The 55,427-nt window shown below is 35.1% G+C and overlaps 1 protein-coding gene and 1 non-coding gene across 2 annotated transcripts; both read left to right on the forward strand.

Annotated features, from left to right (window-relative positions):
- Positions 1-6,609: 6,609 nt before the first annotated feature.
- TRNAW-CCA (transfer RNA tryptophan (anticodon CCA)) lies at positions 6,610-6,681 on the forward strand. Its single transcript has one exon. It is a non-coding gene; the product is annotated as a tRNA-Trp (tRNA).
- Positions 6,682-9,400: 2,719 nt separating this feature from the next.
- LOC114251352 (uncharacterized) lies at positions 9,401-32,414 on the forward strand. Its single transcript, XM_028185577.2, has 8 exons — positions 9,401-9,549; positions 18,824-19,007; positions 24,151-24,421; positions 24,500-24,702; positions 24,795-25,077; positions 26,863-27,038; positions 29,885-30,050; positions 31,557-32,414. The coding sequence occupies exons 2-8, from the start codon at positions 18,873-18,875 to the stop codon at positions 31,907-31,909; spliced, it is 1,587 nt and encodes a 528-aa protein (XP_028041378.2). The 5' UTR covers positions 9,401-9,549; positions 18,824-18,872; the 3' UTR covers positions 31,910-32,414.
- The last annotated feature ends 23,013 nt before the right edge of the window (positions 32,415-55,427 follow it).

The raw sequence follows: 55,427 nt of genomic DNA on the forward strand, positions 1-55,427 counted from the left end.
CTAATTTTATGTATACCCTTATTATTGGTTAGCAGAAATCAAGGCCTGCGTGTTTACATTCCATCAGTGAAGGTTCGGCTAGTTCTTTTGTCGTCTATTTTATGTACATATGAGAACGGTCAATTCATTCCTTGTCGTCTGGTTCGTGTCCGTCTTTTAGGAAGTCAAAAAAGTACTACCTGCCGCTTATCACGTCCGCCCTAGTCCCATTTCTCTCTTTATTTTTGAATTATTGTCAAATGTCTGTCTTAGTCTGTATCTAGTCGTCGTAGATCTTATGTCCTGTCAAAGAGGTTGCACGCCACGACAATCAGCTACTCTACGATTAACACTAGCGACCCGCCCTCGCTTCGCTTTGGAAACATTAAAACACACATGAAACAAAAAAAAAAAAAAAAAAATTAAATAAGTAGCCTATGTTCATCAGGGACAATGTCGGCTTCTAATGGAAAAAGAATTTTTCAAATCGGTCCAGTAGTTTTGGAGCCTATTCGAAACAAACAAACAAACAAATCTTTCCTCTTTATAATATTAGTATAGATAGTATAGACAAATCACTTATTCTGCTGTTGATGCGAAATAATCCTATATCACCTACGTCAACAAAACTTTCAACCAAATCTCAATCATTGATCTCATATCAACAAGGAATTGTTTTCAAAGGTTTTACGTCTATACTATCGCCACCTCACTATCAATTATCGCGATTTATGCCTTACGTAACCGACTTAACCATTAGTATCGGCCATCTCTGTAAGCCAATATGGGGCTGACTCTTAATATTTTTTTACCTACGCAAAGAATAATTTCATATCCTGTCCCAAAACAATAAAATAAAATCTATTTAAAATTTTTTTGTTTAAACTAGATTATTGTATGTATAAATATTTTCTATAATAATGTTATGTAAATGGTACACCGCAACATCCCTACTATATTTTTATATTTTCCAGAATTTCTCTAAATTAAACGTTTCTCTGGAAGACATCGCTTTTTTCGATAAGACTTAAGAATTTTAGCTCTTGTGAAAATTTGCTTTTCCACTGTGTTTGAATGTAAATTTTGTTTTGGAGTGCAATAAAGTGTATTCTCTCTCTAGATTTGTGAATATTTGACCTATTCTGATATTTCAATGGATTGTCGATAGCAGTTTGACCTGTACAGTTTTCTCAGCAGCCGATGTCGTATGACACCTGTTGAAACCACCTAAGTTTGTCCTAATTTTTTACGAAAACCGAGTTTATAATTTTTTTTAAACTTACTCTAGACCTAAATCATTAAACTAATAATTTATAACTCGTGATTGATGCTTATAATTAATACCGTTTTAAATTTTGTCAGTTTCTCGAGTAAATTAACGAGTGAAAGACATCTTACCCAAAAAATACTGTTCATTATTTTGGATTTAAATTCTCCAGCATAAATTGAGATTTCTCTGTATAAGCTGTGTGACATTGCCATTGGATATGGTTCAACCATTTCCAATTTTAAAACCGTTTGTATATTAATTCCCAGTAACAGTTCATTAAAGTCTTCTTTAATTACAGTTGCTTATGCAAGTAGCGCTTTCGGGTATGTACGGAGTTCCGAAACTATTCCTGACACTAAATCCAGTTGCCACTACATTGCTACAGTAGTACCTAAGAGCGCAACATGCATACCCATGTATTTCAAACGGGGCGGCCTCGTTAATTTGAATCTTGTCACGGGGTACATCCCTTTCTTAGTCCTGTTTCCTCATCAGCTTTCAACGGTGTAATAATATTCAATTGCTCCGAGTTTCGTATGGTTATTGTACGTACGTGCTATCTTTAGGTGAAAATAAAGTGAAGCTGAAAAATATTTTGATTTTTAATTTATGTTTGTATTTATATCGCTTATCCTAGTTGACCTCTATTTTCATACGCTATCGGCCGTGAGTGCATTACAAAAAAATGTGACATTATCACCGTATTATTCAATAATATCAGTGTTGCTTAAAATATTTTCGTGCAGTTTGGGTAATTTATCAAAGTTGGCTGATCTGTCCTTAATAGATAACCACAGTTCAAAGCAATCATATATTTCACTGCATTTAATTACGAGTCTGAGTTAATAAATCTGAATTAATAAGTTATGAGAAAAGATTAAATCATCTTTAAATAATACTTGTCTTATTACTGACTCGGTGGTGCTGTAGCTATCGGTCGTGCGTTCGATTCCGTGATCTGGCAGACATTCGTGTGATGTACAGGCTTGTTTGCTCTTCGTCTGGGTGCTTATTATCTATATACATATACATCCAAACGTATATACATAAGTACGTATGTACTTCAGTTTTTGTCATGTTCCCCACACTGGGAATCCTAATTTGTAGCCGGAAGACCGTGTGTGATTTGTGCCTAATTATTAATTTATTTGTTAATATTTGTATACTGTATTTAATTATAGCCTTTATTGCTGATACTAAACAATGATTTTACATACAGTAGCAAATTGCTTTAACTTAAATCTAATACTTAAAAAGTTGTTGTTAAAGCTCAGCCTCAGCCTTGGTCTGAGTACTCGGGTATTACTGTCCTTGTTGTCTTTCTTTTGTTTTTAATTTATTATTATTATTATTATTAGTATTGTTAAATCTCTGTTGATATATTAATGTAATGCATGCTGTGATTGCCTCTAATTAGAGTTGCAGTTATCAATTGCTCTATACATGTCAATGTTATTTTATGTCTTACTGTAAACCCAGTTGGTAATCCTTAAATAAATAAATAAATGCATCGGGTTTCCCGGTTCAGTGATCAGCGTGCCCTGTGACACATAGGCCTCTTTCAGCTGCTTCCATTCTTCTCTATTGGTAGCTTTTCTGGCCCAGGTTGTATAATGTATTTAAACCTAAACAAATCTTAACTCAAGCTGAATGAGTTAAGGTCATACTCGTTTTGATGGTTTAGAAGAAATGAAAAATAACAAAATAACCGAATAAAACTGTTAACTATATTAGTGTTGTAAAAAATAAATTTTAATCAAAATAAAATAGTTTCGAAGATAATCATGATTATAATATACCCTGTAATATAAGCGTCAAACGTATTACACTTAAATTCCAATTGGATCAATTATTTAGATAATAGAAATATGGGGCAACAAAATTTTTCGTAAAAGTATATAGATATGTAATTTAATAGGATAATAACATTGGAAGGAGGAATAGGATTGGCGGAGTGCTCTGAGGAATTGTTTGAGATGATCCCCTCATCTCCTTTTTATCATCGCACCTCCTGCCATCGGAGCAGAGTTCATCCATATTATCTGGAACCGCTGCGTTCATAGACAGTGTGTTTCCAGAGGTCTTTTTTGCCACGTAGCATCCGGCTATGGAATGAGCTCCCTTCCACGGTATTTCCAGAGTGCTATGACATGTCCTTCTTTAAAAGAAGCTTGTGGAGAGTATTAAGCGGTAGGCAGCGGCTTGGCTCTGCCCCTGGCATTGCTGAGGTCCATGGGCAACGGTAACCTCTCACCATTAGGTGGGCCGTATGCTCGTTCGTCTGCCTATAAGAGCAATAGAAAAAAAAAACACATGAAAAGAGTACTAAAAATTGTTTTCAATTACATAGAGGTTGAAGCAATCGACGATTATTTAGAAATTTAATTAATAACACTATTGGTTATCAAGAATCTCTTTAAATTATTGTCTTTGTACATGTGTCAGATATATATTTCAGCTGTCACGTATTTGAAGCAAAGAAAAGGTCGTATTTTTCGTTAGTTACAATAAGTGATAAGTCAGATAATATTTTTGATAATAACCGATATCTTAAATTCACACGATAATCAAACATGAGGTGAGCGAGTGAATGGAAAACACCCATATAATGTAAAGCATCGATGTATGTGAAATTATCAATAAACTACAAAAGAAATGTAAGGTTTGACGGGAATTTTGTATACCTACATAGATAGGGAGCCTTGGATAGATAAATGAATTTATCCCAATTAATATTACCTCCCCATCAACGTTTAACTGTGTAGCACTAAACTCACATGATACTTTCTTAGCTGAGTAGCTAATTTCAACAAATTTATTGAGTAGCCTAGGTATTAGTAGTGGATTCTTAGCTGAGTAGCTAATTTCAACTAATTTCTTGAGTAGCCTAGGTATTAGTAGTGGTAGTGATGACGCACGAGTTAAAGGGGAAAAGGATATTAAGATAAGACAATGTGTTTTAATTAATATTAGCTTTTGCCTAAGACTTCGTCCGCGTGGAATAGTTACTTTAAGATAACGCAAAATTTTACCCACGCCTTCACTTACGTAGAAAGTGAAAATATTTTTGTATAATATAACATTAAGAAGCTATTTAAGGTGCCAAAATTACGCTTTTTAACCGATCTCAAAAGAGAAGGTTATCGATTCGTACACTTTTTTATATATGTTTTATATGTTCACCGATTTCTCGGGAATGTTTGAACCGATGCTGATAATATTTTTTTCTTTTTTTTTGATTGAAAGGGTAGACTACCCGAATGATCCTGTAATCATCAGAATCATGATCTCATGATGGGAGCCTGGAGAAATTCAGAAAAATGTGCAATTTTCAAAGCATATCTTGATATGGTTTTGGTGTTTCTTGTTATTCTTCTTATCGTGTGCCGCCTGCACCGACCAGCCGGCGCCTTGTACGTCATTATTACACGCTTGTTCATTATTTTACTCGGATGCTAAATACTTGTAATGAATAACTTATTTATTTGGATAGGGATTAATATCATCTTTATAAAGACGCCTTCACAAATAATGCTTTATATTAGAACAAATTTGGGTAGCATAAAAAACGTCATAGCGAGCCAACATTAAATTATAGACTTATGCTGTCGCGGACTTTTTTTATAACTTTTAAAGGGAAACATTTCTGTCTTAAATTATTTTAGCGAAACTTTAACCGTTTCCGCAGCGCACGCAGCGGAAGCTATCAAAAGGGGGAAAAAACACCGATTTTGAAACATTCTTTATTAGTGCTCCGCTCGCGTTGGTCTCAGCGTGATGTTATATGGCCTATAGTCTTCCTCAATAAATAGGATATTTAAAACTGAAAGAATTTTTCAAATCGGATTAGTACTTCCTGAGATTAGCGCGTTCAACCAAACAAACAAACTCTTCAGCTTCATAATATTAATATAGATAATGGGATCAGGTTTTTAATTCAACGTGAATATAAACCAATATGGTTAAAGGCATGACGTCATTGGCCGTGTTAGGGTAATGTAATGTATTGTAATCTTTAAGAAATCCCGTTTTTACGGTAAACCTCACATTGTATTCTAGCTTGATTCATTGTACATTTTATTTGAATCATTGGAATTGAAATATGACGCTTGTCGAAATGAACACGCTTGGAGGTTAGATTTGAAAATTTCAATATATGTAGTTCCTACTTTTTAAACAGCAAAGATAGCTTCAAAGACAAAAAAATCAGACATTATTAATTATTTGTCTTTGTGGCTTCATCTATCTATCTATTCTATATATATATATATATATATATATAAATGAATTGCTGTTCGTTAGTCTCGCTAAAACTAAAGAACAGCTGGACCGATTTGACTAATTTTGGTCTTGAATTATTTGTGGAAGTCCAGAGAAGGTTTAAAAGGTTTAGATAAATATGAAAATGCTCGGAATTTAAAAAAAAATACAATTTTGTTTTTCCTTTGATGTGTCCCCCGTCGGACGGAGGTATTACGAAGTCTGCCGGGTCAGCTAGTAAAGATTAACACAATTGTAATTATTTATTATAAATGACCAAACAAACTCATGGCCAGTTAAGATAAGCCATAAAATTCAGTATGACTGCGGCCTCTCGTTGTGTCACGTGAGGTCAATGTCTCAAATTATTTTTATAATACTGTTTAAGAATTTATCTAGGATTCTCAAGAATCCTGATTCAATCAATGACACTGTTTTAAATTCGTGATTACACAGTATTTATGTAGTACAGGAGCATATATCCACTATACTTATGCAAAGTATCTAAATAATATATTATTTTTGTTTCAATATCTATTTGTGAACCGAAAGATGTGCGTTGGAGATTTTAGGTGTTCAATGTGGTCTTAGAAATGAATATAGTGGTTTTCATAAAATTATTAATTACTAGTGGTCCCGCAGTAGTCGAAATTCGACTGTAATTAATTAGAATTGTAAGTTTGTACACTATTATAATTGTATTTTATACTTCTATAATCACAAATCTCGCCAAGGCTACTCTATAAAAAATATTAATAAAGACAAACAATATTTAATCTATTCTCAATTTGACCACAGACGCCAAGAACGAAAATTTGACAATAAATAGTATGCATGCGTGTGTGCGTCAAATACATGGTATGTAGTGTGTGTAATGTTTTCTTTATTGATTTAATGTATCTTTTATACATTATTTTAAGAAAATATTAGCATTGTGCACTTCTTCTCTATATTCCCTATAAGTGTGAAAAATTTCACACTTCTCCGTCCGCGCAATTTTCGTAAAAAGGGATACAAAGTTTTTGCTTCACGTATTATTATTAATTATTAAAAAAAATTGATTGTAGATAGTATTTGATAAATTTGCAGATAGAGACAGTGACTCCGTGGCGCAACGGTAGCGCGTCTGACTCCAGATCAGAAGGTTGCGTGTTCAAATCACGTCGGGGTCAAATTTTTTCCGATAGTTTTTTTTTATACTACTGCTATAGTTTTTAATTTCGAAATTTTCACAGCAAATATACGACGAAGTAAATTTAAATGTTCATTTTTAAACTGCTATTACTTAGATAAAAATATTCGATGTCGTTCGATGCTTTAAGGCTTAGACGATTATGTAGTTTTCCAAGTTACCTAATATGGTTTAATCCCGGTTATCTCGTTTTTTATACAGCCATCGATGCATGCAGAAAGAACCAGTTTAGTGCAAGTTCAATGATATTAAAGATAAAATCTTTGAGAATTTTATTAACAGACTAGCTGACCCGGCAGACTTCGTAGTGGAAAAACAACATTATTTGTTTTTATATAATTCCGAGCTTTTTTATATTTTTTCACCTTTTAAACCTTTTCTGGACTTCCACGAATAATTCAAGACCAAAAAAAATTTGCCAAATCGGTCCAGCCGTTCTCAAGTTTTAGCAAGACTAACGAACAGCAATTCATTTTTATATATTATATAGATTACGTGATATTTTTTATGAATCAGAAATATTGTATGAGACGTGCACAGTCTGTGGCAATTCTGGGATTTTTATTGCATCAATATTAACATAGTGTAAAATATGCCATTCGAAAAGCTTACGTTACGTTTTAATAGATCTACGATGGAGGAACAACAACGTATGATGAAATTAAATCTATTATTATCTATATATTAATACGTGAAGCAAAAACTTTGTATCCCTTTTTACGAAAATTGCGCGGACGGAGGAGTATGAAATGTCCTATACTTATAAAGAATATACAGAAGAAGTGCAGAATGCTAATTCTTTTTTCTAATAATGCATAAAAAATACATTAAATCAATAAAAACAGGATTACACACACTACCATATATTTGACACAACGCATACATAGATTACACACACTACCATATTATATTTGACACAGCACATACATAAAAATATATGTTTTTGTCAAAGTTTTGTTATTGTTTAAAGTCTGTGGTAAAATTGAGAATAGATAAATATTTGTTTGTCTTTAATATTATTCATCTATAGTGCAGTTTTGGCGAAATCTGTGATTATATTATATTATAATAGTATAATTGTACTTGACAATAGAACCATAATAATGTTCAAACTTATAATTTCAATTCCTTATAGTCGAATTTCGACTACTGTGGGATCACTAGTTTAGTTAATTACTCGAAGAAGGATAATGTATTGCGGATATATGTCTCTACTACTAACTGTATATTTATTTTTTATTCTTTTTGTTGACTACTGATTTTGCATCCATATTACATTCATTAACAATAACATTACACATAGAATACCAAAATTAAATAAAAATATAAAAACAATAAGAATTTCGGAATAAAATAATAATAATAATAAAACAAAAAATAAAAATGAATGTCAAAACTACCTTACTATAACTCTGTCTCTACTATGGTGAGTCTGCATGAGTAGCACCACCATTTCATCTTTTTCGCTAAACATCCGAATTAAATAATTGAACAGCTATTAGATGTAGAGTAGAATTGAGATTGTGACCTCACATTACTTAGTGGCATTCATTTCTGTGGGGTCCAATAGCCACTTCTCGTCAGGTGGAACCGGCGCTCGTCTAGTGCAACAAAACAATAAGCAAATGTACAGTCATTTTGTGTACATTTTTTGACGTGACAATGTCTTATAATTCGATGGAGCTAGCTGCACGCACGAAAAAGCATGACTCATTGAGGCGTTCCATTTAAGGCTTGAAGTGCAAGCGAGAGCGCGCAACGAGTGACAAAGAGGCACAATTGGCCTCCGCGTTGGGCAGCGTTCGACAGCGTTCGACATCTGTCTCTCTCCTACTTGAGTGAACGATGCATCCGCGTGGACAGCTACTATACAATAATACATTTACATGTTTTCGTCAAGTATGAAGTTCAGTGAAAAGTGAATGTGGTGTCAATTGTCCATACAAAATATCTATCAAACAAATAAAATAAAAATTTCTTTTGAAAAATGAAACCATTCCGTCAGTATTTTCGACGTTGTCACGTTCAACTATCGTCAGTAGACCGTCTTTACAGACAACCGATTTTTTTTTTCGGCCTTAAATTTTGCGAGACCGATTTTGTTTTTATAAAATTGAAAGATAATGTTTTCGGTATAAAAACTGATAAAAAAAAATGTTTGTTTGTCTGGTAAATTAGAAAGCTGCCGTCGAGAAATTATTGATGACCTGTTTCTTTGCTCAGTTACTTTGTAAGAAAAAAAAATGTCTGGCAATTTTAAGCTTGTCTGGTTAGTAATCTGTATTTTTTCGAACCGAAATCTCTGAAGTACCCGATAGAGTACTTCATTTATATCTTTTAGTAACTAATTGTACTATCATTTCGATGCTACATTTGCATTACATTGCTACTTCATAAAATCGTACATTTCGTGGCTCAGAAGAATTAACTACAAAATATGTACCTAGTATTGAATCGTCAAACATGACCATCGCAACATGCTACTAGTGCGCAAGCACTAAATATGTAACAAGTTTTACCAGGCCATCAATCCGCATTGGAACAGTTAAGTCGTAAAAGAAAAGTTCATTGACCAATCTTGCAATGTTACTTAGGGCTCGCGTTTATTACACTCCCGATACAAGGACATGGGGGTAAAGGTGCGATCAAAACAATATGTTATCGGAGCTGACGAAGTGATATATTATATTGTCGATATTCATTGATGTTTGTGCAGCCGTAGGGTACGGACGTTTGTTATTAGAATACTCGATGAGTCAGTGACACGGGTGGCTGCCTCGACCGCATGCACAGGAGAGCTTGAACACACGTTGTCATATAGAACCGTGAATTGCACGTGACTCGTTAGGTAAGACTAAAATCTATTCGTTTATATTATTCAAATAATTCAGTTTCATCTATCTATATATATAAAAATGAATTGCTGTTCGTTAATCTAGCCAAAACTCGAGAACGGCTGGACCGATTTGGCTAATTTTGGTCATGAATTATTTGTGGAAGTCCTGAGAAGGCTTAAAAGGTTTAGATAAATATGAAAATGCTCGGAATTAAATAAAAATAACAATTTTGTTTTTCCTTTGATGTGTCCCCGGCGGACGGATTGCTTTAGTTTGTTTTAAGTTTATTTTATACAAAAGTGTAGGTCTTTTACTTATCGATTGAGGCACTACGAAGTCTGCCGGGTCGGTTAGTCTACAATAAAAGCGCTATTTAAACAAAATGTCGAGTATTAAATAAATATGTAGTTATACAACAGAACACTGCGTACTTTACATGTACATACTTGCATACGTTGTGGCAAAACGGTAAATGGTATTTAACGACACGTCTTGTGTTTAATCCATTAGGCAGCTTAAGCTGTAAACCGATCAAAGAACTAGATATACCTACGTAAATTTGCCTGAGAAGCATTATTTTCGGTATACAGAATTTAGGTAATACAATAAATAGATTCCGATTAGAATTCAGTATTTATTATAAAGATTGTGTAAAAATTACCACTAAATGAGTTTTTTGATCAAAGTATTGAAATTAATTTTTAAGGAAACATTACATGATAAAGATTAACACAATTGTAATTATTTATAATAAATGATCAAACAAACTCATGGCCAGTTAAGATAAGCCCTAAAATTCAGTATGACTGCGGCCTCTCGTTGTGTCACGTGAGGTCAATGTCTCAAATTATTTTTATAATACTGTTGAACTCTTGAAGTCACTTGAAAAGTATTCGAAGCAGAAATAGGCAAGACAGTATATTCCTACTAATGTCCAGTATGTGTAACCTCATAATACATAGCATCAGGCAAATTCAATTATTTTTTGGGTTTGATTTCATTGTACGAAGCAATTCCTACATCGGATTCATTTTTATGGGAATACTAAACCATTTCATAGGTAACCTGGAGATAGCATCATGTTGATTTATTCACGAAACAATTAAGCAACAATCATTACATTAGAAGGAGTGGTATGTTATTAGAACACATCAGCATAACTAAGCACATTGAGAAGGGAGAATTGAAGGGAGAAAATTGATGAGGACTCCTTTACAATGTGACTTAACTTGCCGTCATTGAAACCTGAAATTCGGTGTTCTGGGCCTTAACTTTGATCCCAGCGTTCAAACTATGGTAGGGACACGCGTCCCGATACAAGTTTTCTGGGAATGTAACATATTAAGCTCCTTTTTTACTTTTACTGGTGGTAGGACCACTTGTGAGTCCGTGCGGATAGGTACCCTGCCTATTTCTGCCGTGAAGCAGTAATGCGTTTCGGTTTGAAGGGTGGAGTAGCCGTTGTAACTATACTGAGACTTTAGAACTTGTATCTCAGGGTGGGTGGCGCGTCTACGTTGTAGATGTCTATGGGCTCCAGTAACCACTTAACACCAGGTGGACTGTGAGCTCGTCCACTCATCTAAGCAATAAAAAAATAATAAAAAAACATAAACTTCCTGAATGATTAATTCAAATATCAATTTCCGGGCTTTAAACACACGTAAAACACAGTTTGGTTTTTTATTTTATTTTAAATAATATTTAGTTGTTCATCAGACAAAGTCTTGTATCGTTATGACTTCAATTGAAGTGTGAACATTTACAAAATTCAATTCAATTTGTCAGTTATTAATTAATCAATTAATTTCGTAATCTATTTACTCGTAATGCGTGAAAATGAGGTAATGATTATAAAAATTATCAGGAACATTAAATCTATATCTAAAGACGTATTTTCGCAAAGTCCGATCAAAGATTAATAAAAACAGCAAATACAATGAACCCACAAAAGGATTAAGGAATTTATTATAAATGTGCAAGAGAATGCAAACATTTATTACTGCCTGCAGCATAATATATTACTCGGTGATTACCCAACGGTTAATAGCTGATCATCACTAACGTCTGCTTTATGTGTCACTATAAATACTATACGTTCTAAAATGTAGGTATTATACATTTTTACGAGTACTAGAGGTCCCGCAGTAGTCGAAATTCGACTATAACTAATTGGAATTTTAAGTTTGTACACTATTATGATTGTATTTTATACTTCTTTAATCACAAATTTCGCCAAGACTACGCTATAAAAAATATTAACAAAGACAAACAATATTTAATCTATTCTCAATTTGACAACAGACGTCAAGAACAAAAGTTTGACAATAAATAGTATGCATGCATGTGTGTGTCAAATACATGGTATGTAGTGTGTGTAACGTTTTCTTTATTGATTTAATGTATCTTTTATGCATTATTTAAAAAAAATATTAGCATAGTGCACTTCTTCTCTATATTCTCTATAAGTGTGGAAAATTTCATACTCCTCCGTCCGCGCAATTTTCGTAAAAAGGGATACAAAGTTTTTGCTTCACGTATTAATATATAGATACGTTGATGAATATACGTGAACTTGTAATTTCAACGAACAAATGGAAACTTAAATTTCTCGGAATATGTTTTTGCAAAAATAGATATTACGGCCGTTTTGATATGGATTCGTATTTTGTTTTAGTATTTTTTTCCCCGACCTCTAGACTAAATAAACTAATTTAGATCGAAAATATTTAAATAAATATTGTACTTACAATGGTTGACTAGATTTTCATCATAAATTGGAATGAATTGAAATTTGATGTGTTCAATAAATTGAAAAAATCGACGCCTGAAAAAATACAATCAAATACAATGATAAAATATCGCTGATGCCCCTTCTTCGATTAATCGCATTCCCGCCTTTTACGACATCCACGGCAAGAGATGGGGTGATGCTAATCTAGGTCCCACCACATAGCTAATAGTCCACTAACCTAACCGAAGACGTGCTATCGAATGATTGCCGCGATGAACAAATAAAATCTATATACTAATATTATAGAGCTGAGGAGTTTGTTTGTTTGGTTGAACGCGCTAATCTCAGGAGCTGGTCAGATTTCAAAAAATATTTCAGTGTTTGATAGCCCATTTATTGAGGAAGGCTTATAATATAAATATATAATATAAGTAGATACAATACATTTCCATAGCGAACGCAGCAAAAGCTCTCAAAATGGAAAGAAAACGATTTTGAAACATTATTTATTAGTGCTCCGCTCGTATTGGTCTTAGAGTTATGTTATACATATAGCCTTTTATTATATAATAGGTTGGGGAAAAGTCTTTTCGCATTATAGTATGTATGAACTTGTAATAAAATATCTTTGGCTATACAATACAAATAGTATCTATCTGGCTGGTTTTAGTTTCATTAAAAGTTTAAATTTTGAAGAAGATGATTCCAAATTCAAATTGGGAAAATGTGTGATTTTTATTTATTATTCTGTGGCGAAACCCGGGTTAACTCGCAACAAGGTGATGCTGTATGTGTGGTGGGATTGGAAGGGCATTATTCATTATAAGCTGTATGAGCTGTACCACCAGGCAGAACCATCGATTCTGAACTCTACTGCGAACAACTAATAAGATTAAAGCAAGAAGTTGAGAGAATGCGGCCGTAATTAATCAACAGAAGGGGTGTGGTTTTTCATCATGATAACGCTAGACCTCACACATATTTAGCCACTCAGCAAAAATTAAGAGAACTTGGCTGGGAGGTGTTAATGCATACACTTTTAGTCCGGACCTTCCACCTTCAGATTTCCATCTGTTTCAGTCTCTTCAGAATTCTTTAGGCAGTGTCAGATTAACATCACGAGAGGACTGCCAAAACCAATTGTCGCGGTATTTTGATCAGAAGCCCCAACATTTCTATAGCAATGGGATCATGTCCCTACCTACAAGATGGCAAAAAGTTATCGAACAAAATGGTACCTACATACTTTAGTTAAATGTAAATAAATTATATTAAAAAATGTTGTGAATTTTCTTAAAAAATGCGAAGAACCTTTTTCCCAACCTATTAGATAAAAGAATTGTGATCGAATTGATAGCTTCCTGTTTTGAAGTCGGTCAAAAAGCGTAATTTTGGTACCTTAAATAGCTCCTTAACGTTCTATTATTCAAAAATATTTTCAACTTCTATGTAAATGAAGACGTGGGTAAAATTCTGCGTTATCCCAAAGTAACTATTTCACGCGGACGAAGTCGCGGGCAAAAGCTAGTAGTGTCATAAACCACTCACAAAATGATACGTGGCACACGTTTCTGTATTATATAGCTAACTCGTCAAAATTTACTTCTAAATAACACAATAAGCACACCATTTAGATTTCCACATACCAAAACAATGTAGCTAATAATTAGTAATATACGATTAATAATTTATAATGGATGGCGTTAGTTTTTTATGTACTATTCATGCACTTTTATAGCTGGCCATACCATCCGTAAACATCACAGAATGATTCCTTAGCATTATGACCACGCTTTTTTACAATAAAATCATTTTTTCTTACACTATTTTTAATTCAAATTTATTAAAATTGATTTTCTATTTTTTAGTTGGATTTTCTATAAAAAGGCATTTTGTTAGTTTTTTTAAACTATTATTTATTTTTCACTGTAATGTAACATAATCAAATACCAACCGATCAGGTGACGACCGCAGTCAATGAGTCTTCGCTACCTTTCTTTAGATTGCCCGCAACTGCAAAATGCTGAAATGCTGTGACGACAAAAATTTTTGCTCACATTGAATTAATAATCCAACTGTTTCGGCTTTTGGCTGCCTCACGCTATTGAATAGTACTAATAAATTATTATTTCAAGATACATCTTCCTCCAATGCTCCCATCGTATATAACACAAGTTACAGAGAAGATTCTCATAATATTTGGGCGTTGTTCTATAAATTTTATTCTCCAGACTAGAAGCTGAACCATTACCTAAGTCCTAAGCATACCTCTGCAGAATCCTGGTGTTTATAATGACTGTAGGCCTTCCTGTATAGGACAGTTTTATTGACATATTTTGGTTAGAGTGAAAAAGCACATCGCAGATGTCAAGAATAACTGGGTACAGAAGTAAAAATAAATAATAATTTAAAAAAACTAATAAAATACGCTTTTATAGAAAATCCAACTAATAAATAGAAAATAAATTTTAATAAATTTGAATTAAAAATAGTGTAAGAAAAAATGATTTTATTGTAAAAAAAGCGTGGGGTCCCAACTATAATAGAGAACATTGTTAACGCTTACCTTAAAGCTGGGGTTCTCTTATAGTCAAGATGAAAACTCATGTCAAATGAAGAGACTTAAAAATAGTGTTTTCCGTGCAACGAAATATAAATCATAATTTTTTTTTGTCTTTTATGGCTTATGTGGTTGGACGAACTCACAGCCCATCTGGAGTTAAGTGGCTACTCTAGAGCCCATAGACATCTACAACGCAAATGCGTCACCCACCCTGAGATATAAGTTCTAAGGTCTCAAGTATAGTTACAACGGCTGCCCCGCCCTTCAAAACGAAACGCATTACTGCTTCACGGCAGAAATAGGCAGGGTGGTGGTACCCACCCGCACGGACTTGCAAGGGGTCCTACCACCAGTAAGTTTATAGAAGATGATACCTTAGTACACGTCCGAGCACCCGTTGCCTAACGGGTAAAGATCATTTCTGTAATACGCAAATGAGGTACGGCTCATCTGTTATATAATTTATCCGGAGCCTACAGACAACGCAAAATCCGCAAGCCACTTTAGTATGTGATGTCGAAATCCGAATGTGCTTATTGAAGTTATACTTCTTTAGGCGCGTTATGAAAAATTGATGAGAGTGAAATTTTACGTTGCGCGCGCACCGTGACACAAAATTAACAGAATGAAGTTGCCCACTAAATCGCTCATTACAATACGACCGACGTAACTTGGCGAGTCTGAATATAGCGGAAGGTGAACTTTCGCGCATGTACACTCGTAAATAAAAGTGTTATTTGCATTAATTTTGTAGTAATATAAATGACAAAATTAATTTAATATTAATAATTATTTAATATTAAAAAAAAAGAAATAAATTTAATAAAAATAAAGTATAACTTCTTACGCACGTACATAAGTACACGCATTTTTTACGATTGTCCCTTTATTCAAAGTGTAATACTTGATTACTTCGTTAATGAAATCGACAGATCCCTCCTAGCTGAGCCCTTACTCGCCTACCTGTCCTTGTGAAACTGGAAAGGCCTCTGGGCCAGGAGTAAATACCTCATTCATAAAAAAAATCGACAGGACGATAATGCCCGTAAATATACGATTGACATAAGCACAATGTCATGTCATGTTTGTTAGAGCTGTAATTGCTAAGGTACCCAGAACTATGTAGGCATGCACTACGTTAACATTAGTAGAATTGGACTGAGGTTGGCCAAGTGCTCAAATACAATATTGATTAGTGAGACCAATTAATTATATTACTGTACGGAATCAACACAATACACTCATAATTTTTATTCGTTAAATCTGACCTTCCTGAAGAATCCTGAAGACATATCATACCATCAGTGATATAATATGTCACAATCGTGACTATGCGATCACTTATCATACTTGATATAACTAGATCACGAATGCTTTAAATTTTATGATTTTGACAACCATTTATTTTCATGTTTTCGTTTGTTTTACTGTATCATTTAAATGCTGGAAAAGTGCTGAGTCTTACAGAGCTAGATAACAAAGGTTGGTTTACTCGAGTGTTGTGACCAGGGCTTAAGTGGATTTTGAATGTGGATTTCGATATTTTCTAAGCAAATCTCTGTGCAGCTAAGACATGTCCACGAACGCGTACGTATATAGTAGAACGGCTGTTCAACAAGACATGTTCCCTTGTCTTGACATCTTTTATCAATCAAGCTGAAGAATCGACACTTAAACCTAAGTTCTCTCGAAGCATCTCGAAGAAAAATCTAAGAGATAATCAGCAATGACGTTTTTTTTGTTGTGTCGAGGTCGAGGAATTATCGCAGTAACGTCTTTGTATAAGCCTATTTGAAATTATCATTATTTCCTTATTTATTTTCAACGTCAACAATTTATGTCATAATGCTTATATTAATACGTGTATTACTATGTAACGGTCCATGTGGCAACCGGTCTTTGACCGCTGATATTGCTATCAATACACAGATACCTAACTATCAACAACGTTTGATAGAAGATTTTCGCAAACCTCGCGTTACTAATGCTAACGAATATAACGTTTTTGAGCTCACTAGTCACTTATTAATGTAACATAAACATCCTCAATATAAGCTGTTCGTTCCGAATTCGATATTTTAATTGTATTTAAAAAGAGTAGTCAATTTAAATGAATAAAAATATGACCAATTACGTTTTTTTCAAATCTCATATTGTCTATGACGTAAATATTTCACGTTCATTCTATAATCTATGGTAATTAATAGGAAGAATCCTGTTTTCGGTTTAGCCCTATTCGAAAGTGCGTTGCTATATCCGCTTATGTTCTGCAATCTAAAATTGCCATATTTCTTAATAAACTTTATATCCATACGGTATATGGATGAACTTAATGACTAAGACAATCTGAACGGTCAACAAAAATGACATAGAGAATATTGTCATGGGTGCATTTCTACATGAGATTGTAATACAAAAATGATAGTTTTGTATTTCTAGTACAAATAATACAAAATCAATGTTATATGGATACGTGTTGCTGTTGAGATATATAATTTAAAACTAGCTGACCTGGCAGACTTTGTAGTGCCTCAATCGATAAATAAAATACCTAAACCTTTGTGTAAAATAAACTTAAAACAAACAAAAAGAATCCGTCCGACTGGGGACACATCAAAGGGAAAACAAAATAGTTATTTTTATTTAATTCCGAGCATTTTCAAATTTATTGACTACTGACTACCTACTCTGGACTTCCACAAATAATTCAAGACCAAAATTAGCTAAATCGGTCCAGCCGTTCTCGAGTTTTAGCGAGACTAACGAACAGCAATTCATTTTCTATATCTATACTAATATTATAAAGAGGAAAGATTTGTTTGTTTGTTTGTTTCGAATAGGCTCCGAAACTACTGGACCGATTTGAAAAATTATTTTTCCATTAGAAGCCGACATTGTCCCTGATGAACATAGGCTACTTTTTTTTATTTTTATTTTTTGGTTCCATGTGTGTTTTAATGTTTCCGAAGCGAAGCGAGGGCGGGTCGCTAGTTATACCTAATAGATAATAATTATAACAGACTGCATTGTACAAAAATCATTTTGATTTGCGAAATTATACAACTTGTCATTTATTCTTGGTCTGGTATAATGGGAATTCCGATGACATGAATCGTTTAAGATAAGAGGTTACAAATGTTGAACTTTTAGTGTTCGCAATTAAGTGACACACCCAACTCATAAAATTACGCATTTACGACAAATGCTACGATTTTTTTAGGACTTCCCTGATGTGAACTGAGTGCAGCATCGCTCTAAATCTTCGTGATTCTTATAACATTCGATTCGAAATAAAATTCGGATTACAAATATATCTTTTAATTTAAAAATAGTATCCAAATTATAAATTTCGTAATAAAATACACGTTATAACATAACACTCGTTCTTAATAAAATAATAAGAAATAATAATTGTATCTTCGCATTAACGCTTTCACGCTAAAATGTAATTTCTAGAATTTGTATGGTCAGAGCAAGGTACAGAAAACAAAGTTTAGATACATAGTATCGCCATCAGGTTTAAGTGTCAATTCTATTGTGTCAAAATGGAACGCAAAACTGCTTTGGGGCAAAAATTGATTGGTTGGTGGCGCAAAAGCGCAGTATGTATGCCACATAGCTGGAAGTTTTATAATTAAAAAAAAAGTTTTTTTTTTAATTGTTTGTATTGCTTAAATGGGTGGACTAGTTCACAGCCCACCTGGTGTTAAGTGGTTACTGGAGCCCATAGACATCTACAACGTAAATGCGCCACCCACCTTGAGATATAAGTTCTAAGGTCTCAGTACTGTTACAACGGCTGCTCCACACTTCAAACCGAAACGCATTACTGCTTCACGGCAGAAATAGGCAGGGTGGTGGTATCTACCCTTGCGGACTCACAAGAGATCCTACCAGTAAACTTACTGATACAAATTCTAAAATTAAACACAGGACAACTGAATTATGAATCTATACATATACATTTAATACCAATTTTCTATTTCAGGTCGTACTAAATAATGTTCAATAATTTATAAAAAGAAAACCAAACCGTTATGGATCAGAATTCAAAAATGTCGACTGAAAAAATTGCTTTAGTACCAATGCAGAGGACTAAAAAGGTCGTGAAGCTAATACCACCGGATGGAGGTTGGGGATGGATGGTTTTAATCGGAACGGCAATGTCTAACGTAAGTTGCAGTTTTTAATACATTTTTTTTGGGGTCAGACGAGTTTATGACCTTTTTTTTATTGCTTAGATGGGTGGACGAGCTCACAGCTCACGAGTGGTAGTGGTTACTGGAGCCCATAGACATCTACGACGTAAATACCCCACCCATCTTGAGATATAAGTTCTAAGGTCTCAAAGGTCCCAAGTATAGTTACAATGGCTGCCCCATCTTTCAAACCGAAACGCATTACTGCTTCACGGCAGAAATAGGCGGAGTGGTGGTACCTACCCGCGCGGACTCACAAGAGGTCCTACCACCAGTAATAACCTTGCCGCTTGCTGAATGCCGCCACTCACCATGAGACATGGAGTCGAAATCTTATATTTGTTGCATGAGGCTTGTCCTACCGACCTATGTAAGGAAAAATTACTTGGCGGTTGAAGTCGGCAGGATGTCGAGGGACAGTACACATCAGTGCGGATTCACTGAGCGCTTTACTACTAATAAATGCCAGTTGGCGATCGCAGTATGCATATGGAGAACGCCGTTGTCCGTTCTCCGGTTAACCCTAATCTTTTAAAACATCCGACGAGAAGAAATTGAATGGTCAAAGTCAAAACCATTAAACTACTTATTATTCGAAACAATTTTCAACTAAAAACATGCGCAAAATAAATAATGATATCTAGATTGTTTACAATGTACCGATCAATCGACCTAATTTTACAGTAATGCATTGTTCATGAGTCACATTATGAAGTGCTCAATAAATATAAGCATTATATGAACGTATAATCAACGCTTACTTTGTGATGTTTTCCTAAAAGATATTCTACGCGTCTTCATACTTTAAAAAAATTGAAATTAGAAGTTGAAATTCAAAAAGTTTAACTATTTTAGATGAAAATACTGCTAGCTTATATTTTCCAGGAGTAGAGTAGCAAATGAGCCCGCACGGGTAATTACCACCGCCCTGCTTATATCTGCCGTGGAGTAATGCGGTTCAGCTTAAAACAGTCGTACTAATAAATTGAGACTTAGAGCTCATGTCTCGAGTTGGTTAGCGGTATTTACGCTTTTGATGACTATAGGCTCCGGTAACTACTTTGAGTCTGGTGAGCCCTGACTTTTTGGGGATTGCTCGTGATTTATTAAAGTCACGCTCAATCATACGTTACAACCTCTAAATTTAGTATAGTGTACTGCAACGAACATCTGACGAGGTGTCTGAAGTTTTTTGCCAAAATAATCACTCATTCATTTTAAATAATCAAAAATGTGTTCTGAAGTTTTTTGCCAAAATAATCACTCATTCATTTTAAATAATCAAAAATGTGTTAGCCTTAAAATTGTTGGTTGAAACAATGAACCAAAAAAAAATTGCGAACAACACATCCACGTTTCCGAAGCGTGAACCTCACAAAGCGATGCTAGACGTCCGTATGGTTCAAGTGATAATAGCTAAATTCGCATATTAAAATATACATAATTAATAAATGTTTTTACGATGCTACTTATTGTACACGACAGTCTATAGTGATGTCATATTAATGAAAGCCAAGATTATCAGTTTTGATAAGTGATTTGAGTGTATGTACTTCTGAAGCAGACTTTTATTATCGATATGAAATCAAAACACATGTGTGTTGAAAATATTTTCACAATATTTAGTCATTTATAATCACGTTACAAAATGAAAAAATATCATTTTAATACGCTTTTATTAGCTTCAGACGTATGTATGTAACGGAATCTTTGAACATGGTTTTGACCCCCTTAAAAACGTCAGATTAACTCGAAATTTGGTATACTTATTAAGGACCGATGACAATTCAATATTTAAAAAAAAAATGAAAATTTTTAAATTCAACTAAAAAATGGAAAATAGATAATAGTTTAAAAAAACTAACAAAATACGCTTTTATAGAAAATCCAAATAAAAAATGGGAAATAAATTTTAGTAAATTTGAATTAAAAATAGTGTAAGAAAAAATGATTTTTTCCACGCTTTGTTACAATAAAATCATTTTTTCTTACACTATTTTTAATTCAAATTTATTAAAATTTATTTTCTATTTTTAGTTGGTTTTTCTATAAAAGCATATTTTGTTAGTTTTTTAAGCTATTATTTATTTTTATGACGTATATGATTCAACGTGTCAGAAATATATAATGAATAATTTATTGCGTTTACTTCAGCTTATTAATTCAGCTGCAATGCATTTCTGCTGCCTTGCATGCTGCAGCTCAACGCATTTAAAATATTTTAAATCTACACCGGATATTTATTTTTTCGAAACCCATATTAAAAGATGCAACTAATTCAAGGGATTGCATCCTTCAATAAACTTGTAAATTTGTAGATTGATCTATCAAACGTCTAACGTTTACGTTAGCGGCCTATTAAGTGACCACAATGACTTAAACCTTAATACTTTTAAAGTCGTCGTGGCCTAAAGAATAAGACATTCGGTGCATTCGTATCTTGCGATGCAACGGTGTTCTAATTTCGCAGGCATGTACCAATTTTTCTAAAGAAAAACGTACTTAGCAAATGTTTACGATTGTCTTCCACGGTAAAGGAAGAACATCGTGTAATCAAAATCGAACCCGCAAATTTGCGTAATTACTGGTAGTAGGACTTCTTGTGAGTCCGCACGGGGGGTACCACCGCCTTGCCTCTGCCGTGAAGCAATAATGCGTTTCGGTTTGAAGGAGGAGCAGCCATTGTACTGTAAAAACTGAGAACTAAGAACTCATATCTCAAGGTAGGTGGCGGCATTTACGTTGTAGACGTCTATGGGTTCCGGTAACCACTTAACATCAGGTGGGCCGTGGGCTCGTCCACCCAAATAATCAATAAAAAAATAAATCTCCTGACATTCTGGAGATCGGGAACGGTATCCTAAAACTGTGAAGCAAATTGGAATCCTCTAGAATAATAATTAGGGTATCAATTTTTTATATACATTTTAGAAAATATTATAGTATATCATGTCTGTGACCTGATGTATTGAACAATTGAAGTAATTGAGTATTAAATACTAGTAGTTTTAGTAAGAATTAAAGGAAGATTTGCCCTTGATTACATCTTCTGGTTCAAGGCCGCGAAGCGTAAACACAGTAATTAACACTCGGCACATTAACGATTATGAACTAGAAAAATATTCACAAATAGTATGTACATATATAACTAGTCTGGCCATAAACACTGTTACATAAAAACTTTTCTTTTTATCAACTTTTTAATTATTTTGAATTTGGAACTCTTTCGATTTTGCTCCATTTCACATATTTTTTCGTGTTCATTATCAAATTATAATATGGAATGGGGTGTTAAAGAAAATAGGATTGCGGTAATCGCATTGCACAAAGTGGGTATGGAACCGTCGGTCATATTCCAGACACTTCAAAAGCTTGGTATCAGCCGTATGTTCGGATATCGTACTATCAACAGATACAACACTTCGTCTGTCGAAGACCAGAAAAAATCGAAGCGGCCGCGTAATCTTAGAACTACATACAAAGGTTGTTAATGCTGTTAAAGCCAGAATTCGTCCCATTAGGAAGCAAAAAATCTTATAGCGAGAAATGAAGATTCCCGCTAAGACCCTGTCGCGTATTATAAAACAAAACCTGAAGCTCGGACATGCCCTAAATCAATATTTACAATTAAAGAGAGTGGATTGATCAAAACGCCTTCTATCGCGATACACAGGTGGAAGGCACGGAAATATCCTCTTGACCGATGAAAAATTATTCACGATTGAAGAACACTACAATAAGCAAAATGATAAAGTGTACGCTGACAGTTGTAAAGAAGATACTCAAGTAGTCGGAAAGGTACAACGTGGTCATCCTGGGTCAGTGATGATTTGGTGAGACGGGACTTATCAAGGAGTCACAAAATTACATTTTTTGTGAAAAAAGAGTGAAAACTTTAGCCAAAGTGTATCAAGATACAGTCCTGGACCATATTGTGAAACCTCTCAGCAATACACTTTTTAAAAATATACCGTGGACTTTCCAACAGGACTCTGCATCTGGTCCCAAGGCATGAATTACCCAAGCTTGGCTTGAAACCAACGTTCCGGACTTTATAAGAGCTGAAGACTGGTCCACATCTAGCCCCAGACCTCAACCCTTTAGACTTCAAATTATAGTCAGTTTTAGAGGACATGGCCTGCTCTAAACGACACGGTAACATTGAGTATTAAAATAAAATCTTTGGAGCATGCAGAGGCGAAATTTCCCTTTGAAACAGTGCATAAATCCCTAAATTCATGGCCAAACAGATTAAAGGCTTGTATAAAAGCCAAAGGTGGACATTTCGAACAGATTTTTTTTGCTGAGTCTTTAATAAATGTGTATGTATAAATTTTAATAATATTACATTACTTCATTAATAAAAAATGCATTTTCATTTTTAACAGAACTTATGGCTGGACTAGGTATATATTTTATAGTTTATTTCTATCTTATCTGTCTAAGATAGACACTTAACCCGGAGGTCGATGTTATTGTAGTAAATTACGTTATGAGACGCCATTTTTTATCTACGAGTATATAGATTATTGTATTTGCTAAAACACGAAAACAACATACAAAACCTTACGTAATAGATAAACATAAAACATTTCTAGAAGCAAAACTGAATATGCTTAAAAATATATCTTTTTATGATTGAATCTTTAATACCATAGGTATTGTAATTATAAGTATGGTTGTGCGGAAATATACAATATTTTATTTTTAGTTCTTTATAAAACGCCAAACATTATCGCACTAATTAAAATTGAATTTTTATCCACTAAAATTCCAACAACAAACAATTGTCAAATTGTCAAGCGTATCAATGCGATATGTTTAATTAGACAATGTGATATGGTTTCAGTTGACCTCAAATTATTATGACTATTTTCAAATATTTATTCGTACAGTAGGATATTTTGTTCCCAAACTTAACCCTTTCAGATTCCTGATTAGTAACAACGTAAATATATTGCGTCGACCCCACCTAAAAACAGAATAAGAACATTACAATGAACTTCATCGAATTAAAAAAAGTTGAAAGTCTTGGAGTTATAGTATTTTTGTTATTTCGCCATTAAATTTAATGTAATCATATATTCCATATTATTATGTACTTTAATTTTTGTAGATTGTGAATCAGTCGATGCTGTCCTTGTTCGGTTTATTATATGGAGGCGCTTTAGAAGAAATGGGTCACACCACACAAGGATCTGCCATTGTACTCAGTACGATGTTGTTTGTCACAAATTTGGCAGGTCCTATAGCCGGTGTAATAGTAAAATTAACATCCACAAGATTTGTAGCAGTAACGGGTGCCTGTTCCTGTACTTTAGGAATATTTTTTAGCGGTTTTTCAACGAACATCGTTCATTTGATTATGACCTATGGTATACTATTGGGTAAGGTTTCATTATTTTGGAAAATATATTCATCTTTCTAGACACTAAAGAGCCGTATAAAATTTATTATTGTTTCAGGCTTAGGGCTTGGCTTCATTCAAAATTCGTCATTCGTTGCTATAAATAGTTACTTCAAGATCAGGAAGAGCCGAGCGGTGGGCCTTGCAAATGTAGGCACAGGTGTGGGACAAACCTTAATGCCTCACTTAGTGAGGTATCTCTTGGTAAATTACGGTTTCCGAGACGCATGTCTGATTCTGTCTTCATTGAGCTTAAACGGGGTAAGTTACATTTTTATTTAACTAAGATAATCTTTCATCTAGTTTTAGATTTCATTTAAAGAATTAATATCGCAACATTTTAATTTTACTAGATTTGTGGAACATTGTTGATGCAACCAGTAGAATGGCATCTGAAAAAAGTAGAAGAAGAAGTCATTATAGAAGAAAATGTGCAATTATTAGAAAATAAACATAAGGATATTGTTATAAAGAAGGATTCTAAAATGATTAATGAAATAAATGGTCTGAATACTAATAGACGTGCAACTGAACCTGAGGTAGATAGAAAAGAAAAAGAAATCGAATGGAGTAACAAAAAATTTCAGAGTCATGATGAATTAAGTAACATAAAAACGAGTGGCAGTGGTGTTAATGGTTAGTATAACATTTTTCCTATTAGCATTGGAAGAAAAACTATGAACTAAAATTAATTTAAAGAGACAATAACAAAAGAAAGAGTTTTTTTTTTAATAGACAACAATTTATTTAAAACATACTTTTAAACACGGGGTCGAAATGGTTCCGTAGTTAGAATAGATAGTCTAGTCACAGACAGTCACCAAACTAATTAAATAACAGGTTTGGGAAAAAGTCTTTTCGCATTATAGTATGTATGAACTTGTAATAAAATCTTTTTGACTATACTATTTGTATCTGGTTAGTTTTGGTATCATTAAAGTATAACTTTTAAAGAAGATAGTTCCAAATTCAAATTGGGAAAATGTATGATTTTTATTTACTTTTCTTTACGTCGCTCTGGTTGCCTTATTACGGATAAAATGGATGCCATTTTTGAAAAAGTCGAGCAAGATCGGCATATCAGTAGTTACAACGTAGCTGAAAAACTGAGAATTGACCACAAAACAGTTTTGGTGCATTTGAAAAAAACTGGGTACACAAAAAAACTCTATATTTGGGTACCTCACGAGCTCACTGAAAGAAACCTAATGAACCGTGTACTCATTTGTGATTATTTATTACGACGTAATGAAACCGAACCATTTTTGAAGAAGCTGATAACTGGTGATGAAAAGTGGATCACGTACGACAAGAACGTGTGAATAAGGTCGTGGTCAAAGGCCGGTCAGGCTTCACAGACTGTTGCGAAACCCGGGTTAACTCGCAACAAGATGATGCTGTGTGTGTGGTGGGATTAGAAAGGCATTATTCATTATGAGTTGTTACCGTCAGGCAGGACCATCGATTCTGAACTCTACTGCGAACAACTGATGAGATTAAAGCAAGAAGTTGAGAGAAAACGGCCGGAATTTATCAACAGAAAGGGTGTAGTTTTTCATCATGATAACGCTAGACCTCACACATATATAGCCACTTAGCAAAAATTAAGAGAGCTTGGCTGGGAGGCCTTAATGCATCCGCCGTATAGTCCTGACTTTGCGCCTTCAGATTTCCACCTGTTTCGGTTTCTTCAGAATTCTTTAGGCAGTTTCAGGTTAACATTACGAGAAGACTGCCAAAACCAATTGTCGCGGTATTTTTATCAGAAGCCCCAAAATTTCTATAGCAATTGGATCATATCTTTACTTAAAAGATGGTAAAAAGCTATCGAACAAAATGGTACCTACATATTTTAGTTAAGTGTAAATAACCTATATTAATATTTATAATTATAATTTATAATTAATATTATAAATGTTGTGAATTTTCTTAAAAAATGCGAAAAAACTTTTCCCCAACCTATTAATTATATATTTTTTTCTCTTAAATGAATTGATAAATTGTTTAATAACTCAAAAACTACCCAACACGTTGTTGAATCTGCTTAAGGGCTATGGTTTATGAAAAATCAAAATTTCCTATATGTGACGATCTGTGCTTGTATGTACGCATGGTGATATCTTTATTTTTTCATGGCTTTGATTAATTTTTGTACAGCGGTTAACTTAATTATACTTTCCGATTATTAATAGTATTCCAGAAAAATGGTTATCACAGACTGGGGAACAAAAGGAAATCATAGAGTGTTTTTTTATCACTTGGTTATGAAATCATAAAAATGTGAGAGGTGATATTAAAATTTCCAAGTCACGTTGTTACAAATGAAATACTGAAAACCAGGACAGACTGACATTGCAATACGTCCGATTTTGATGATAAATTTTAAACAGAAAGGCTACATTCTAGAATCTTATTTTCTAGGTATCGCTACCCACGCTGTTGTAGCGCCACAAAGGAAAGGCTTATTAAGTAAAATATATGATTTATTCGACATATCATTGCTATTGAATCCAAGATTCTTGAACATCATATTTGGTACAGCTCTCTCGGTAACATCTATACAAAACTTCAGTATGGTGTTTCCTACATTCTTGCAAGTAAGTTGTTTTGGTGTTTGCTGAATTTAGAGTTGCTGATTTTATTGCTGATTTTAGAGTCGTCGTGGCCTAACGGATAAGACGTCTGGTGTATTCGTGTTGAGCGATGCACCGGTGTTCGAATCTCAGGCGGGTGGGTACCAACTTTTCTCATGAAATACGTACTCAACAAATGTTCACGATTGACTTCCACGATGAAGGAATAACATCGTGTAATAAAAATCAAACCCGCAAAATTATAATTTGCATAATTACTGGTGGTAGGACCTCTTGTGAGTCCGCGCGGGTGAGTACCACCACCCTGCCTATTTCTGCCGTGAAGCAGTAATGCGTTTCGGTTTGAAGGGTGGGGCAGCCGTTGTAACTATACTTGAGACCTTAGAACTTATATCTCATAGTGGGTGGCGCATTTACTTTGTAGATGTCTATGGGTTCCAGTAACCACTTAACACCAGGTGGGCTGTGAGCTCGTCCACTCATCTAAGCAATAAAAAAATAATAAAAAAAACATGAGTTCGTAGTATTTATTCCATTAGAAATACAGGTTCACAAAATGCCCAACCATTTTAATCTATAATTCGATCCTGTATCATGTAAACGATTACACAGTAACATTAGTAAGTGCTGCATATTCTTATAGCTTAAGTATTGTTCTAGATCTCATTAGCAAGTAATATTATCAAGCAAATACGGTGCTACTTGTAAAATTAATTGGTACTTTTAGTGAAAAAGTGAAAAACCCAAAAATTTCGATTACAGCAGGTGCAATTAGTAGGGCATTTTTTTTTTTATACTATACAATCACGCCACGTAAACTGGTCTCTTGATAAGTTCGTAAAGAACTTGTGTTACAGGTACCAGACAACGGAAATAAATGTAAGATTTTTATTAAACACAAACATATATTTAATATACATCCATAACCCTGGAAAAGACATTTATATTTATCATAAAAATATCTTCCCTTAACGGGATTCGAACCCGCGACCCCCTTGTGTAGTGACCATGTCACTTACCACTGACGGCCGTTTTATTGTTATAATAAGATCTTTTGGAGACCAAGTTTACCAGAGAACATATGTTAAATGGAGAAAAACCTTTTTAATGTAACTTTTATTTCGTATTTTTCACATAATTTCACAATTATTATAATTCAGTTTTACGTAATTCAATAATAATGTGTAAAATAATAATTTAAAAAGGAAAATAAAGGCTTTAAATGTTGTTTTCTAAATATTTTACAGAAAACGCAATGAAGTCTTTTATGATTGTTCAATTCAGCTTTGAAACAAAATCCTATAAATTGTTTTCTAAACTATAAAATTGTCGAAGCTATTCATTACATCTATAAATTTAATGCAGGTTTATCATATTTATAAGTCCGCTATCTCTAGTAGCAGCCACTTCAGATATCATATCCGTTTGCTTTGGATAAGTCAAGAATCAATTTGTCGTAGATCAAAATGTAATATTATTATTAACTAAATGTCATTCTTCATGCTAACAGCATTGGCAATGCCTGATAACACCAAATGAAAAACTGTATTTTCAGTACCATAATATTTGAGGGGTGACGTTCCAAATTGTATCCAATGCCAAATACATACACAAAATTGACGACGTTAAATTAAATTTAAAAATTTAACTAAACCTCTCAATGTTATAATTTTTTTTAGGAGATTTTATGACCTGGTAACTGAGACCTTTAAGTCATGTCTTATTTTAATTTATATTATTCATATTTTTATGAAAAGTGATATGTGAAATGAAATGAAGATGATTAATTTGAAACACTAATCAACTGGGATGAAATTAAATGAAATGAATTGAGATGATATGGGATGAAATATAATCTCAGTAAAATGGTGGTCATTTACTAAAAAATTTTTAGTGGACTTTTTGGAGGATCCCGAGAAGTTACGTCCAGCGGCTTTGTTTCATTTTCCCATATTTGTTCACTTTCACAGATATTAAACAGTTAATAAACCACCATTATTACACATTTAAACCCGAAGAAACACTAAATAGACAAAATAAAACAAATCACACAACTTCACTCCTCGCGTTCCCGCCAAAAAGTCCTCAATGTTATAAATGGCATGGTGCAGTACAGACCTAAAAGGTTCATTAGTACTTACAAACAAATTGATTTGTGAAACATTAGATTAATAAAATTGCTCATACAGAGTTTTATACAGGCACATTTAACGTCATTGAACGCTAAGTTTATAGTATGTAATAGACTTAGAGCACTTTAACTAAAGTTAGTTGCATTGATGCGATTGCGTATACTTTTTGATACGGTATAATTATTTTTTTTATTACTTGGATGAATGGACGAGTTCACAGCCCACCTGGTGTTAAGTGGTTACTGGAGCCCATAGACATCTACAGCGTAAATGCGCACCTTGAGATATAAGTTCTAAGGTCTCAAGTATAGTTACAACGGCTGCCCCACCCTTCAAACCAAAATCCGTTACTGCTTCACGGCAGAAATAGGCGAGTTGGTGGTACCTACCCGTGCGGACTCACAAGAGGCCCTACCACCAGTAATGATAGTACCTTTGAAGGATAAGGGTGGAGTGGTACTATTCTAGACCAATAAATAATACACAACCACATATGATTCTTTATTACACTGGATGCTATGTAATAAATTAACGAAATATTAATAGGCAGGGTTCACAAATAGGTGTGTTTTTATCTTTTTGAGCCCGGCTCTATCTAATTTATAATACAGCACTCAAACATGTTTTATACGTTAAAATCTCATTACATTAGTAACATGTAATTTTCTCTAAATTTACGGATTATTCTTATGAATTGTTTTTACACAACTCTTACAGAAAGTTGCTGACATGGATATGCAGCAGACTGCGACGTGCATGTCCGCAGTTGCAGCCGCTGATATTGTCGGTAGGCTTGTTCTGCCGACTTTCCAGGATAAATACAAGATTAAAGCGAGATGGATGCTCATCATGACGTCGGTCTGGCTTATTGTTGTACGACAAAGTATGTTTTTTTTTTATTTATTTTTTCCTACCTAAGGGCGCGTACACATAGAACGTTCGATTTTACAGGATCCTTTTTAACGGATCCGTCGCTACTGGAGGCAATATTCACACAGCATTTACAGAACCGACTTTAACAGATCCGTCGCTACTGTATTTTCGTTCTTCGGTGTATCGCCTACTGTCTACGATGATGGACGTTGTCGTGTTGTATTGGTAATATCGTCGTCTGCGTCGAAGGAAGACCCGGTGTTATTGGATACAACCATTTTTAAGGCCAAACATTTTGTCGAGGTGCTGTGTTTAGGAATGAAACCGACAAATGGCAGCCGTGTGCAGCACACCGCACCCCGCGCACCCTCGTGCCAAGCCTCGCACGGCTTAGATCCGATAAAACGGATCAGTATTTCAGTTGTGTGTGTTTTTTTTACTGGATCTGGAATACTGTCATGTGTGTGAACTGGCTCATACAACGCTAATAGCATATACGTTTTTACGGACCTGTAAATCAGAAGTTCTATATGTACGCGCCCTAAGCTAGTGCCTTGAGGGGCTTTGCCAGCGTAACCGATCGAGTAGGTGAGCTCTCGGGGCCTTAACCTGGGAACTAACACTAGCCCTAGTCAGAGCAGCGCGCCCCAGAATCTACCATCGGATCGGAAACGCGACCCATTAAGAAGATCCGGAGAGAAACTCAGTGAGCTGTGTCTATGAGTTAGTTTACTCGCCGAACCCTTCGTCGCCAGCGACGGGTTCGATGAAAGCAGTGACCGGTGCTTGAGGTACCTAAAAGCACTGTTAGTGGTTCGGGAAGATTCGAAATGAAGTGTTTAGGGCAATTTTGGTAGGCAGCGGCTTGATTCTGCCCCTGGCATTGCTGAAGTCCATGGGCGGCGGTAACCAATCACTATCAGGTGGGCTGTATGCTCATCTACAAGGGCAATAAAAAAAAAAATTCGACTGTTTACAAATCGGTCCGCAGGATCGGGTATGTAGTTGCCGGTGGTGTATGTTTATATGAATTTTAATGTTAAAATGCTAATAGGCTAACCGGTCAATTATTAGAAAACTCGAGGATCTGAGCCTTCTCGAGCTATTGTATCTTTATCCAAAATATCATAAACTTAAAGTGCAATTGTTAATCCTCCTTGAGTTACCGGCTCATCATCCCTCTGAATTCTATTTACTATACTCTAAATACTATTCGTATTATTTCTTTGTTTTCCTATCTAACTCCAAATTACCGAATGTCGATTACTAGAATAACCAATTAATGTTTCACAATCTTACATATAATTGAGGCAAATTAATCAGGGTTTGAAAATAGTGTAATAAGTCACTACTATACACTATTTTCAAAATATTAATAAACCCCTGAAAACAAAGTGACATGACTAGCGTAACCTCGTGTAAATAATGTCGCTTCAAATTTAATGATACACTAAATTTAGAATACGAACATATTTAATAGACAGTTTCTCAAATACGCCAATCTTTTTAATTTCAGTATTAGCATACCAAACTGAACTGAACATCCTCATTGTGATGTCTTGCTTATACGGATTTGGAAGGAGCATGATCATCGTTGCCAGAAACATTGCGATATCGGAGAACTGTAGAATAGAACAAGTACCCGCCGCTGTAGGACTTGGAATGTTAACTATGGGCATCATAGTTCCTCCTGCGGGCTATTTCCTCGGGTGGATCCGAGATTATACTGACAGTTACATTATATGTATTACAGCACAAAACGTTTTCCTTGTGCTTTTATTGATAACGTGGATCCCGGATATGTTGTTATTAAATATACAGGAAAAAAGAGAGAGAAGGAAGACAGCTCATGTAATCCAGACTTCGTAGCAGACTTTCAAGATAGGTATAAAAAAATTGTAGACGTAGTAATCAAACGATATTCTCTACGTACTGCAAAATGCAGCAATGAAATTTTATCTTACAAAAGAAGTGATGAAGAACATTACTTCAATTTCAAGAAGGCAAGAAGCAAATATTGTTATTTTCTGAAAAATCAACATTAATATTATTGTTATTTGTCATAGATTATATTATTATATTATTTATTTATAAGGTGTAATATTTTTGTACTGTAATATACAAGCAAATGGCTGTGACAGTTGAAGATGGTAGTTTTAATGTATGATTGTGTAATTAATGCTCCTTGTAAATACCAAAATATGATTAAATAGTTTATAAGAGAAATATTTCGATTTAAGTCAAAAATTAAAGACCATACGTTTTACTAAACTAATAATCAAATAATGAAGTTAATGCATTTTCCTTTCTAGTCTTACTCACTTTTACAATGTAAAATAATTTAAGTCATTTAATATAGCTCATGTTATATCAAAGTTGTTTTAATTTCAGTACATTACAACAACTAGGCGTTTGGTCAATCATAGAACAAAACAAATAAAACAACATAATACATGTTGTGGTTTTGTTTTACCAAAAATTAATTGGTTTGCTTACTGGGAAAACTATTCACTAACTTTTTTCTTCTGAAGTTGTCGTATAAAAAAAATAAGAGGCTTCATTTACTGGTATTGATCAATTTTAGTCTGCCTGGGCTAAAATTTCACAGACAGGTACTATTAAGAAAATACGAATCTTAAATGTTTTCACGAATGATTCGGGCGGTAAAGTAATGAGATCGAGTAATAAAAATCACAACTCAAAATTTTCTAAATTTAAGTAATACACTGCGGTTGGGGCGTCTTGTAAGCCGAAAACGGGTATGTAAAACTGTTACCGCTTAAGTCGTCGTGGCCTAACGGGTAAGACGTCCGGTGCATTCATGTTGAGCAATGCACCAGTGTTCGAATCTCAGGCGGGTACCAATTTTTCTAATGAAATACGTACTCAACAAACGTTCACGATTGACTTCCACGGTGAAGGAATAGCATCGTGTAATAAAAATGAAACCCGCAATATTATAATTTGCGTAATTACTGATGGTAGGACCTCTTGTGAGTTCGCGCGGGCGGGTACCACCACCCTGCCTATTTCTGCCGTGAAGCAGTAATGCGTTTCGGTTTGAAGGGCGGGGCAGCCGCTGTAACTATACTTGAGACCCTTAGAACTTATATCTCAAGGTGGGTGGCGCATTTACGTTGTGGATGTCTATGGGCTCCAGTAACCACTTAACACCAGGTGGGCTGTGAGCTCGTTCACCCAAACTAAGCAATAAAAAAAAACCCTACTTCATGTTCATATTTCATTTCTTTCATTCATATCGGCTATGAACCTGATAAGCGTTTCGATTTGAAATATAATATGACAACCTATTTACAATACAGTTGCAACTTCAACTAGTATTCACACTGTGTTGTTGTCTTTGGACTTCAGTAGAACAAACACCTGATGGGCCGTGAGCTATTCCCATCTAGTCCAATAAGAGAAACAAAAATAAGTCGATCGAAATGTAATTTGGAATTCACATAGCGTTCGGTATCGGAGATGGGATACTTTTATTGGTAGCTAATTAAAGAGTTCACGAAAACAAAAACAGCCATTTATGTGGAGAAAGCTACTAGGAGGACCGTTTCGATTATCTAAAACCTTTTTGTTTTTCAAAGTATTTTCCAAGCGAAATCATCTTATTATGAATTATGTTCAATTATGAATTGAAATATACCGTGTATATTTAGAGCTATACCAAAAATGAAGACATGGAGGATATGGTGGTAGGTTGATTACGGTAAAACGGTAAAACTGAAAAAAAACAACATCCGCAAAATTATTGTATGTAGATTAATTAATAATAATAATTTCAAAACCTATAACATTGGAACCATCCAACCTGTAACATTGGAAGTAAAAAAAAAACTAATTCAAAACACGCTAGATTACCATTCAAAATTAGAAATCACACATTGATAGAGCTACCGTATTTCATTGTGATTTCTCGTTCTGTGGTACGTTGATACAGTGTAGGCTATTTCACCTGCTCCGATATTTGCAAAAAATCTTCGATAAGCTCCCACACTCGTCCATGATCGAATACATACCATAAGTACTTAAATGCGTGAATATTCTAATACGAGCTTAAAAAGCTACAACCGAATTCTTCTAACCTAATTTTTATATTTCACTTGAAAATTTTCCGTCAGAATTCACATCGCATCTGATTTAGCTATTAGTTCAAAGCTAACTCACTGCAAACGATCCACTCTTTGATAAGTGAAACATAAATAATTGAAATTGCTTACTGCTTAATTAATATTTTAACCTACAGACTTACTGAGCATATAAATTCAACATTCGTCTTAGATATAAAAAGTTCGTATTAAGACATTTTATTGTATCAAACGTAATGGAAAATGCGCTTTACGAGAAAGTCAACAGTTATTCGCACGTCAATACTCATCGCACGGCTTTTAAACCAGAAAATAGATGGAACAGTGAAGTTATAAAAAGAAATACGACATTCCTCGTCTCTGTTTATTACCGTACATTAGTTATACAGCATCCGTAGTGTCGTCTCGGCATGAAATGGGAACTAATGAGATTTTGATGTTTTTTTGACTGTACTTTTATTTTCCTTGTAGAGATGTTTGTGACCGACTGTACCTACATTCAGTTACAATACCATTTACAGGTTGTTCGGGTAATGTGTGCCAGTACTCGCTGACCCAGATAGTTTGTTAGTTCAGAACAGTGCAAGACTGTGTACTGTGCTTAAATGAAAACATAGTTAAGATCTTTTGAGAGTTCAGAGCGGACGCTGCAAACCTCATAAAAGTTGAGCATTTTTAAGCTATCTCAAGAGTTTCTGGCAACGTTAAATTCTCCTAAAAATGAAGTTTTAACATACTATTTATTTTAAATCCCGCAAACTCGACATGCTTTTGTAGTTATGATCCATCTTTTGTGGTATTTTGAGTATTTATAAAGTAATTAAAAGTAACAATTGAAAGAAAAAATATTTTCAGTCAAACTATTTTATATATAATCAGAAATATTTAAAAATATTCCACGAAATTAATACCTACAATATTTCTGTGATTATTATGTAACAAAAACAAAAAACGCATTTTCTTCTAAGATAATAATTTTATCTAACTTTCAATTAAATCTTGGTTTTCTACCCATTCACGTATTCTAACCACGAACATTGCATAAAGGGCTCGAGAAATGACACATACAATTAATTTGTTTGCTAGACTTGCATACGACTTTGTATTCCACTGCACACAAGTCAGGCGGCTTCAAATCCGTTTCACGTATGCAGGCTTCAAATTATCCTTTATGTGAGATGCTTATTATGGTAGACGCTTGCGAGTTCACTCATGAATAAATGGTCCATATACTCAAGGACGTATATTAAATACGGAATCGTCCGCTATCCAACCGCAGTACATAATCATCACTCAACTCATTTTCACATACCCATATTACTTACCTAATTAACCTTTATCCTTAATTCCTTCCACACAGAATGCCAACAGAGTATATTGAAAAACTATAGGTGTTAGTATTAATCATCACGATATAATATATTTGTATAAGTATGCGTCGGTTTTAAAGAAGTGGCGGAAACATTAAGAAACAGCCACTTAACAGAGGATGTCCGTACGTCGTCTGCCGTGTTACAGCAATAACAAAGAATACACATTATAATTACAGGGTAGTAAATACTGTTAAATAAATCGAGTACATTATAAAAGTCTCCATACTACCTGGAGCCACTGCGGTCATCGACAGTGCCTTTCCAGAGGTCTTTTTTGCCACGCACCATTCGGCTATGGAATGAGCTCTCCTCCACGGTATTCCCCGAGAGCTACGACATGTCCTTCTTCAAACGAGGCTTGTGGAGAGTATTAAACGGTAGGCAGCGGCTTGGCTCTGCCCCTGGCATTGCTGAAGTCCATGGGCGACGGTAACCACTCACCATCAGGTGGGCCGTATGCTCGTCTGCATACATGGGCAATAAAAAAAAATAAAAAAATCAAAGTCTTCATAATAGAACAAAAAATGGAAAAAATGTATGAAGAATGTCGGTCTCGCAGAATAATCTGTTTGTTTTGCCCCCAAAAATATACGCCGAGTTCCATCAAAACTTACGGTCTACAATCCACATTGCGAATAAAAATATTTTGCGAGCTGTTTAAATTAAGCAAATGTTCATAATAGTAGCCCAGTATATGTGGAGTCGCTTATTTAATTATAGCTTAAAAACTTCTCATTTGAGCAACTTTAATGCCTAGTCTGAAAACGGTTAATCTAGGATAAAATATCAAAGTGTTTTTTTTTCTTTCAAGCATTTTAACAAAACAATAGGTTTAATTTAAAGTCAGTTACTATCCTCAAAACATGAACTGATTTCAAATTATTTCGTATTACATTGAGAGATCTCACGTTGATATCTTAATGTTCCTGTTTTTTTTTATATCTCCCGTGAAACGTTACAGAGAGTTACAGATGCCTTTATTTCAAACAAGTCGAAGTCGCTATCTAAATTACGTTTAAAATCATAACTACCTACCTACTACGTCTTTTGTGTTTTTGTTTTGAAACTGAAAATAGAAATCAGTTGATGCGTTACAGATAAGAAATATATATATATATATATCTATTGCTTAGATGGGTGAACGAGCTCACAGCCTACCTGGTGTTAAGTGGTTACTGGAGCCTATAGACATCTGCAATGCGTCACACACCTTGAGATATAAGTTCTAAGGTCCCAGTATAGTTACAACAGCTGCCGCACCCTTCAAACCGAAACGCATTACTGCTTCACGGCAGAAATAGGCAGGGCGGTGGTACCTACCCGTGCGGACTCACAAGATGTCCTACCACCAACAACTATATACAATAATTATATAAATAATAACTAAATATTTTAATTGTACCTATTAGTTTAAGTATAGGCAAATATGAATAGGATAGTTAAAGAGAGGTACAACGTTTACGGCATCAAAAACTTGTTTAATTCATCGACATTTTGGCATCTGAAAAGAACTATTTTTGTGACGGCAAAATCAATCGTTAGTTAATTACATTTGACAATAGACAAAACTCTATATATATGTAAGTAAAAAATCTCATGAAATAAGCAACCCGGATTTAAAACAAAGTTTCATCAAGATCAGTTCAGTAACTTTTATCTGCTTACCTTATTGCATCATTATACATTTTGAAATTTACTTATTGGTAAATTCTAGGAATTCGCCTATCTGGGAATGGGGCTATGTAAGCATTTACATATTATTATGTTATGAAATTCATTTCTAAGTGTTTTAAATGTATTTCTGGTATTTAATAACAATAATACGATTACTATTTTCATACAAATATAGTCTTCTAAATCTTATTATCGAACTTTAATAAAACTAATGAAGATATCACAACAGAAAAGCATTTTGGGGCCGCACACGCGCATATTTTGTGTCAATTTAAAGGAAGAAAGTAGGCACTCGTATACTTCTGGAGAAATACCATTTAACTGACTGAATAATATTCAGAGCCAGAATTATTCGATTAATGAATCATGGTTGCACTTTAAAATTTAGGGTGCCAGTGGGACATTTCTAAATAAACTGATACTGAAAACGAAGAGATCACTAAAATCTATATTTCTTTATCGGAATAAATAGTTTCCTGTCAAAGAGAAAAGACATTTGAGTTGTACCGATAGTGATTTGGATAAAATATTCAATTCCCTACCATTCTACATACTCATCTCAAAACACGTAATTTTGGAAATGTTCCGGTAATGAATCCGACCGACGATATCTTAGTTATTACTTAATCGAACAAGTTAATCGAAATTGATAGAACTACTTACATTGAAAACGACGGTATTTCAAAGAATCTTGCTCCCAAAAAATATTATTTAAATAATTTATTAATTTAAATTATGATTTACTCAAATTCTTGCTGGATAACTTTTGCCTAACTATATTATAGTCAATGCGTGTGAGTTCCTTCACAATACTTTATTTACAAATTATATTTAAATTAATTATCGCTAACCATAGTTAAAAAGTTTTTTTTTTATTTTATTTTTATTGCTTAGATGGATGGACGAGCTCACAGCCCACCTGATGTTAAGTGGTTACTGGAACCCATAGACATCTGCAACGTAAATGCGCCACCCACCTCGAGATATAGGTTCTAAGGTCTCAGTATAGTTACAACGGCTACCCCACCCTTCGAACCGAAACGCATTACTGCTTCACGGCGGAAATAGGCGGGGTGGTGGTACCTACCCAAGAGGTCCTACCACCAGTGATTACGCAAATTATAATTTTGCGGGTTTGATTTTTATTACGCGATGTTATTCCTTCACCGTGGAAGTCAATCGTGAACATTTATTAAGTACGTATTTCATCAGAAAAATTGGTACCCGCCTGCGGGATTCGAACACCGGTGCATCGCTTTATTCGAATGCACCGGACGTCTTATCCTTTAGGCCACGACGACTTCAAAAGTATGTACTATTTTCATAATTAATGCGAAGTGAGACAGATAATTCTGCAAAATTGTTATTACGTGGAAGAAGTCGGTAGTCGGAGATAAGGCAGACCTCGCCCTCTCTGACTAACAGATAAACAAAATATTATTTTGTTGATAAAATATATTATTTTGTTGATGTTTGATAAATATTATTTTGTTTAACTGCTCCAGCGGATTTGGCCATTCCGATGCGTCGTTTTATTTCAGTTTCCGATCCACCCCTATTCCAAATAATTGAGCCAAGGTACACGAAAGTCTTCACGATATCGTATTGGCCAAGAACTTTACTTTCGTTAAGGATGCCGGATATATCCACGATCATGATCTTTGTTTTGGCCTGGTTGATCCTTAATCTGTTTCCTCGCTAATATGACCAGAAGCCGTACTAGCCTCCCCATTTCCTCCTTGATGACGTAGCTAATGTGTATCATCAGTGTATAGCTAGTTCGTAATCTTTACGCTCCCAACTGTGACGCCACCGTCCCATTCTTCTAGCGTTTTGCGTATTATGTATTCGCCATAGAGGTTAAAAATTAGACTGAGACGATGCATCCTTCTCGCACTTCTTTCTCAAATCTAAACTCTTTTGATTGCGCTGGTTTGATCTGTACTGATCTTTGTCTCGACAGGTACAGAGTTCTTATCAGCTGGATCAGATATATGGGAACGCCCCTGCTTTTAAGCACCTACCTAAATTTTTCCAGCTAACCTAGTAAAATTATTATTGGTTTATTATTATTAAATTATTATTGAACGAAACATAGGACGACTGGAAAGTTATACTCATAGAACTTTTTTCATATATATAAACGAGACCCTAACAATTTGTACACCCAGGCTCGAAAGCTAAATTTAATGAAAAAATATATTCATTCAAACTGGGAATGTGGAACGCCTAAGTAATTTGGTTGTATTTACACAGTTTTAGCTTTGCCTGCAGTATACTTTATACCACAATTCAATGTACATAGCATGACAGTTGTGAAGGAATTAATAAGTGCCATAATATATTTTGGGCAAGAAAAATATTTGATGCTTTGTCAAAGCTTTTTGAGTCATGATTTTCTCTTAGACGTAAAGAATTCCACTTGGATTAATTACCTGAAACGGCTTTATAACTCCTTTGTCTAAGCCGAGGGCATTCCTAAAAGGCCTTTCATGATTTAATTGAAATGCTTAGATAGGATTTTTGTGGTGAAACATTGCCTGGCGCTGAAATAATGGTTTGGTTCATAAGAAGCGGACATCGCTCGAAAATCTCTCAATTACGATAAAACTAAATGTATTATAACTTCGTTTCGATAAATACGAGATGAATGATCACGAAATTGGGTATCACAAACGAAGGTATTTTGAATCCATGAAAATTTTAAGAAGCGCGTGTATTAAAGCGATCTGAAAGTATTTTTACTAAATATTTTAATAAACAGCTTAACCCAAGTAAGCAGGTTAACAAATTAATTACTCGTTTCCTTTATTCCACCGCAAATTTACAAAGCGAAACGGTTAAATACTACGAGAAAAATTAATTATTCTGCTGAAAAGGATGGGTTGAATTTCAGTCCGCCTCGATAAATGAGAGCATAAGCTGTGAAACAAATAAAAGGAAGAAAATAAAATGGGGTGCATATTGTTGAACTCTTGCAGTCAATGGCCAGCCGCAGTTTTAGTGGAAACAAGTATTCGCCGTTGGGACTAAGAAACGGCTGAATGGCGAACGAAACAAATCCAATCAGCCACAAGCATTCCACTTCTACGAACTGAAATGTTGTTACTTCCATAAAGTTCTATTTCTTTTTGCTGCAATTAAGGGAGTACTTTAGGGACTTCCCCTATATTTTACTTGACTAAGCGTATTGATCTCTCAACCTATTAGTTCTGCAGAGGTTCTTTACCTTGTTTTTATTTTCATTCGTATCTTTAGTTTTCTGTGTAGAGAGAATTCTGCGTATGAGGTAGGTTTTTTAAGTTTAACGCAAATCCAATTTAGGTTTCGGTTAGGTAATATTCATTATTAGAAAATAATCATTCATTATATGAATAGGGATTCAGCGGTAGGTAGCAGCTTGGCTTTGCCCCTGGCATTGCTGAAGTCCATGGGCGACGGTAACCACTCACCATCAGGTGGGCCGTATGCTCGTTTGTCTACAAGGGCCATAAAAAAAAATATTTTAGGAAATATGTTTCGCAAAGCTAAAGCGATTAAAGTAACACTTAAGAAACAAATTACAATTTCATAATTTTTCTTCATTCGTTGTTGTGCAGACAGGACAGATAAAGTACAAAATAAGGCCCATTTAGATCCCTTTAAAACTCGCTAAAAGTTTGTTGGAACGCTCGCGGGTGTTACCGGTGCAAATTTAAAGTATGTATTACTAGCGCCACAAAACCGTGAGCGGGGCGAGCATGAGAATTCCATTACTGCTGTTGAAGTGACACGCTCAGACCGTAACCCTGTGCCTTCACAGTTGGATCCGCGACTAGTTATTACGTGACTGACAATAGCTACTGAGACGAGTCGCTTGAGTAGCAACAGAACGTTTAGATCCATAATGGAATTATTTCATGATATTTGTTTGTTACTAGATTGTTTTTATTTCCTTATATCTCAAGGTGGGTGGCGCATTTACGTCGTACAAGACTATGGGCTCCTGTAATCACTTAACACCAGGTGGGCTGTGAGCTCGTCCATCTACCTAAGCAATAAATAAAAATAAGTACTTCTATATGTAATATATAGAATATAATAAAATAATATATAAAAGTACATAGTTAATCTGTGTGGAGTTACTGTAATTATTTTTTTATGTTTGGGAGATTACTGTGGCCCGGAGGCCTTTCCAGTTTTACCAGGGCAGGTGGGCAAGCAAGGGCTCAGCCAGGGTGGGTGCGATTTACTAACAGCTAACCGAGCGCCTCCAAAGGAGACCTAGCAACTCAACAGTAGCTGCTTCGCGAATTAATCTACTACCGGATCGGAATCGCGACTGCAATTATACAGATCTGTTAACGTACTATTTAATACTATTTTACTACTACTTAGCATTTGGGCTGTTGTTAAAGCTTTTGTTTGGCTTAGTGAAATATTTAGTTGCTTTTTTTTTGGACGCGCTTGATGTCCTCATGAGACTGGCAGTGTAGGGCGATGAAGGACCGGGCATTTTACAAGTAGAGAATCTTGTAACCAAAAATAATTGTTAAGAAGTTATGAACTATTATAACAGTGCTATTGTAACAATGTCAAAATTCAAGTTCACTTTGTTATATTATTAATTAGGAAACCCACAATTCTTATTTATAATTGAAATGTCGTCATTGTCCGTTTATTTGCTTGCTGTCAAATACGTAATACCGCTGTGGGCATTTTACATTTAACAATGTATTTGAAAAGAATTTTTCGAATTTATCAAGAGCCCAAAACGTCAAATGAGCTTTGGGAATTTTTCATTCCGTAGTTAAATTTCGGTAACACTTTTTAGAACGATAACCCCCGTCAGTTAGATTTAAAACTAGTGAAATATGTCAACGCTCCCCTCTGACTACCGCTAATTATATAAATTATCGATATCGACCAATTTTTTAAATTAATTCTTTGTCGTCTATCGCAATATAGGACAAGACCTTTTTAAGACAAATACACTAACATTATTTTTATTTAAAAATATATATTTGTCCCTTCTATACCCTTGGCAATAATGCTTTTTAATGTATTTATAATTACTTAGTTAAAGATAATGTAGCCCTATAAGTTTTCATTTATAGCGTCGTTAAGTTCGTCTTAATTGTTGGAATGAGACAGACTGTATATTGTTCAATAGGGGTTTGATATAAAAAAGAGAGAAGGAAACAAAAAAATATTGAGAAAATTCAAAAGCGGCTGTCGTATTCCTTGATTCCTTCGCTGTCAAAATAATCATAATTAATAAACTGAAAGAGTTTTTCATGAGTCATTTTATGCACAAGATCAATTATTTTCTCATATATAATATATAATATACAAAAGCTGGAAATTCGACAATTAAAATCAACATATAAATTATTCATAAAGTTCGAAACGCGAAATAATTTGCAGTGTAACCAGTTTCACAATTAGTTTATCCGGTTCCACTATGACGTATGCAATTGCAGAGAGTACGCCATTACGGTGCGCAAACGAGTTTGCTCGACTACCAACACGTCGCGTCGTCGGTAACAGAGTAATTCCCGGACGTGTGTTTGTGGAAAACGTTGGATAGACAGACAACACTCGTGTGCGCCACAATATACATATGCAGCACCAAACGCAAGTATTTTGACGGCGAGATCGTTGTTTATTTTTGAAACAGCGGTTTCCTGTTTGGATTTTGTCATTTGAATGATCATTGAATTGACAAAGTAGGGACGCGCCTCGGCTTCGCACGCCTAAAATAAAATTGTGCAAATAGTGTGTGCTTATATCACGTTATTGAATTTTGTGCTCCTTCTTTTATAAGTGACAGAACTTTCATATTATATGTGATAATAATATTATTATGATCAAAAGTTTAACTAAAAAAAATTAAAAAAAAATTCAAACCCAAAAATGCGACTGCATAATGGTAGAGGATGGATATTGGTATCTCCCAGTGCAATATTCGGTATATCACCCACAGCGAAGAAGGAAGGAGTAGTTAGTAGAAAATTTATTTAGGAAACAATGAAATGATTTAATTACAAAAGATGTGTGGTGTCGTGGGACACCGGATAGGAACGAAGTTCCTTATTATAAAAATATTAATTTTAAGTTCTGTTCGAGGTATAAAGTAAATAATTATTCGGGTATGCATTTTTTATTATGATTTTTTTATTGATAAAAATAAAATAAAACTACTTTACAAAGTTATCAACTTTATTTTATTCACAATGATTTATAAAAAAATATATAATAAAAATATGTAATTTTTTGTACGTTATAACAAAGTTAAGTCGTACACTGTGTGCATTACTAATAAAAATCTTACGTTACGGACGTCTTTTCCCGGTTATGGTACCCCTCCGCATCGTCCCATAAGGAGCTTCGTTCCAAAAATGTTAAATTATAGTAGAATAAAATAAAGCGCTAAAAAATTACGAATTCTGTGAATAGTGTATATTTATGTAATTTAATTACTTCCCTTTATGGTATATTAAGACAGGTTATAATTTACTAAATCGATTACTTTAAGATTCAATTCAATTCAAAGTTCTGAATTTGACTTGGATTTCGAAATTAATCGAAAAAAAATATATATAATTTTTCTTCGAGTTACGTAATCAATGAGTTTCGCAACTTTAGTACCAAAGAACGATAAAATTGTAAACAAAAGGAGACGTAATTGGTTTTCTGTAGCAACCAATGCAGCGCACATTCGATGTACCCGCGCAGAACGACGCGGCGCACTCATAAAACCTTATCTGTACCCTTCGAGGAGCGTTTACATGTTATATATTACTTGCATGCAATTTTAGATTTCGTGCAAGTGGACTGGTGACTGGAAAATGCTATGGCGATTAATAAAGTCAATCTGGAAACATAACATTTGGATCCATACTTTTAGTAGACATTTAAAAATAAACCAACCAGGTGTTACTGTAGATTACAATTACATATTTGTCATATTATAATTATTACCACATACGGTTATCTTGTTTTATAGACAATGACACTGTGATCCTGACAGTATAAGTTTTGGGGCAGGTAAAAATTAAGTATTAAGTAATTTATTAAGTAAACCCCGCAGTTAGCTTTTTCAATCCTCTTGAGACTTCTGCCTCATGCCTGGAGATAAATGGTGGTAATAATGTCACGGTATCAATTATCTTTCGCAGTAATTTATCATTCATATAGAATTCTAGTTAAACATAAGTATGAAATCGTCCACAAATACAGCGGACATTTTGATACATTTTTTAAGCGACAATTTATAGATGTTTAAGCACTGACGGGTTAATAGATTATGTTTACACGTATAAATTATGTATGTGCAAGTGATTTAATTTATTAAAATGCCTCTGGAGAAGTGCACAAAAAAAAAGATATTGAGTATATAGTCATAAAATAAATGATTTAATCATAACTAAAGAGTTTCTCCATTTTTGGGAACGTCACTATAAATTATATAATTAATTAAGCATTTGCCTTCAGTCCACCTACTTGGGTGAACTTCAGAAACACATCAATCCACTAAATGCACATTATAAAATCACGATTTTTCATACTAGTACTAATTTCACAAGAAAGTCTTTACGAAAAACTCTTTATATTATATTACTCGTATAACTAGTCAGGTCATAAGTATTGTCACACAGTAAAAACTTTTCTTTTAGAATGCTGGCCACAAAAAAAGTTTATTGAATTCGAATTTCGAATTGTTCATGAAAATAAAAATGTATACTTTTAGAATTTTACTCATTTTTAAATATGGAGTGGACGCTTAAAGAAGACCGTGTTGCAGTTATTGCGTTGCATCGTTACGGTTACGCGACAATTCAAATTTTTAACATACTGAAAAATTTGAATATAACCAAAAGATTCGTTTATCGTACCATCAAACGATACAATGAAGACTCTAGTGTAGATGACAGGTCAAGAAGTGGTCGCCCTCGGTCTGTTAGGACTCCAGCAGTGAATGCTCGTGTGAATGCTCGTTTGAATGCGTTTGAATGCTCGTCTAATGGACCTGAGACTGAAGAGATGCCGCGCTTTGTTGAAGCGGTACGCGGGAAAAAAATATCGGGAAATTCTTTTTTCGGATGAAAAAATTTTTACCGTAGAAGAGAGCTACAACAAACAAAATGATAAGGTGTACGCACACAGTAGTGAAGAAGTGAGCAACCGTATTCCGCGTGTCCAACGAGGTCATTTTCCATCCTCGCTCATGGTATGGTTGGGGGTTTCTTATTGGGGCTTAACAGAGGTACATTTTTGTGAGAAAGGTGTAAAAACGAATGCAGTTGTGTATCAAAATACAGTCCTGACGAACGTTGTGGAACCTGTTTCTCATACCATGTTCAATAACAGGCACTGGGTATTCCAACAAGATTCGGCGCCAGCTCATAGAGCGAAGAGCACACAAGACTGGCTGGCGCCGCGTGAAATCGACTTCTTCCGGCACGAAGACTGGCCCTCCTCCAGTCCAGATTTGAATCCGTTAGATTACAAGTTATGGCAACACTTGGAGGAAAAGGCATGCTCAAAGCCTCATCCCAATTTGGAGTCACTCAAGACATCCTTGATTAAGGCAGCCACCGATATTGACATGGACCTCGTTCGTGCTGCGATAGACGACTGGCCGCGCAGATTGAAGGCCTGTATTCAAAATCCCGGAGGTCATTTTGAATAAACTTTAGTGTCATAAGAATCTATGTTTTGTTAAGTTCATATTGGTATATGAATGGTTACATAATGAATAAACTTGTTTCAATTATTTTACATTAAACATGTGACAGAATTTATGAGCTGACTAGGTATATTCAACAAATATTTGAATTTAGGTTGAAATTATTTTACTAACCCAATTTAATTGTAATTTTAAATGAAATATTAGGATAAGCTTTAGGAAATGTTGAATGTTTGTAATTTCATTTAAACCGATAAATAAAAACATTAAGTCGGATCGTTCAAGTAAACTCGCACATTGAAACGCTCCACGTCGCTCGGGATTGAAGTACCAGCAACAATGACGGTCTTTGGCTTTTGTAATACTTTATTATGTGTCGGCAAAGATCCCCTGACAAAACTTTATTGGAACATCGAGTATGAACACTCACGCAGAAATGAGACACTAGTTGTAATAGACCGACATTATCCGATGGAGTCTCTAAGAGAATCCTTACGCGACTTATGATTTATTCAAGATAATGAGTTTCTATATTGTGAGTATTTATATCTTCCTTACAGACAAGAACGATGAAAGTGGTTTTTTTTAGCTGTATGACTTTCGTATTTCAAAGCGGGATATAAGGTCTCAAGTATAGTTACAACGGCTGCCCCACCCTTCAAACCGAAACGCATCATTGCTTCACGGCAGAAATAGACAGGGTGGTGGTACCCACCCACGCGGACTCACAAGAGGTCCTACCACCAGTAATTACGTTGCGGGTGGCGCATTTACGTTGTGGATGTCTATAGGCACCAGTAACCACTTAACACCAGGTGAGCTGTGAGCTCGTCCACCCATCTAAGCAATAAATAAAAAATAAAAATAAAAAAACCTGCCCCAAAACTTATATTGTCAGGATCACAGTGTCATTGTCTATAAAACCAGATAGCCGTAAGTGGTAATAATTATAATATGAAAAATATGTAATTGTAATCTACCGTAACACCTGGTTGGTTTGTTTTTAAATTGGCTTTTAAATGTCTACTAAAAGTATGGATCCAAATGCTATGTTTCCAGATTGACTTTATTAATCGCCATAGCATTTTCCAGTCACCAGTCCACCAAATGCGTTACACGGAGTTGAGACAATATATTTAAAAAAAAAGATTTTAATAATGAAATAGACATACAAAGATGGCAACGACAATGATGGCAACCGTGCCGTGTGAAATTAGGAATAGAACTGACTGGATAGGAGAGGAGTGTACTGTAATAAATGATCATGAGTGCTGATGCTATTCGGGAAAAGTGACGATGGAAGCAAAGCTAGGAACCAGTGGGTATAATAACAGTTCGCAGTCCACTGGTATCACTTGGTGTATGATGCAGCCCGGCATCCGAGGACTTCCTTAGATGCCTTTACGACACCTACGAAAATAGACGGAATAATGCTATTTTAGATCACCCCACAGCCTATTTATTTACTATATACTATGAAAAAACTAAAATTTAAGAAAAGCTATAAAAACTATTCCGGTCATAATTAGCAAAAAAAACTGTATTCCAGAAAATTTTAATATTTTTTGGAACGAAGTTCCTTATGGGACGATGCGGAGGGGTAACCTAACCGGGAAAAAACGTCCGTAACGTAAGATTTTTATTAGTAATGCACACAGTGTACAACTTAACTTTGTAATAACGTACAAATTATTAATGCACACAGTGTAAGACTTAACTTTGTAATAACGTACAAAAAATAACATATTTTTTTATCATTCATTGACCACGATCTCAGAGCGCTCTTTTGCGCAATACACTAATGCCCGTATCTTTAGACATTTCGTAAAATAGTCCTCCACTCTTAACTCATCCAATGATGCTCGAGCATTCCCTCGAAACTTACTCGAGTTTGGTATTTTTAGTCGACCATTACAATATTCCTCAACTGTCCTCGAGTGAGGTAATAATGATGAAAATTTGATCAAGCTAGCATCAAACCCATAGAGTTCTGTAGTCTATGGTCATTGTTTAATGTCAAAGTCAAGCTGCCGCTGTCTGTTTGACACTAGATGAACTTGTTTGATGTTTTGGTTGCTCAGTTAATCGTAAATATGAGTGCGTGCGGTAAATCTGAAAGTGTATTATTTATTTTCTAACCTATTATTATTTTAGATTTCGGATCCGGCTTTGTATTTTTATTCGCCGCTTTTGTGTGATTTTGGTTGCATCGTGTTGTTGAAGTGCTTTTCCACAACCACCAGTTTATTATTATATAAATAAAACTTATAATCGCATTGACTTTATTTATCAGGTAGTAAGCAAAATATGACTCTTATGTAGGTAAATAAAATAAAGAGTTTCAAATGTCTAACCTCGAACTATTTACTTTATTAATAAATATTATCAAAATTAAATTATCAAAATATGCGGGAATCATGAACAGATCCAGGCCATTACAACATTAACATATATTTCCATTTGCGGTCCACATACTATTTGGACATTGATAGAAAACCAGCCTTGAGGAACATTCAAGGTACGTCGCGACGTATCTTGACTTGACAGTTCGCCTACTTCACTCCGGTTAGGAAAATTTTCCAAAGACGTTTGAGTGGAGTTTATTTTTACGACTAATGCCCGTATCTTTAGACGTTTCGTAAAATAGTCCTCCACTCTTAACTCATCCGATGATGCTCGAGCATTCCCTCGAAACTAACTCGAGTTTGGTATTTTTAGTCGACCATTACAATTTTCCTCAACTGTCCTCGAGTGAGGTAATAATGATGAAAATTTGATCAAGCTAGCATCAAACCCATAGAGTTCTGTAGTCTATGGTCATTGTTTAATGTCAAAGTCAAGCTGCCGCTGTCTGTTTGACACTAGATGAACTTGTTTGATGTTTTGGTTACTGAGTTATTCATAATTAAGTGTGCGTGCGGTAAATCTGAAAGTGTATTATTTATTTTCTAACCTATCATTATTTTAGATTTCGGATCCGGCTTTGTATTTTTATTCGCCGCTTTTATGTGATTTTGCTTGCATCGTGTTGTTGAAGTGCTTTTCCACAACCACCAGTTTATTATTATATAAATAAAACTTATAATCGCATTGACTTTATTTATCAGGTAGTAAGCAAAATATGACTCTTATGTAGGTAAATAAAATAAAGAGTTTCAAATGTCTAACCTCGAACTATTTACTTTATTAATAAATATTATCAAACTTAAATTATCAAAATATGCGCGAATCATGCACAGATCCAGGCCATTGCACAACAATATCATATATTTCCATTTGCGGTCCACATACTATTTGGACATCGATAGGAAACCAGCCTTGAGGAACGTTCAAGGTACGTCGCGACGTACCTTAACTTGACAGTTTGGTCACTTCACTCCGGTTAGGAAATTTTTCCAAGGACGTTTGAGTGGAGTTTATTTTTACGACTAATCATACCAAAACGCGCGTTGGAGGTTGAGTCGAGTCGAGTTACGCTCGTGTGAACGACTAAAGATACGGGTGTAAGCATACCAAAACGCGCGTTGGAGGTTGAGTCGAGTCGAGTTAGGCTCGTGTAAACGACTAAAGATACGGGTGTAACTCTTACGCAAACAACCGTGAATGAAGTGTACCACAATAAGTTCGCACGTTACCGAATGATCGTGGGTTGTTGCGAAACCTCCAGTTTTATTTTCTTTATACCTCGAATAGAACTTAAAATTAATATTTTTATAATAAGGAACTTCGTTCCTGTCCGGTGTCCCACATCACCACACATCTTTTTTAAAATTAAACGTGCCACGTACTCCGTAGTACGGAAAATCGAAAAAAAAACAACTTACGAATCATTATAATTCTGCTGTCGTAACTTCAATACGCTATACAAATCTCGAAATTGTTGGAACGCTCGTTCAAAACTATTGGTCTGGTCGTTCCTGCGACACCGGCGTCTTACCGTCTCGTCTATTGATACGCGCCATCGCACGCGACTGAAAATGAAAAGACACGTTACACTAGTATACACATCACGTACAGAGTATCCATAAAAGTATACATTAATAATATATACTTGAACTTTAGAGAGTTGTATTAAATCGACTTTTACAATATATCAAAGTAATCTGAAAGTAATTTTTGTTATTGATAGCCTTCAGTAAAATTATTTTGAATTTTATAAACTTATGTTTTTTTACGGTTATATTATTATATTGTATTGTACATTTGCCTATTGTACAATCTGCTTGTTGACTGTTTTTTTTAAATATTAGTTGTGTTTTGGTGTGCATTAAAGTGTATTTATTCTCTCTCTCTCTCTCTCTCTGTAACAGCCTGGCCACGGGACATTCGCCGATACGAATATTCGCGCGGTGCGAACGGCGAAGCGTCTAGCGACTAAAATAAGAGCATAGAAATGTACCTAACAAGCCACGCGCACCGGCGACCGGCGAAGCGACCGGCGGAATGTACCGAGCGAATCGCGCGGTGCGGCGGGCGAGCAAAACAAATGCATGAATAAGGACGGCGCAAGCCACGGAGTCGAGCGGTAGTCGCGGCGAATAGTGCAGTGATTAAATGAGTTTAGTTGTTTTCGCCGCGAAAAATGAACGCCGAAATTTTTATATTTTTTATTTTATATTTTTAAAGCCGTCGTGGCCTAACGGATAAGACGTCCGGTGCAATCGTATTGAGCGATGCACCGGTAGTCGAATATCAGGCGGGTACCAATTTTTGTAATGAAATACGTACTCAACAAATTTTAATGTTCACGATTGATTTCCACGGTGAAGAAATAACATCGTGTAATAAAAATGAAACCCTCAAAATTATAATTTGCGTAATTACTGCTGGTAGGACCTCTTGTGAGTCCGCGCGGGTGGGTACCACCATCCTGCCTATGTCTGCCGTGAAGTAGTAATGCGTTTCGGTTTGAAGTGTGGGGCAGCCGTTGTAACTATACTTGAGACCTTAGAACTTATATCTCAAGGTGGGTGGCGCATTTACGTTGTGGATGTCTATGGGCTTCAGTAACCACTTAACACAAGGTGGGCTGTGAGCTCATCCACCCATCTAAGCAATAAAAAAAAATGTAGCTGAAATATTAGCTAGACCAGCTATTTGGAAGTCTAGCCACCCAAAGTATTTCTCGTACTTCTTGTGGAATTCTCCATCTATAGGTATACTCCGATTCTTATTCAAATTATGTACTTCACAATCTTTTCCAAATAATAGGTCCTGAACCAAAAAACTATTAATTTGTAAGCAATATCGAGATAATTTCGATATAGACATTTCGGTGTCGGACTTCCTTACTAGTCGCGGCGGCGAACGTGAGTACCCGTGGCCTGCAAACGGTGCTGCGCGAATGGTCGCCTCGTCCACCGCTTCGCTGTTCGCACCGCCGATCCCCGTGGCCAGGCCGTAAGTGTACTACCATTATTGATAAAAAATTGAAACCTACAAGAGACTATCATCGTGAAATTATCTGGTAATTAGCAAAGTCAATAATGCATTCAAATTTACCGTTTTACCAAGCCATCCTGTGACCCCGTAAGCCAAAGCAAAATAAATTGGCAAACATCATGCCACGTCATACGAGAGATGTCCAAAATATGCTATAGATAATAAAAATGAATGAAACCATATTATTATGTGAATTGAATATCATGTTTTGTACATTCTTCTTATAACGGGCTTATAAAGAACCGAATATGAATAGAACCGTTAGGACCCTGCACTACAGCTGATTTTATATTATATTACATTGCGCCGTATAAAAAAATTGTGTGATTTTTTTCATATTTTTGTAGTATGGTCATGCCAGGAATCACTTCCGTTAATTATTCCCTGGGGCTCCAAATCCTTTATTGTCTTGCTGAAAACTTGACTTCAAACGTTTAATTTTAAATTTAAATTTAGTTTGTCAGTGTTTTTTCGTTAATAACTTACGATAAGACATTATACGAAAATCGGATGATAAATTTACATGACAGACATTTTAGAATAATTAGTACCGAAACCAGTTTTACTACTACAGATAAGTACGAAAACTAATTAATTCTTGGTGATGTATACAGAGTAATCTATCACAGAAATATTCACCTGAGTGAGTAATTAGGAGCCAAGAAACTAATCTGTGTGAGTATCGTTGAATTCGAATACGACGAAGCGGCGATCGATTGAAGGTATTTGTTTCGGAAACCTGTACTAGGTGTACCTACAATCGAATTTAATATTTCTAATGGTAATGAGCAGTCGTGCTCGTCATTCAGTATCATTGCTGTGGGCAGATGTTATGCGGCTTACGAGTAATCGCCACTCCTCCCGGTTTGTGGTGTGTCTGGTACTGGTACCGGCAGCCGCCAACTGCCGACTTGATCTAGTCGGTCCATCGCATGGGCAACCTTCCACGCGGTCTGGTGCCTTCTGCTTTATCCTGAACGACAAGGCACTCTATGGAGTCATTTCCTCGTCGGGAGACATCTCCAAAAATGATATTATGGGTCCATGCACGAGCGCTCTGACAAGAGTGATACGACAAAGGAAATATGGCAATGAAACGAGTACTCTACATAAAATATGACATATATTTACTATCTTATATCTAGTTATAAACAGCTTTGTCGAAATATACTCTAGCATTTCAAAATCCATTAACCACGTTACGACTCGTCTTCGTTCTCGCACAAAACAAGAGAATACATAAAAACAAATGTTGCGAGTAAATTATTAAAAATCAGAATAAATGGACTGATGTGTGCTGAGTTTTACAGCGGTAATAACTCATAAGTCACCAACGTAATGTGCGTGAAATAGATTCGGCGCGAACAGGGTTGCCAGGCGAATGGATTTGCGTTAGGTAGTAGTAGATGATTGAAAAGCACATTTAAAAAAAAAACAAGTAGTAGGAATCTTATTTTTTGGGAATTTAATACTATTTATGATAAAAAATACAGTTTTTAACATCTGCGTCAAATGTGCTGCTGATGAGGGTGATCTGGTTTTTAAGGTTAAGTGGTGTAATTATTTAGCTCGCGGCCCATCTAGTTTAAGTGGTTACTGGAGCCCATAGACATCAACAACGCAAATGCAGCGACCCACATTAGGGCATGACTGCCCTACTCTTTAAGCCGCAAAGCCTTACTGCACAAATGCATCTCTCAATACGAATGCACTAGGCGTCTTGTCCTTTAGGCCATGACGAATTTTTTTTTTTTTTATCTTTAATTTACTTTACGCTCCTATTTGAATAGCCAGTCATCCGTGACCATAAAAACTGATAATTATTCGAAATTCGAAAACTAATGCAAATAGATAGGTAATTAAAATTGCAAGCTGCAAGAAAATCATTTTTGTTTTTATTCATGCTGACATCCACTTTCTGGAGTTCAATATACAATTACATAAAAGTGCATTTACGTCGCATACATAATGGACTTGAAATAATTGTTGTTGAAAAAGTTGTAATTTTTATTTTTATTGCTCAGATGGGTGGACGAGCTCACAGCCCACCTGGTGTTAAGTGGTTACTGGAGCCCATAGACATCCACAACGTAAATGCACCACCCACCTTGAGAATAAGTTCTAAGGTCTCAAGTATAATTACAACGGCTGCCCCACCCTTCAAACCGAAACGCATTACTGCTTCACGGCAGAAATAGACAGGGCGGGGGTACCACCCGCGCGGACTCACAAAAGATCCTACCACCAGTAATTACGCAAATTATAATTTTGCGGGTTTCACTTTTATTACACGATGTTATTCCTTCACCGTGGAAGTCAATCGTGAACATTTGTTGAGTACGTAATTCATTAGAAAAATTGGTACCCGCCTAGGATTCGAACACAGGTGCATCGCTCAACACGAATGCACCGGACGTCTTATCTCTTAGGCCACGACGACTATCGATAATAGTTGTAAGTTTTATCCCTCCTGGCTGAGTCTTTGCTCGCCCACCTATCCTAGTGAAACTGAAAAGGCCTCCAGTACACCAGTAATCCTGCATATCATAAAAAAAATCGTTGATTTGTTTTGGACAAAATACAAATTGTATACAAACTGTACAGAATTGCAGTCTACTGATTAATGGTTCTCGAAGAATATGAAATTATCTACCCTAATGATTTTATATTCAGCAACCCACACCCTCTTCCAGTTTCTAGAAGAAATGTTTAAATTCAGGCTGCCGCAGCCCGCTGACTCGGAACGCTAAATTAGCCTGCCACGCGGCGGATCGCGTTGTTTGAAATATTATGTGAAATGATAAAATATTAGTTTCGTGATATTTTCATTTTGAGAGACGCTGGTTCACGTATCGCATTTCCGAAACCGTCGAGGAGACGAAAGTTTTCGGGTTATTTTTCATTTGAGTGAGTTATGAATAAATGTTTACTTAATATACCTACTAATAACGTATGCGTATACTGTCTATTGTTTTGTTTGGTGCCGAAATATGTTTCTCTTTTCTAAGTATCTGACTGTATCTTGTTCTTTTCAGGGTAACTGAGGACGTTACAACAAAGGTTTTATAGGTTTATATTGTTTTCCTTACAGTAGTTACGTCATCTATTTCCGTTCGTCAGTAATCTCGGCCAGCGATTTGGCTCTATCCCTGACATCGCTGAAGTATATAAACGACGGTAGCTACTCACCATCAGGCTGGCCTTATGCTGGTCTGCCTAAAAGAGCAATAAAAAATAACTAATAAGTTAACGAGTTTCCCCCCAAAGTAGACCTTTGACAATGAAAAAACAACTTAAAAGTCATGTTTATAATACCAGTATTTACATTAACCAAGTAACACGATATTTTTTTCCAAAACCAATATAAAGTCAACATTACAGAAACAAGTTGAACAAACTGTGCATACACTAAATGACGTAGCAAGTGGACGTTCGCATTTTACTGAAAGCTGTCATATTGTGTACAAACTGTTAATTGGTCTGCACAAACAACATACCCTTTCGTTATATTTATTCTGAAAACAATAAACATTTTCTCCATTTCGTATTTGATTAAACAATATTACAAAATTTCGTACATCACATTGCTAGATCATAATACAGTAAGCTGACAGCGAAAATAACCTTTTTTTTTTTATTGCGTAGATGGTTGGACGAGCTCACAGCCCACCTGATTTTAAGTGGTTACTGGAGCCCATAGACATCTACAACGTAGACGCGCCACCCACCTTGAGATACAAGTTCTAAAATCTCAGTATAGTTACAACGGCTACCCCACCCTTCAAACCGAAACGCATTACTGCTTCACGGCAGAAATAAGCAGGGCGGTGGTACCTATCCGCGCGGACTCACAAGAGGTCCTACCACCAGTAATTACGCAAATTATAATTTTGCGGGTTTGATTTTTATTACACGATGTTATTCCTTCACCGTGGAAGTCAATCGTGAACATTTGTTGAGTACATATTTCATTAGAAAAATTGGTACCCGCCTGCGGGATTCGAACACCGGTGCATCGCTTCAACACGAATGCACCGGACATCTTATCCTTTAGGCCACGACGACTTCAAAACCTAACCAATTAGTTTAATTAAGTTGCAAATTCTAATCATTCCGGTTGTGTA

Source organism: Bombyx mandarina, chromosome 05, assembly GCF_030267445.1.
Source record: "Bombyx mandarina strain Sakado chromosome 05, ASM3026744v2".
Classification (NCBI taxonomy): Eukaryota; Metazoa; Arthropoda; class Insecta; order Lepidoptera; family Bombycidae; genus Bombyx; species Bombyx mandarina.

What these genes read in the sequence shown, in the direction of transcription:
- LOC114251352 (XM_028185577.2), top strand. Translation starts at nt 18,873, where the DNA reads ATGGATCAGAATTCAAAAATGTCGACTGAAAAAATTGCTTTAGTACCA. An exon ending in GACCTATGGTATACTATTGG is followed by an intron (nt 24,422 to 24,499) that starts GTAAGGTTTCAT and finishes TTATTGTTTCAG; the next exon opens with GCTTAGGGCTTGGCTTCATT. An exon ending in GCTTATTGTTGTACGACAAA is followed by an intron (nt 30,051 to 31,556) that starts GTATGTTTTTTT and finishes TTTTAATTTCAG; the next exon opens with TATTAGCATACCAAACTGAA.